This window comes from Myodes glareolus, chromosome 12 (assembly GCF_982192425.1).
Source record: "Myodes glareolus chromosome 12, mMyoGla1.1, whole genome shotgun sequence".
Classification (NCBI taxonomy): Eukaryota; Metazoa; Chordata; class Mammalia; order Rodentia; family Cricetidae; genus Myodes; species Myodes glareolus.
In genome coordinates, this window is record NC_142037.1 from 2,046,728 (window position 1) to 2,118,816 (window position 72,089).

Below are 72,089 nucleotides of genomic sequence, written 5' to 3' on the forward strand. Positions count from 1 at the left end.
GAGGGAAGAGGAGAGGGAGTGGGGGGAGTGGAGGGTGTTGGGAGGAGGGGCCAAAATGGAAACTTTCATATTTTAATAAAAAAAAGAAAAGAAAAGAAAATGATAACAACATCAAGGCATGTGGATTTTTCAGCAATATTTGTGTTTGTCCAGTGTGTACCTGGCCTTTTATGATGTTCTAAAGCAATGAGGTATTGTCTCTATAGGAGATGCTTATTGGTCTCCATGCTGTGGCTCCTATGAATTAGCTGGGCAAAAATCCATTAAATGGTCTTTGTGTTTACAGAGAAGAAAAATAAACAAAAACTAAAGTGGTAAAAAAAAATTCAGAAAATATTCGTGATACCAAAAACATGAGCAATACCCTAATAACTAAATTAGATACCACTTACCTCTCTCCTAGGACTGTTATAGAGATAATGTTATTACAGATCATGAAATTATGTAGACTAGTTGCTCTCTGAAAGAGTTAACAGTATACCTTCCCACGGATACTTAAAGTATCACAGCATCTTGTACTTTATAAGCCAATTTATTTAGAATTTGCTCATGGGAAATACTAGGTTATACTTACTTAAAGCTGGATTAGAAACCATTACCTTTGAATATTTTCTGGCATTTAGAAAGTATCACTTAGCCATTAGAGAAATGCAAGTCAAAACAATTCTGAGATTCTATCTTACACCTGTAAGAACGGCCAAGATCAGAAACACTGATGACAACTTATGTTGAAGAGGTTGTGGGGTAATGGAAGTACTCATGCATTGCTGGTGGGAATGCAAGCTGGTACAGCCCCTTTGGATATCAGTGTGGTGATTTCTCAGAAAATTAGGAAACAACCTTCCTCAAGACCCAGCAATACCACTTTTGCTTATACACCCAAAGGGGCTCAATCATACCACAAGGACATGTGTTCAACTATGTTCAAACAGTAGTTCAAAGTAGCATTGTTGTCATAGCCAGAAGCTTGAAACAACCTAAATGTCCCTTTACTGAAGAATGGATAAGAAAACTGTGATACATTTGTGCAGTGATATACTACACAGCAGAAAGACCTAATGACATCTTAAAATTTACAGGCAAATGGATGGAGATAAAAAACATTATACTGAGTGAGGTAACCCAGACCAAGAAAGACAATTACCACATGTACTCACTTATAAGTAATTTTTAAACATAAAACAAAGAAACCCAGCCTACAAATCACAATCCCAGAGAAACTAGACAACAATGAGTACCCTAAGAAAGACATACATGGATCTAATTTACATGAGAAGTAGAAAAAGAAAGACCTCCTGAGAAAATTGGTAGCAAGGGGACCATGGGAGAGTGTTGAAAGGGAGGGCAGAGGAAGGGAAGGGAGCAGAGAAAAATGTATAGCTCAATAAAATCAATAAAAATAATAAACAAATCTAAAAAGAGAAATTATTCAGTTAATATAGTCTAAATGATAATACTTCTAACCAGAAACTCACCATTGCTAAATTATGTCTTTTATATTATGTATGTGATTTTTTTACAGAAATTTGATTAATGACTAATGAACTTTGAGTTCTTAGTGGTTCTGCATGATTTGATTGTCCAGTTCATCCATCTCAATGGCTGACAGGAATTCAGGGAACATATTTTTCCAGTAATATTTTACATAAATATTTATTGATATTTTCTCAAAGATACATTTTAAATTAACCTAAAATATACTTGATGTCCATTCAGTAGTATGCAACACAGCACATGCTGTCCCTAAAGTGTATTTGCTTACATTGAAAGGTGGTTCTAAGTCTGTCTGTAAACCTCCCATATATAGTGTACAAGTAAGAGCTGAATCATAAACTCATACACAGATATGCATAAGTCTTTAAGTACCATATTTATATAGGAAAAACTGAAAAGTGAGAATAATAAATTGACATTTAAAGAACCTATAAATTGCTTAGTAAATAGTAACCATGGAAAGTAGAATTTAGTTGAAGGAGTGCTCACAGTTGTCTTATCAAGAAGAATGCAGTTCTGACAAGCAAACAGGAAAACCTTGATTGACAGCTCCAGGTTCTGGTCTGGTTCTGGTCTGTCTCCAGAGATCAACGACAACAGTATACATTGAAAATCTTCCCATCTGTTCAAACTATGAAATTTGGAATTTCTGTCTCTCTAAAGCATGCTTAATTACTCAAAATGTAAGTTGGGGCTATGAAACTATACAAGCAAACAGGGATTTCTGACCCTGGCTGGTTTCCTTTGTCCATAAACCAGAACCAGATATGCCCTCTTATTAAAAGAATTTTCCCTTGTTAATCTTGTTAATCTATAAGTAGGTGAGTGGTTTCTAACTGAAGTGACTCTTTCATTCTGTCACAAAATTGCTTCAATAAACCAAAAGTTCACCTGTCTTCCTCTAGTCTAACTAGTAGATAATCAGTTAGCTTGTAAAAAATACTCTAACTGCCAGAGTTCCAATAATAGATGTCTGTGCCTTTGAATATTCCTCAGTTAATTGTTCCAATAAAATAAGTCAATATCACCTGGATCCTATTACCCCTTTCTGTCCTACCGTTAAAACTATGGGATTTATGATATTATCATATAAGAATATCATTCAGTTTACATGATAATATCCACATTTTTCCATAGAAGATATCCCCTTGATATGTGCCATCAAAAATGGTGAAATCTACCTAAGTATAATTCTTCCAAATTAATGCAATCTGAGCTGCACTCACACATAGAATGCATTTCTATTTGTCCGCAGTTGTGAAGACAGTGGCCTTGGTTGGGAATCAGTGAATCAGGAGGATATTGTTTAGTTTTTCCATGGTCACAAACTCATACATACCACAGAACAAAGTCCATTTCTGTTTTTGAAATGATAAAATTTTCATTGTATTTATTTGTCCAAGTTAAAAATCCTATTAATATAGAATACATGAGTTATTGGGAAATACTTCCAAAGGACACTGGACTATAAAATTATATGAATCTCTGAAATGGGTCTTCATACAACACACAAAGTTGACCTATTTTTTATGCCTGTACAATCTTTTATGTTCTGGTGAGAATACACACAACAATATTTAAATACCCAATAGTTCAGCTATTAAATACCATTAGGTGGCCCAACAAGTTCATGAAACAGAATCAAGCACCAGAAATTTTTATCTTGGATCAATTCCTGTTACTTTCTTGAACTGAAAGAAAAATGTAAGGGAAACCGAATATGTAGAAGTCAGTGTTTTGAGAAGAGAAAGGATGTTTTAATGTTTAAAATATGCATTGTTCATGTCTTATCTGTGGAAATGACTCTGTATGACCTATAAACCATAAATATGAAAGTTAGAAGCAGTAAATTATATCCATATACAAAAATACTTAGATAAGAATTAATGTTCATAGAAAAATATGTACAAAATTTTGATCATATGATAGTTAATGTGTTTCAGAATTACTAATAACGTTCAAATTCACATAAATAAATATAAAAAATAATTTAAAACAAATTTGTCATTCTTTGACTCTGGAGAATTAGTTTGGTTTAGTTGGTTGGTTTTACTTCTTTATTTTATTTTTTATGTTTCAAATTATAATACAGTAATATTTCTTCCTTCCATTTCACTTCTTAAAACCCCCTACATAACTCACCCAGTCTACTTCATTTTCATAGCTTTTATCTCCATTCATTGTTATTTCATGCATGTATGTTTATTTTCATGATTACTAATCATACAGTTCTAAGAAGATATCCAAAGTTCTTAACAGCACGTATATTTTTAATCTTCTATCTTCTCAAACTACAGATGGTAAAGGGACCTGACCTCATCTCCTTATTGAAAACATAGCAGCTGAGTCTCAGAATAATGGAGAATGCTGACAGCAACAAAGGTATTCAGAAATAAAGAAAACAGTCTTTATAGGTCTGTAAACCCAGCACTACAGACAGTGAGGTCAAATACAGATCAAGGAATTAGGAAAGTCTGAGTGGAATTACTCTTTTAATGTTTTGAGACTGTTCCAATTGCACCTCAAATGAACTACCCACAGTTCTGAACTACACACAGCAGAAATGAACATTCCATTATAAAGATCTAGAAACAATGAGGAAAAAAGACATGGGTCTAATTCTTTGGTATAAAGAAATTAGCATTTCATAAAGCCTTACGAAATGGCTATTTACTGAAAAGATCATTTTGTCTTTTAATCAGGCAATGTAACTCACACAAGATTTCACTCACTTCTACCTGCATGTTACAGGTAGAAGTGCATGTTACACAGAAATATGGTCTTTGCCTTTCACTTTCCAGAAAATGATAATTATGCAGATGCTTATAATTTTGGAATTTTAAAAAACTATTAAGATACAGTAAGTTACATAAAATACAGTGCTCAGATCTTCAAACCATGGAAGTCGTTAGTAGTCACACACACAACACACACGCAAAATATAGTTTTCAAAAGTATAGTTTCTGTATCACCATCTCCAACAGCACCACATACTTTAGATTGCTTATGAAACAATGTAGTACAGCATCTTTTCTGCTCTCTTTCATCATAAGAATATGGAGTAGTAACACTAGGAATAGTTCAACAAGAATTTGAGGACTGACATTCCAATTAAGAACATAAAATCTCATTAGAGAGGCTCAAAAATTTTATTATGGTTATTATACTATCATGTGACCCAAATTATCTTAGTTCATATGTTTAGGAAGAAATAATAATTCCTGCAATCTCTTTTTCACCCTCAATTCCCCCAGAACTTACATGACTAAAGTGTGGGCCTGTGTGACCATGATGAAGGGCTGTGGATATGACAAACCTCCCTTTCTGGCTGGCTGGTGAAGGCTCAAGCTCACTCTTGAATCCTGAAGAGAATATAATAGCAAGGGATTCTGATGAGGAAACTGTAGGAAGAGAAAAACAGGGCTATGTAGTCCTGGTTTACAGAGATCAAGCTGATGAGCTAGAGGGACCAGCTAAACAATTACTTTTATATAACCTTAGAAACTCAATGCACATAGCAGGTGATTACTCACACTGGTCCACAATACTGAAATCTCTATGGAACTCCTGGAGTTAAAGGAGGAAATAGAAGAGATGATGAATGCTCTCAAGAGGTTAGCAATGAGGTTTTTTGAAATTTTTAATTTCCAATTTAATTCAGTTTGGTATATCTTTAGTAATTCTTTTTTTGTTACTGTTGAATTCTACTTAATACTGTCTTCCATGTCTGCAAAAATATGTGCTAGTAGAGAAAGGGTCTCAAAGTCTATTGAGCACATCAGTAAAAACTGTACTTGCTCTGGGTAGCAAGAAGCTGTTGTGAAAAAAGGAAAGATAGACAAACTGATAATTGAGGTGGATGGCACTGGAAATAAATGCAAAATTTGGTACAAATGGCACACTGGAAGTGTCTATGACTGTCTGAAAAGCTGGGATTATAGAAAAGGGGGTGTCCTTGTACCTTCACATTGCTGACATGGCTGGCAACCTTGAAGTCACCCTGTGGGTTCCAGATACTAATGTGATTTATGGTCACATTTGCTGGCGACAAGATGGCCATGCAAGAGATTATGATCCTAACTCTGGAGGCATCCAGTGTCCTAGAAGCTATGGTCACTGGAGCAGTGGTTTACCACAACCTGAAGAATGTCATCAAGAAGAAATATGGAAGGAATTCACTAGGGAATGAATTCACCAGGGAAGGTTTTCACTTAATATCCGGGAGAACATAGAAGCCTCAGAGCTGCTAAAGTTTACAATTGAGAATACCAACTACAATGACCAGGGTGTCGTTCACATGGACATGGCTGCCTCTGAATTTTTAAGGTCTGACAAGTAAGACCTAAATGTCATTTCTCCTGGTGACTACAGCAGGTACATCATGACCCACCAGAGGGAAGACTTGAATAAGTCCTTCATCCAGAGTAGTGCTGTCCATTGAAGACCCCTTTGACCAGGACATCTGGGAAGGAAGCTCAACAGAAGTGCACACCTAGTGCAGACATCCAGGTGGTTGGTGGTGATCGCGTGCTAACACACCCTAAGTGAATTGCTGAGGATGTAAAACAGAAGTTCTGAAACTGCTTCCTGTTTACATGAACCAGATCAGACTCTAGGACAATGTCTACAGGAGTATAAGCTGACCCAGAAAAATTGTCAGGGTGCCATAGAATCTCATCACTCTGGGTACACTGAAAACATTTTCATCCCTGACCTGGTAGTGAGGTTTAGCATGGAGCAGATGAAAACTGGTTCTACTTTCCAAGCTGAGAACTCAACAAATTACAATCAGGTTCTTAGTATCAAGGGACAGAGGGGTATTAATGCCAAGACTGCTGGCAAATCCTTCAGGAATATTCTGGCCTACTGAGCGTGGACTGGAGATCCCTGGTGTCACCAGCTACTTAAATCCTGTTCCTGGAGACTTGATTATATATGGGATCCCAGGTCCAAGGAGAGATCCCCAGATTGTTCTCTGGACAGAGGAGAGGGTGCCTGAATCGACCGTGGCCCATAACCATACTGATGTATATTTTGCTTATCACCATAGATCCTTCATCTGGCGAAGGACAGCGATACAGTCGGAGACCCACATTGGAGCACCGGACTGAGCCCCCCAAGGTCCAAATGAGGAGCAGAAGGAGGAAGAACATGAAAAAGAAAATCAGGACTGCGAGGGATGCTATCACCCACTGATACAAGGGAACGGATCTAATGAGAGTTTACCAAGGCCAGTTGGACTGGGACTGAACGAGGACGTGATCTAACCAGATTCTCGGAATTTGGCCGAATTCTCTGAATGTGGCTGGCCCAAAGTCTTTCTGAAAAGCCATTGACTATGATACTGGGACTTGTTTCCTCTGCATATATTGGATTTTGGGGATCCAGTCTGTTTGGATACTCACCTGCCTGGACCTGGAGGGAGAGGGGAAGGAACTTGAACTTCCCACAGGGCAGGAAACCCTGACTGCCCTAAGGGACAAAGAGGGAGGAGGAGAGGGAGTGGGGGGAGTGGGAGGGTGTTGGGAAGAGGGGCGGAAATGGAAACTTTTATAATTTAATAAAATTTACTCTTAAAAAAAATCCTGTTCCTGGTTGTAGAGATTGTTCAAGGCCTTTCTGTCCTTGCCCCTGACATACTACAACTTCATTAGATATTTGAAAACACACCAGACCACTGGTAGACCTGCTGGAAATCCCAGCTTTGTAATCATATGAATGGTGCCAATCATTGTTTCTTGCACCTTACTTCCCATCTAGTGTCTAGAGCCCCTGTAACTCTATGGTGGCCACAGACAAATTCCTCCATTGGGCCTACATGCAAAATAAAAGCCTCAGAAACCTCAAAATAAAATAGGACACACAGATTGCAACTACACAGAGTGGACCAAGAGGTGAGTGTTCAGCCATTCAGCTGGATACCCCAGTCTCTAGGCCCTAAGTACCTGGGCAAAACCCCCAGGCCCCTTCCTCACCTACCTCTGCTTTACTCAGTCAGCAGGGAGGCCTCCTACAAGTAGGCTTCTTCAATATTCCCCCATCAATCGGACCCTATAAGCCACAAGTCCCACTCTGTCCCCAAGTCTTCAAACCCTACCCATCCCCCACAACCTCAGAGGATCTCTGATACACAGATTGCAACTGCACAGAGTGGACCAAGAGGTGAGTGATGGATAGCCCAGTGATGGAGGAACTCCTTTAGTCAGTAGCCTTTAAGATACCAGCCTACTTGGGCATGGCCTGTTGTACTATAAAGGCTGACATACAGCATGTGCTTGCTCTCTCTTTAGCCACTGGATATAGTTCCTGTTTCCCATTCATGCAGAGGACTGCTATCTCTGAGTCTACCCTAAATAATTAACTCTTTATTACATTCAATTCTGAGTTAGTGTAGGATTATTTTTAAACTTCCATCATCATCTGGTGCCCAGCGTGAATCCCAAGTCCACACCTACTGGGTGGACAGGCCTAAATGGCCCAAAAAGTCCATGGCTCAGACAGTTACCCACCCCTGCCAGACTGGCTCAATTTCACCTACTAAGCAGTTTTTTGTGGGAAAGAAAACACCACAGCACAGCTAAGCATGGTGACTTGGAAATGTTCTAGGCTTGCACACACTATCCCCTCCCACTGCTTTCTCTGCTTCATGGCAACTTATGTGGTACTTGCTCAGTTTCCAGTTTGCGTTCCTTGCTCACGAGCTCTGGGTTCCTTGATCAAGTAAACCTCTCTCCATGTACATGTAAGCAAAGAGCAAAGCATATTTGTCAGTATTTAACCAGACACCAATGTGTGGAACCAAAGCGGTGCAGGATTGTTCATGCCAGTGCTGGTCAGGTCTCACTGCCATGTGGCTGCAACCATGACACCTAATGAGCAATAAATATTATTACACCTACAACAATTACCCCATCTCCCACAAAAATGTAACAATTTGATTAACAAATAAATCAATAAATGTAAAGTATATATAATTGCAGACAATATTACCATCCAGGAATTTAATAACCTTTTGCTGACACTATGGATGGAATTCTGCAAGGCTTATAATGGTTTTTCTAATACATCCATTTATTGGATATTTGTTTTCTTTTTCATATTATATCCTTAAGAATATGGTTTGATTTTCCATATAAACTTGATTATTGTTCTCTCAAGGTCTGTGAAGAAGTTTGATGGAATTTTGATGGGAATTGCGTTGAATCTATAGATTGCTTTTGGTAGAATTGCCATTTTTACTATGTTGATTCTCCCAATCCAAGAGCAGGGGAGGTCTTTCCATTTTCTGGTATCCTCCTCAATTTCTTTCTTCAAGGACTTAAAGTTCTTGTCAAATAGGTCTTTCACTTCCTTGGTTAGAGTTACCCCAAGATATTTTATGCTATTTGTGGCTATCATGAAAGGTGATGTTTCTCTGATTTCCCTCTCTGCTTCTTTGTCCTTTGTGTATAGGAGGGCTACCGATTTTTTGGAGTTGATCTTGTATCCTGCCACATTACTAAAGGTGTTTATCAGCTGTAGGAGTTCTTTGGTAGAGTTTTTGGGGTCGCTTATGTACACTATCATATCGTCTGCAAATAACGAAAGTTTAACTTCATCCTTTCCAATTCGAATCCCCTTGATCCCCTTATGTTGTCTTATTGCTATTGCTAGAACTTCAAGCACTATATTGAAGAGGTATGGAGAGAGTGGACAGCCTTGTCGTGTTCCTGATTTTAGTGGAATGGCTTTGAGTTTCTCTCCGTTCAATTTGATGTTAGCTGTCGGCTTACCTACCCAATCTCTCCAACACCTTTATCATAAAGGGGTGTTGAATTTTGTCAAATGCTTTTTCAGCATCCAATGAAATGATCATTAAGGAGTATAGGTATTAGCTCCTCCTGGAAGAGGATGTGATCCAACCAGATTCTCTGAATGTGGCCGGATTCTCTGAATGTGGCTGGCCCAGACTCTTTCTGAAAAGCCATTGACAATGACACTGGGACTTGTTTCCTCTGCATATACTGGATTTTGGGGATCCAGTCTGTCTGGACACTCACCTTCCTGGACCTGGAGGGAGCAGGGAGGAACTTGAACTTTCCACAGAGCAGGAAACCCTGACTGCTCTTAGGGATGGAGAGGGAGGAGGAGAGGGAGTGGGGGGAGTGGGAGAGTGTTGGGGGAGGGGCGGAAATGGAAACTTTTATAATTTAATAAAATTACTTTCAAAAGAAAAAAAGAATATAGTTTGATAACATAGGCAAGAATCAGACACTTTTAGAAATGCAACTGTCTTTACAGACTAATAATGAACAAGCTGACAAGACCAATATCATCAGCTTTAGTCAGCAAGATTCCTTGCCAGCAAGAGGCACTGATCCTGTAGCAGAAGATGCATTGGAGGGGTGAGTGTGCTCCTGACCTGCGGCAGAAACCCAGCAGGGGAACACAGACATTCCCCGACACCCTTAAACCCTGGTCATTCTGCAGGGGCTGCTTCACCCTGCTAAGACCTCTCTACACCTATCCCATCCCAGCTTTCACCTAAGAACCCCTTCCCTTTCTGCCTCCCCTCCTTGGGGCCATAAAATCTCACATCTCAGCCTGTTTGGGCACTGTGATGTGGTGGTGAGTGCAACCGGGCAGGAGGGAGTTCCTTTGTTTTAGTAGCTGGCCTGCAGCAAGGTAGGCCTTTAGACAGCTAGATTCCTGGCCAGCAAGGGGCACTGATCCTGACCCATGGCAGAAGCCTGGCAAGGGAACACAGACATTCCCCGACACCCTTATCTCCCTGGTTATTCTGCAGGGGCTGCTTCACCCTGCTAAGCCCTCTCTACACCTATCCCATTCCAGCTCTTACCCTGGAGCCCCTACCCTTTTTCCTCCCTTCCTCCGGGCCATAATATCCCCCAGCTCAGCCTGTTTGGATGCTGTGATGGGGTGGTGAGTGCAACCGGGCAGGAGGGATTTGCTTTGTTTTAATAGCCAGCCTGCAGCAAGGTAGGCCTTTTGTCAGTGAGATTCCTGGCCAGCAAGGGGCACTGATCCTGTAGCAGAAGATCCATCCGAGGGCAAGGTCCTGGCCAACAAGAGAACCTGATCCTGTACCAGAAGATCCATTGGAGAGCATTTGAACGAAGAGATGGGCAGATGCCAAGGCAAGAATTCCTCCAACAATCTGAAAAACAACATGAAAACACCAGATCCCAGCGATCTTACAACAGAAGGACTTGAACACCCTATTCCAGAAGAAGTGGAAAACAGTGTCATTATGAAAGCAATAGAGTCCTTTAAATAGGATATGAATAACAGTCAAACAGGTAATGGAAACAGTTCAAGAATTGAAAATTGAAATGGAGGCAATGAAGAAAACACAAACTGAGGGCCGGCTGGATATGGAAAAACTAGGTAAATGAACAGAGATTACAGAAACAAACATAACCAATAGAATACAAGAGATAGAAGAACAAATATCAGATTATGAAGACACCACAGAGAAAATAAACGCTATGACCAAAGAAAACAACAAATCCAACAAATTCTCATCACAAAACATTCAGGAAATCTGGTACATAATAAAGAACCAAATCTAAGAATAATAGGGGTAGAAGAAGGAGAAAAATTGCAGATCAAAGGTCCAGAAAATATATTCAACAAAATTATAGAAGAAAACTTTCCCAACCTAAAGAATGATATTCCTATGAAGGTTCAAGAAGCATACAGAACACTGAATAGACTGGATCAGAAAAAAAATCCCCTCGCCATATAATAATCAAAACACATAGCATTCAGATTAAAGAAAGGATACTAAGAGCTGCAAAGGAAAAAGGTCAAGTAACTTATAAAGGTAAACCTATCAGACTTACACCAGACTTCATGGAAAACATGAAAGCCAGAAGGTCCTGAATAGAGGTACTGCAGAAACTAAGAGACCATGGATGCAAGCCCAGACTACTATACCCAGCCAAGCAATTGAACACTATCAAAGGAGAAAACAAAATATTCCAGGATAAAAACAAATTTAAACAATACGTAGCTACAAATCCAGCCTTACAGAGAATATTAGAAAGAAAATCACAACCCAAGGAATCCAACATTCCCAACACTGCCTACAATAACTCAGACATCTAGCGACCCTTCACAAGCACAGCTCAAAGAAGGAAAACACAAACACTCTATTACCCCCCAAAAAAAAAATGACCGGAGTCAACAACCACTGGTCATTAATATCACTTAATATCAATGGACTCAATTCACCTATTAAAAGGCACAGACTTAGAGATTGGATACGAAAACAGGATCCAACATTCTGCTGTTTACAAGAAACACACCTCAAACACAAAAACAGACACCTACTCAGAGTAAAGGGTTGGGAAAAGGTTTTCCAAGCAAATGGACCTAAGAAACAAGCGGGTGTGGCCATTCTAATATCTAACAAAATCGACTTCAAACTAAAATCAATCAGAAGAGATGGAGATGGACATTTCATACTCATAACAGGAAAAATTCATCAGGAAAAATCTCAATCCTGAATATCTATGCCCCTAATATAAAGGCACCCACATATGTAAAAGAAACTCTTCTAGACCTCAAGGCAGTCATCAAACCACACACACTAATAGTAGGAGACTTCAACACACCTCTCTCACCAATGGACAGGTCAATCAGACAGAAAACTAACAAAGAAATAAAACAATTATTGGAGGTATTGAATCAAATGGACTTAACAGACATCTATAGAACTCTCCACCCAAATAGGAAAGAATATACCTTCTTCTCTGCAGCTCATGGAACCTTCTCGAAAATTGACCACATACTCGGTAACAGGGCAAACTTCCACAGATAAAAAAAATAATTAGTAACCACCTGTGTCTTGTCAGATCACCATGGATTAAAGTTAGAATTCAACAACAATGCTACCTCCAAGAAGCCAACAAACTCAAGGAAGTTGAACAGTCAACTACTAAATCATCCCTGGGTCAAGGAAGAAATAAAGAAAGAAATTAAAGTCTTCCTTGAATTTAATGAAAATAAAGACACAACATACTCAAACCAATGGGACACTATGAAAGCAGTGCTAAGAGGAAAGTTCATAGCACTAAGTGCCTAACTAAAGAAAATGGAGAAAGCACACATTGGAGACTTAACATAAGATCAGAAATGAAAAGGGGAACATAACAACAGACACAGAGGAAATTCAGAGAATCATCAGATCTTACTGCAAAAGTTTATATGCCACAAAGTTGGAAAATGTAAAAGAAATGGACATTTTTTTTTAGATAAGTACCATATACCAAAGTTGAACCAAGAACAGGTGAACAATCTAAATAGACCGGTTAGTCGCGAAGAATTAGAAACTGTTATCAAAAATCTCCCGAACAAAAAAAGCCCAGGACCAGATGGTTTCAATGCAGAATTCTACCAGAACTTCCAGGAAGAGCTAATACCTATACTCCTTAATGTATTCCACAATATAGAAACATAAGAGTCATTGTCAAACTCCTTTTATGAAGCTACAGTTACTCTGAAACTAAAACCACACAAAGACACAACCAAGAAAGAGAATTACAGGCCAATCTCACTCATGAATATCGACACGAAAATTGTCAACAAAATCCTGGCAAACCGAATCCAAGAACACATTAGAAAAATTATCCATTATGATCAAGTGGGCTTCATCCCAGAGATGCAGGACTGATTCAACATACACAAATCTATCAATGTAATCCATCATATAAATAAACTGAAAGAAAAAAACCATATGATCATTTCATTGGATGCTGAAAAAGCATTTGACAAAATTCAACACCCATTTATGATAAAGGTGTTGGATAGACTGGGGATACAAAGATCATACCTAAATATAATAAAAGCAATATACAGCAAGCCAACAGCTAACATCAAATTGAATGGAGAGAAACTCAAAGCCTTTCCACTAAAATCAGGAACACGAAAAGACTGTCCATTCTCTCCATACCTCTTCAATATAGTGCTTGAAGTTCTAGCAATAGCAATAAGACAACATAAGGAGATCAAGGGGATTCGAATTGGAAAGGAAGAAGTTAAACTTTTGTTATTTGCAGACGATATGATAGTGTACATAAGCGACCCCAAAAACTCTACCAAAGAACTCCTACAGCTGATAAACACCTTTAGTAATGTGGCAGGATACAAGATCAACTCCAAAAATTCTGTTGCCCTCCTATACACAAAGGATAAAGAAGCAGAGAGGGAAATCAGAGAAACATCACCTTTCACGATAGCCACAAATAGCATAAAATATCTTGGGGTAACTCTAACCAAGGAAGTGAAAGACCTATTTGACAAGAACTTTAAGTCCTTGAAGAAAGAAATTGAGGAGGATACCAGAAAATGGAAAGACCTCCCCTGCTCTTGGATTGGGAGAATCAACATAGTAAAAATGGCAATTCTACCAAAAGCAATCTATAGATTCAACGCAATCCCCATCAAAATCCCATCAAACTTCTTCACAGACCTTGAGAGAACAAAAATCAAGTTTTTATGGCAAAACAATAAACCCAGGATAGCCAAAATGATCTTATATGATAAAAGAACTTCTGGAGTAATAGTTTTTAAGATACTGGCCCATTTTGGGCAAGGTCTCACATACTATACATGCAGACAAAAAATGTGTGTGTGTGTCCCTTTGCTGCTGGAGTTGGTTCCAGTTCTCCATGCATGCAGAGGACCATGGATCACTACTCTTTCTGATTTTTTGCTCTCTGATAAATTCTGTGAGTTTATCCCCTAATAAACAAACCTTTATTATACTTCCTTCTAGACTAGTGTGGAAGTCTTTCATACAGCAACATGGGTTTCTTCTTTTTTTTCTATTCCTTTTATTTTAAATCAGGTATTTCAATAGTGACCTAGATTTGCTCCATGTTTTGTGTCTTAATTTTATTTTATTTTTAGCATTTTTTACTGTTGTATCTTTTTTCCTGTGTTGTCTCCAAGGTCAAAAATTTCTCCTCCATCTCTTATACTTTATTGGTGAATCTTGTCCCTGTAGTTCTTGTTCTAGTTCCTAAATTTTTCATTTCACATTATACCTATGTTTAGCTTTTCTTTATCAATTCTCTTTATTTTCATGTCTTAAATTGTTTTCTTCATTTTATTCCACTCTTTATTTTATATATATTTTATAAATGGATGACTTTGTACCTCCCACATTAAGGACCCCAAATGCTTATAAATACTATTTTGAAATCTTTGTCCTGTGATTTAGCAATATTGCATTACTCAGTACCTATTTTATAGTAGTTGCTATGTTTTAGAAAGTACATATGATCTGACTATTATTATGTATTTACAATAATGTGAAAGCATCTTGGCTTGGGATGATTATAATTTTAGATGCTGATATCTGGACTTGGCTTTGTTGGGTGAGTGTTTTGTTCTTTTCAGTCAGTTTTCTTCTCTGGTTCTTAGAAGAATGTGGTGGCTGTTATTAGCCTGGTAGCAAATGCTTCAGTGACAGTGTTTTATGTGGTCAGTGGAGGTTATGGATAGAATTGCTTTTACGTATTGGGAACTGACAATTAGGAATAGTTGTGAACCAATAGGGGGAGTTTTCAGAGGTCCACAGGTAGGAAGAAAGCAAGATTTTCCAAAAGTCCCTTGGTAATGTGGTTAGACAGGGAATATAGACCTCAACAGGTGGTATGGTACAGGGATGGGAAAAAGAAAGAGATCTTGAAATTGAAGGAGAGTAGGAAGTGCAAATATACCCAACTGGTTCCACAGCCTATGTGGCTGGTGGGTTTCCAGGGAATGTTTTTTGGAGTTGGAGACTGAGAAAAAGGGATGTGGTATTGAGGGAGGCTATAAAAGATCTACCTGTTCCACTGGAGGTAGGAGCAGAGAGTCTCTATGTTCTTTAACATCTCATGTTCCGCCAGCCAGAGGGCCATCGGAGGGGTGAGTTTGCTTTGGGCCCACGGCTGGGGCCCGGTGAGGAGGAGCTCGGACATTCCCCGACCCCATAGACTCCCAGGTCACCCTGCACTGCTGGCTCCACCCTGCTAGCTCCCCCGCCAGCCATTCCAGCTTCCATCCAGAGGGCCATCGGAGGGGTGAGTTTGCTTTGGGCCCACGGCTGGGGCCCGGTGAGGAGGAGCTCGGACTTTCCCCGACCCCATAGACTCCCAGGTCACCCTGCAGTGCTGGTTCCACCCTGCTAAGCTCTCCCGCCTGCCATCCCAGCTTCCATCCAGGTACAAATTCCTATATTTCTCCATTCCCACTGGGGCCATAAAATTTCCCCAGCTCAGCTGCCTTGCATGCTGGGCCTGCTCTGTAGGCACATCCCGGAAAGAGGGAGTGCCTGTGCTTCAATAGCCTGCCTGAGGAAAGGTAGGCATTCTATCAGTGAATTCCCTGCCCAACAAGGGAACCTGACCCACTACCAGAAGTTCCAATAGAGAACATTTGAATGAAGAGATGGGCAGACGCCAAGGCAAGACCTCCTCCAACAATCTGAAAAACAACATGAAAACACCAGATCCCAACGACCCTACAACAGAAGGACTTGAACACTCTAACCCAGAAGAAGTGTGAAAAAGTGCCATTATGAAAGCAATAGAGTCCCTTAAACAGGATATGAATAACTCCCTTAAAGAATTGGATGAGAAGTATAACAAAAAGTTTGAAGAAATGAGTATAGAAATGGATGAGAAATATAACAAAAAGTTTGAAGAGATAAGTAAATCCATGAATGATACCCTGAGAAACCAAGAAAAAACAATCAAACAAATAAAGGAAACAGTCCAAGAATTGAAAACTGAAATGGAGGCAATGAAGAAAACACAAAACGAGAAGCAGCTGGATATGGAAAACCTAGGTAAATGAACGGAGACTACAGAATCAAGCATAACCAATAGAATACAAGAGACAGAAGAACGAATCTTAGATTCTGAAGATACCATAGAGAAAATAAATGCTCTGGTCAAAGAAAACGGCAAATCCAACAAATTCTCTTCACAGAACATTCAGGAAATCTGGGACACAATAAAAAAACCAAATCTAAGAATAATAGGGATTGAAGAAGGAGAAGAACTGCAGATCAAAGGCCCAGAAAATATATTTAACAAAATTATAGAAGAAAACTTTCCCAATCTAAAGAACGATATTCCTATGAAGGTTCAAGAAGCATACAGAATGCCGAATAGACTGGATCAAAAACAAGTCCCCTCGCCACATAATAATCAAAACACAAAACATTCAGATTAAAGAAAGAATATTAAGAGCTGCAAAGGAAAAAGGTCAAGTGACTTATAAAGGTAAACCTATCAGGCTTACACCAGACTTCTCTATGGAAACCATGAAAGCCAGAAGGTCCTGGATAGAGGTACTGCAGAAACTAAGAGACCATGGATGCAAGCCCAGACTACTATACCCAGCCAAGTTGTCGTTCACTATCAATGGAGAAAACAAAATATTCCAGGATAAAAATAAATTTAAATAATTCGTAGCCACAAATCCAGCCTTACAGAAAGTAATAGAAGGAAAATCGCAACCCAAGGAATCCAACATTGCCATCACTGCCTACAATAACCCAGACATCTAGTGACCCTTTACAACCACAACTCAAAGAAGAGAAACACACAAACTCTACTACACACACAAAAAAAAATAATAAACAGAATCAACAACCACTGGTCATTAATATTACTTAATATTAATGGACTCAACTCACCTATAAAAAGGCATAGACTTAGAGACTGGATAAGAAAACAGGATCCAACATTCTGCTGTTTACAAGAAACACACCTCAACCACAAAGATAGACATCTGCTCAGAGTAAAGGGTTGGGAAAAGGTTTTCCAAGCAAACGGACCTAAGAAACAAGCTGGTGTGGCCATTCAAATATCTAACAAAATTGACTTCAAACTAAAATCAATCAGAAGAGATGGAGATGGACATTTCATACTCATAACAGGAACAATTAATCAGGAGGAAGTCTCAATCCTGAATATCTACGCCCCTAATATAAAAGCGCCCACTTATGTAAAAGAAAAACTTTTAGAACTCAAGGCAGTCATCAGACCACACACACTAATAGTAGGAGACTTCAACACACCTCTCTCACCAATGGACAGATCAATCAGACAGAAACTCAACAGAGAAATAAGAGAATTGCTAGAAGTAATGAATCAAATGGACTTAACAGATATCTATAGAACATTCTACCCAAAAAGGGTAGCTCATGCAGCTCATGGAACCTTCTCGAAAATTGACCACATACTCGGTAACAAAGCAAACTTACACAGATACAAAAAAATATTAGTAATCACCTGTGTCTTGTCGGATCACCACGGAATAATGTTAGAATTCAATAACAATTCGAATACCAGAAAGCCTACAAACGCGTGGAAGTTGAACAGTCAACTACTGAATCATCCTTGGGTCAAGGAAGAAATAAAGAAAGAAATTAAAGTCTTCCTTGAATTTAATGAAAATAAAGACACAACATACTCAAACCTATGGGACACAATGAAAGCAGTTCTAATAGGAAAGTTCATAGCACTAAGTGCCCAATTAAAGAAAACGGAGAAAGCATATATTGGAGACTTAACAGCACACCTAAAATCTCTGGAAAAAAAAAGAAGCAAACTCTCCCAAGAGGAGTAGAAGATTGGAAATAATCAATCTAAGGGCTGAAATCAACAAAATAGAAATACAGAAAACAATCCAAAAAATCAACGACACAAAAAGTTGGTTCTTGGAGAAAATCAACAAGATTGACAAACCCCTAGCAAAACTAATCAAATGGCAGAGAGAGAACAATCAAATTAATAAGATCAGAAATGAAAAAGGGGACATAACAACAGACACAGTGGAAATTCAGAGAATCATTAGATCTTACTACGAGAGTTTATATGCCACAAAGTTGGAAAATGTACAAGAAATGGATTGGTTTTTAGATAAATACCATTTACCAAAGTTAAATCAAGACCAAGTGAACAATCTAAATAGACCTGTTAGTCGCGAAGAATTAGAAGCTGTTATCAAAAACCTCCCCACCAAAAAAAGCCCAGGACCAGATGGTTTCAAAGCAGAATTCTACCAGAACTTCCAGGAAGAGCTAATACCTATACTCCTTAATGTATTTCACAATATAGAAACAGAAGAATCATTGCCAAACTCTTTTTATGAAGCTACAGTTACCCTGATACCAAAACTACACAAAGACACAACCAAGAAAGAGAATTACAGACCAATCTCACTCATGAACATTGACGCAAAAATACTCAATAAAATACTGGCAAACCGAATCCAAGAATACGTTAGAAAAATTATCCATTATGATCAAGTGGGCTTCATCCCAGAGATGCAGGGCTGGTTCAACATACGCAAATCTATCAATGTAATCCATCATATAAATAAACTGAAAGAAAAAAACATATGATCATTTCACTGGATGCTGAAAAAGCATTTGACAAAATTCAACACCCCTTTATGATAAAGGTGTTGGAGAGATTGGGTATACGAGGATCATACCTAAATATAATAAAAGCAATATATAGCAAACCGACAACTAACATCAAATTGAATGGAGAGAAACTCAAAACCATTCCACTAAAATCAGGAACACGACAAGGCTGTCCACTCTCTCCATACCTCTTCAATATAGTGCTTGAAGTTCTAGCAATAGCAATAAGACAACATAAGGGGATCAAGGGGATTCGAATTGGAAAGGATGAAGTTAAACTTTCGTTATTTGCAGACGATATGATAGTGTACATAAGCGATCCCAAAAACTCTACCAAAGAACTCCTATAGTTGATAAACACCTTTAGTAATGTGGCAGGATACAAGATCAACTCCAAAAAATTGGTAGCCCTCCTATACACAAAGGATAAAGAAGCAGAGAGGGAAATCAGAGAAACATCACCTTTCATGATAGCCACAAATAGCATAAAATATCTTGGGGTAACTCTAACCAAGGAAGTGAAAGACATATTTGACAAGAACTTTAAGTCCTTGAAGAAAGAAATTGAGAAGGATACCAGAAAATGGAAAGACCTCCCCTGCTCTTGGATTGGGAGAATCAACATAGTAAAAATGGCAATTCTACCAAAAGCAATCTATAGATTCAATGCAATTCCCATCAAAATTCCATCAAACTTCTTCACAGACCTTGAGAGAACAATAATCAAGTTTATATGGAAAAACAAAAAACCCAGGATAGCCAAAACAATCTTATACAATAAAGGAACTTCTGGAGGCATTACCATCCCTGACTTCAAACTCTATTATAGAGCAAGTGTTGAAAACAGCTTGGTATTGGCATAACAACAGAGAAGTCGACCTATGGAATCGAATAGAAGACCCGGGTATTACCCCACAAACGTATGAAACCTGATTTTTGACAAGGGAGCTAAAGGTATACAATGGAAGAAGGAAAGCATCTTTAACAAATGGTGCTGGCATGACTGGATGTCAACCTGTAGAAGAATGAAAATAGATCCATATCTATCACCATGCACAAAACTCAGGTCCAAATGGATTAAAGACATCAACATTAATCCGACCACTTTGAACCTGATAGAAGAGAAAGTGGGAAGTAGTCTACAAGGTATAGGCACAGGAGACCAGTTCCTAAGCAAAACCCCAGGAGCGCAGACAATAAGAGAAGAACTGAATAAATGGGACCTACTGAAACTGAGAAGCTTCTGTAAAGCAAAAGACACTGTCAGTAAGACCAAAAGGCTACCTTCCGACTGGGAGAAGATCTTCACAAACCCCTCATCAGACAAAGGTCTGATCTCCAAAATATACAAAGAACTCAAGAAACTAGACACTAAAACTCTAATTAACCCTATTAAAAAATGGGGTACTGAACTGAACAGAGAATTCACAACAGATGAACTCCGAATGGCCAAAAGGCACTTAAGGTCATGCTCAACCTCCTTAGCAATCAGGGAAATGCAAATCAAAACAACTTTGAGATATCATCTTACACCTGTCAGAATAGCCAAACTCAAAAACACCAATGACAGCCTATGCTGGAGAGGATGTGGAATGAGGGGAACACTCATTCATTGTTTTGGGAATGCAAACTTGTGCAGCCACTGTGGAAATCAGTGTGGCGGTTTCTCAGGAAACTGGGAGTCAACCTCCCTCAGGACCCAGCAATTCCACTCTTGGGAATATACCCAAGAGATGCCCTATCATACTACAAAAGCATTTGTTCAACTATGTTCATAGCTGCACTATTTGTAATAGCCAGAACCTGGAAACAACCTAGGTGCCCCTCAATAGAAGAATGGTTAATAAAGGTGTGGAACATATACACATTAGAGTTCTACTCAGCGGTAAAAAACAATGACATCTTGACTTTTGCATGCAAATGGATGGAAATAGAAAACGCTTTACTGAGTGAGGTAAGCCAGACCCAAAAAGAGGAATATGGTATGTATTCACTCATATGTGGATTCTAACCATAATTAAAGGTCTTTGAGCCTATTATTCGTGATCCTAGAGAAGCTAAATAAGAAGGTGAACCTGATGAAAATCATGCAGCTACCTGCCTGGAGATTGGAAATAGACAAGAGTCCCAGGTAACCTCGGGTGCATGGGGGGGTAGGAGGGTTGTTTGAAGGGGAGAGGGTTAGAGAGAAGGGAGTAGGGTAGGAATGGGGAAAGCTAGGTGGACTGGGATGGGGGGAGGGAGGAAGGATGGATATGGGATCAGGGAAGAATATATTTCAACTAAGGGAGTCATTTTAGGGTTTACAGGAGACTTGATTATAAATGGGATCCCAGGTCCAAGGAGATCCCCAGATTGTTCTCTGGACATAAGAGAGGGTGCCTGAAACGGCCGAGGCCCATAACCATACTGATGAATATTTTGCTTATCACCATAGAACCTTCATCTGGCGATGGATGGAGATAGAGACAGAGACCCACATCGGAACACTGGACTTAACTCCCTAGGTCCAAACGAGAAGCAGAAGGAAAGAGAACGTGAGCAAAGAAGGCAAGACCAGAGAGAACCTCTATCCCACGATGGATGGCGATACAGACGGAGATCCACATTGGAGCACCGGACTGAGCCCCCCAAGGTCCAAATGAGGAGCAGAAGGACGAAGAAAATGAAAAAGGAAATAAGGACTGCGAGGGATGATATCACCCACTGATTCAAGGGGACGGATCTAATGAGAGTTTACCAAGGCCAGTTGGACTGGGACTGAACGAGGACGCAATCCAACCAGATTCTCTGAAGGTGGCCGGATTCTCTGAATGTGGCTGGCCCGGAGTCTTTCTGAAAAGCCATTGACAATGGCACTGGGACTTGTTTCCTCTGCATATACTGGATTTTGCGGATCCAGTCCGTCTGGACACTCACCTTCCTGGACCTGGAGGGAGGCGGGAGGAACTTGAACTTCCCACTGGGCAGGAAACCCTGACTGCTCTTAGGGATGGAGAGGGAGGAGGAGAGGGAGTGGGGGGAGTGGAAGGGTGTTGGGAGGAGGAGCGGAAATGGAAACTTTTATAATTTAATAAAATTACTAAAAAAAAATCTCATGTTCCTATGCAAAGCTAATCATTGGCATCCAATGGTCCAATATTGGAAAGGAAAGTATATTATATACAAGAAGCCAACAATTATTGTAAAATATGGCTATATTATTTTTTAAAACACACAAAAAATTCTTCCCCATTTAAGAAAAACTCTTTTTAGTCAAAGGAAAAAAATAGAAAGCATTGAACCTTAACATATTGTGAAACAATAATATAATATCCCTCTGTTTGTAATAACTAAAGCCTCGTACAAAATTCAAACATCAAATTAAAATAGTTCTTGATGACCAATTCATTGTGTTCCATTTTCCCAAGCAGTTTTCCTGTTGTGGAAAAGCATGCTTTTTAATAGTATCATCTTTTTTATCAATAGCAACTTAAGTTGTGTTTATGTTATTAGCATTTCCTTTTAGTATACAATTCAAACTTGGTAGTAGATATGATAATAGTGTTTTTTATTAAAAGTGTTCAGTAAAATTTATATAGTAAATGGAATCATTAAGCAGAAATGCGCCATTATTGACAATGCACATTCCAGAAAGCATAAAATACTGAAACATTAAGAAATAAATGTGAATTTGTACAATTTACTCTTGTATGTGCATCTCCATCAATTCCCCATCAAATAAGTGACATGGAATAAATCTTACATTCTTCACCCTTTGTTCTACATGCTACGATGACTTGCTAGTGTAGCTTTGTGGTCTCTGTGAAGACAACAACCTTTAAAACTGTGGAGGACTTCAAAAGCTGAGAAGGCCAGGAACATTTTGAGTCCCAGCCATCTCAAGCTTCATTGGTAGATTTTAATTCATGTCAATCCTTATCCAAGAACTTTATTTCTCTCAGTTCAAATATCAGGCTATTTTGATAGCTCACATTGTGGTTTAATTTGCAAAATCAATAAACAATTAAGTTACATAATGTAGATTATAAGTAAACTCAGTAACAGGTACCTCATGTATTATATGGGAGTGATAAGTGTCAGTCTTCTGTGGGTATTGTTATAAATTTAATTGAACCTGTTTAAATATTTTAAAAATGAGATATAATAAAAATCAAACAATTCCCACCTCCCTTCCTCCATATACCCACCATTGCTTTCTTTCAAATTCTTTGCTCTTTTTTAAACTATTGATATTTCTCTTCTCTCAGAATTCCTTCTTTTCCTGTAGCTCTTTTTATAAGGATGAGGTTGCCTGAGCTTTCCTATTCCACTTTAGGATGTCTATTCATGTCTTCCTTTTTCAGGTCCTGTTCAGGCAGCCTAGTTGACTAACTTGGTCCTCTGTCATTTCTAAAATACTATCTCAGCAGACTGATTCCTTCCAATTGGCTCCTGTATATAACTTTGAGGTGTTGATTACATTTACATTGTCAGGCATTGTAGGCAGATTTTTTTGTCAAGATCATCAGCTCCCCAACAATGACATGAAGACTTTCTATTACAAAAGCTCAACTGGTATCTTAGGCTTGTTTCTAACTAGCTCCTATAACTTAAATTAATCCAATTTTTAGTCCACATTCTTCCACATGCTCATGACCTCAACTCTATTGTGCCCATCCTGCTACCTTCTTGTTGACTCCTCCGCCTTCTTCTTCCCAGTGCTCTCTGTACTAGAAGCACTACCAAAACTCTTTGTGCCTAGATCATGGTCATTTAGCTCCTTATTCACTCAATCACAATGACATATCTTCATACAGTGTAAAGGAATATTCCACAAAAGAGGTTATTTAACAATTTGCAACATTTATCACTAGAAAAATTTTCTCTCTCCAACTTTCAATTTCTGTGCACTTTTAAATCTATGCCAGAAGCCATGAGAGTCCAACAGGTAACAACTTGTGCTCAGATGTCAGTCCACCAGAGGAATGATTCTATGATGGAGGTTAATCCTGTCCAGGTAAAGACTACAAGACCACCTACTCCAGAAACTGTTGCTCAAATTTGTTAAAGCAGCTTGGTGTCTCCCAGATACCTGTATTGTAGTTTGTAATCTCATGTGATGTTTATATGTAATCTCATGATTACATTTCAATCTTATGCGCACATATATCTGTAGGTGGTCAGGAAGATAACCTTTCATTTAGCTGTATCATTTTGATATATAGAAAATATACTAGAACATGCTTCTATTTTATTTTTTAAATTAATTTATACAAATTTCCACTTCCTCCCCTCCTCCCAGTACCCTCCCACTCCCTCCACTCCCTCCCTTCCTCCCTCTCCAGTCCTAAGAGCAGTCAGGGTTTCCTGCCCTGTGGGAAGTTCAAGTTCCTTCCCCCTCCCTCCAGGTCTAGGAAGGTGGGCATCCAAACAGACTAGGATCCCAAAAAGCCAGTACATGCAGACGAAACAAGTCTCAGTGCCATTATCAATGGCTTCTCAGACAGCCCCCATGTCAGCCACATTCAGAGAATCTGGTTTGACCACATGCTCGTTCAGTCCCAGTCCAGTTGGCCTTGGTAAGCTCTCATTAGATCAGTCCCCTTGTATCAGTGGATGAATGCACCCCTCGCAATCCTGACTTCCTTGTTCATGTTCTCCCTCCTTCTGTTCCTCGTTTGGACCTTGGGAGCTCAGTTCAGTGCTCCAATGTGAGTCTCTGTCTCAATCTCCATCCATTGTCGGATGAAGGTTCCCTCTGTCCCTGACTTCCTTGCTCGTGTAGAACATGCTTCTTGACTAGATCTTTTATTCCATGAAGACTGTAGACACTTAAAAGCCTGCTTTGTTCCTTTTGCTCAGACAAATTGCACACAATTAACTCTCTTGTACCTCAGAACAAGTTCAATATAGACTAAAGGATTTTTGTAAGTAGATCACAAGTTTGAAACCTTACAGCTATGCAGGTCAGAGTCACAAGTGTCTAACCAAGGTCACCACACAAAGTACCCTAAGAAAAGCATACGAATTCTTTGCTTTCCAAATCTGCTGACAATAGACCTATGTCTCAAAGATTGTCGTTGGGCATTGCCTCCCCCATCTTGTTAAAATCTTACTTCTGAAACCTTGGAACCTCATTCTGCTATGGGAAATGATTCAGCTATTTATCACTTACCCTAAGAATGTGCCTTTGACCAATGAGGGGTAATTCTTGTAATGTTTTTATTGCTTCCAGCCTCCTGGGAAAACAGTGTATCTAGGCTAGAGGAAAAGAAACTAGGAGGAATTAGAATTAGGACAGGAGGATTAGAATAGACTCAGAATAATAAAGAAATGCAACTGGAACAACATGCTTATGAAGTGTTTCCCTCAGACTAAGAACTACCCTAAGATCCCTTCACTACTCTGTAGCTACTGATCTAAACTCTGAAAGATAATCTTGCTGAACAAGCTCCCACAATATTGATATAGCTACCCATCTTTGTTAGAATTTTCTATTGCTAAGAAGAGATACCATGACCATGGCAACCTTTGTAAAGAAAACATTTAAGTGGAGTGACTGACTGACAGATTCAGAGGTTCAGTCCATTATTATCATGGCAGTACACAGACAAATATGGTACTGGAGTTAAGAGTGCTACATCTTGTAGGTAACAGGAATTTTTGACTGGCTATCACACTGAGGGAAGCTTGAGCAAAGAGATCTTAATCAACCCCACAGTGACACACTTCCTCCAAAAAGGTCACACCTGCTAATAGTGTCATTTCCTTTGGGGCCATTTTCTTTCAAACCATAGCATTATTCTCCCTGGCTCCCAAAGGCTTATAGACATAGCATAATGAAAAGAAATGCATTAAGTCCAACTTCAAAAGTCCCCATAGTCTATAAATATCTCAAATTTCTTTCAAAGTCTAAAGTCTCTTCTGAGATACATAGTGGTATCTTAACAGTAATCCCCCTAAAAAAGATCAAAACCAAAAAGTAGATCACAGACTTCCAACATATCATGGCACAGAATATATATTACAATTCCAAAATGTATGGAAGGGAGCATAGTGAAGAAATACTGGACCAAAATAATATCAAACACAAGCTGGGCAAACTCCAAACTTTGCATTTCCATGTCTGATGTCAAAATACTCTTCAGATCTCCAAATCCATTCCAGTTGAACTGCAACATACTTCTGTCTCTTGGACTATTTCCACTAACAGTTAGCAGCTCTCCTGGGCAGGTACCCCACAACTCTGGCATCTCTAGCATCTTGCAATCAAGGCTTTAATTCACAGCTTCATGAAATGGCTTTTGTAATAGACCTCCATTCAGGGACACCCCTGATACATGCCTGGCCTCAACAACTCTCTTATGTGCAGAGATAAATTCCATAAGCTTTTCTTCTATCCTTAAATCAAAGGCCAGAACCATGTGGCCAAAAATACCAAATTCTACTGCTTACTAGGGCTGGAACATGGCCCCCCTGTTCAATTAAATCTTCACTAGTTTTCCATCTTTCACTGCCTAAGTTTTGCTGTCCTATAACTTGCTCTGTAGAACAGGATCACTTCAAACTCAAGAGATCCACACACCTCTGCCTTCTGAGTGCTGGGATTAAAGACATGTACCTTCACATCAGGCCTAAGATTTTCTTCAGTTACTTTTCACAAGTTGGAATCTTAGTTGGGTGAAATCTTGCCCTAAGATCACCACCTATTTTATTCCGTTTCTTAATCTTTTTATGTCCTTGAACATACGATTTAGGTTCATTTTACTTCTTTACTCTTTTTCACTTCTAAATGTACTTTTGTTAATTTACCAAGTTAATCTTGCTCCTTTTCATTATAAATCTTTATTCGAGTTAGCATTATTATCCAAACGACAAAATATACTTGGTTGTTTTAAAATTTCTTCTGCCAACAAAACTGATCCAAATTTCTTCACTTTAGCCTCAGGCAGACTTTTCAGAAAAGGGCAAAAGGCATCTACTCCACCAAATGTCACAAGAATGATCTATAGGTGGCATACTAAAATTCTTTTCTGAATCCTCTTGAGTCTGCCCCCAACATTTCAAATATCTCTTAGCACCTCTGTCTTCCAATCTCCTACTAGTATGGGCTATTAAGCATTTCTTAAGGCATTCCACTATCTTCATTACGCAAAGTACCAAAGTCCAAATTCCTCCAAACACATGGTCTGGCATATCACAACAATATCCCAGTGCCTGGTATTAATTTCTGTCTTGGTTAGGGTTTTCTATTACTTTGAAGAGATACCATGAACACAACAACTCTTTTAAAGAAAACCTTTAATTGGGGTGACTGGTTACCATTTCAGAGGTTCAGTCCATTATCATCAAGACAAGGAGTATGGGGGTGCACAGGCAGATGTGGTGCTGCAACTGAGAGTGCCACATCTTGTAAGCAACAGGAAGTCGAGTGGCTGTAACATTGAAGAGAGACTTCTACGACCACCTCCACAGTGACATACTTCTTCTGAAAGGGCTACACTTCCTAATGTTGCCACTCCCTATGGGGGTCATTTTCCTTCAAACCACCTCACTACCCATCTACCATATGCGCAGCCTCAAGGATCACTACTTTCTCATGCAATATTATTCAGTATTAGTAAATTAATATGAGACATTAACTGAGATTTATATTTAAAATTAATATATGTATATATATATACACATTAAAGTAAATTCATAAAGAATGTCAATGATTAGAATGTTCTGCTAAGAGTCTTCCTCAAAGAAGTTTTAATGTCCTTGTTCCTCAGGCTGTAGATAAAGGGATTCAACATAGGTGTGACCACAGTGTACATTATTGAGACTACTGCATTACTTCTTGGAGAATGTGACAGAAAGGAGCTGAGGTACAATCCTACTCCTGTTCCATAAAACAGGCAAACAATTGACAAATGAGATCCACAGGTAGAGAAGACTTTGTGCTTTCCACTTGATGATGATGTTTGTATGATAGAGAAACCTATTTTAAAGTAAGAGAAAAGAATTCCTGACATAGGAAGTAGCCCAAAGAGAGTGCCTGTGCTGAATTTGAATATGGTATTGATGACAGGATTTAAATGGGAAAGTTTAAGTACTTCAGAAGGGTCACAGAAGAAGTTGGAGATTTCACTATAATCCTCACAGTTGGAAAAATTTAATATTGCCACATAGTGGAGCAGCAATTCTGCAAGGCTAACGAGAAAAGATCCTAGAAGTAAAACACCACAGCGATTGGGATTCATAATGACCTGGTAATGCAGAGGGTGGCAGATGGCCACAAACCTGTCATATGCCATCACAGTCAGAAGCATATCATCCATACATGCAAAAATTATAATCAGTGACATCTGTGTCAGGCAACCCACATAGGAGATGACTTGGAAGTGAGTTTGGATGTCCACAATCAACCTTGGAACAGTAGTGGAGATGAAACCAATATCAACTATGGACAGGTTGGAGAGGAAGAAGTACATGGGTGTGTGAAGATGGGAGTCAGAGCTTACTGTCAGGATGATGAGCAGGTTTCCACACATGGCCAAGAGGTACATGAACAAAAAGAGGCCAAAGAGAACAGGCTGTAGGTCTGGATCCTCTGAGAGTTGAATGAAATGGAGTTCTGGTAGAGATGTCGAGTTTTGAACATTTTTATTTCTTGAGCATCTTTTGGAAGAAACCAAAAATGTTGTAAAAAAAAGTGTTACCAGTGTGCATATAAAATATCTTTACTATTTGAGTCAAGTAACTACGAGTATTGATTATTTTATCAAGCTTTTTATGACTTCATGAATAATTACTCAGGTGTGGCAAATGCCTTACTAATAGTGTTTTGTTCTTAGCTCATGTGTTACCTCTTGTGAAAATCATATTGAAAATAGAAATCTAACTGATGTGAGGCCAGAATGACTGTAGACAGCTGACCTGTCGTCTCAGTAAAATAAAACAAATACCTTTAAGATAGGATGGTATCTTTTAGAAGCCTCATTTTTGGAAAATTGCCAATCAAGTAAAATGAAAACTTGAAGCACTTAAGCATACTTCTTTCAGTTGCAATAATGTGGGGCAATTTTGGTTTTCTTAGAATATGTTTGACAGTGTGAAGTCCTAGTCTCTAAATTAAAATCAATGATTCCTACCCTGAAAAATATTCTCAAGTTCCAATGTCTTCTTGAAGTTCCTTTTATTCTTTGGTTTCCAAAATGTCTCCATGTTTTGTTTTAGGATTAACATCTTTGTTAAAAGCTTATTTATATTTTTAAACCAGTTGACATATGGTATACTTCAAACTTTTGTAAATATATCTTAGCTAAATTCACATTATCACATATCATCTCTGTCCACCCTGCTAAGATGTCCAATGATGTAAAGAATAATTAAATGTCTAAAAATACATTTGAAATTTTTGCTGCAAAGCTATTTTGGAAGAAATCATTGCCACATAATCTCTGGAAAGTATCTAATATTTTCCTATGGTGATTTTCCTATGTCTACACATGGTTTCCTATGTCTACACAATCCCACTAATCTTTCTGAAGTCCAGGTCAGTGGACCCAGAGCCCTAGTTTAAGTACCTTTTTCCTCAGACAGTAAACTCATTTGCATGTGATTCAGGCATGTGCAAAGATGTCAATGTTCTTAATTCAGCTACAGAGAAAATTTCAGGTTTACTTTTTGGTCAGAGTACACATAATTACTTAAATGTAAAAGGTTTAAAATACAAGAAGTATTAGTGGTACAAAAACATAGGCAAAACCCTAATATCTAAAGTAGATACCACTCACCATGTCTACTAGGACTGTTATAGAAATAATGTAATTCCAGATCATTTAAAATTATGTAGGCTCGTTGCGCTCTGAAAGAGTCAACAGTATGTTTTCCCATTTAAAGTATGGGTTGATGGAAGGGGAGAGGGTTAGAGAGAAGGGAGTAGGGGAGGAATGGGGAAAGCTCGGTGGCCTGGGATGGGGGGGGAGGGAGGAAGGATGAATATGGGATCAGGGAAGAATATATTTCAACTAAGGGAGTCATTTTAGGGTTTACAGGAGACTTGATTATATATGGGATCCCAGGTCCAAGGAGAGATCCCCCAGATTGTTCTCTGGACAGAGGAGAGGGTGCCTGAATCGGCCGTGGCCCATAACCATACTGATGTATATTTTGCTTATCACCATAGATCCTTCATCTGGCGAAGGACGGCGATACAGTCGGAGACCCACATTGGAGCACCGGACTGAGCCCCCCGAGGTCCAAATGAGGAGCAGAAGGAGGAAGAACATGAAAAACGAAATCAGTACTGCGAGGGATGCTATCACCCACTGATACAAGGGAACGAATCTAATGAGAGTTTACCAAGGCCAGTTGGACTGGGACTGAACGAGGACGTGATCTAACCAGATTCTCGGAATTTGGCCGGATTCTCTGAATGTGGCTGGCCCGAAGTCTTTCTGAAAAGCCATTGACTATGATACTGGGACCTGTTTCCTCTGCATATACTGGATTTTGGGGATCCAGTCTGTTTGGACATTCACCTTCCTGGACCTGGAGGGAGGGGGGAGGAACTGGAACTTCCCACAGGGCAGGAAACCCTGACTGCCCTAAGGGACGAAGAGGGAAGAGGAGAGGGAGTGGGGGGAGTGGGAGGGTGTTGGGAAGAGGGGCGGAAATGGAAACTTTTATAATTTAATAAAATTTACTTTAAAAAAATAAATAAAGTATCTAAATATTTCCTCTTTAAAGTATCATAAGATCTTGGACTTCATAAGTCAATTTATTTAGAACAAGCACATGGGAAATACTAGATTATACTTACTTGAACTTGGGTTAGGAACCACGCCTTTGAATATTTTCTGGCATTTAGAAAGCATTTGATTAATACTGTCTAAGTAATAATAATTTTAACAAGAAACTCACCATTACTAAATTATAAGCATTTTGAATGTGTATGTCAGATGTGATATTTTACAGAAATTTGAATTATGGGGAATTAACTTTGAGTTCTTAGTGGCTCTGAATGATTTTATTGACTAGTTTATCCATGTAAATGGCTGACAGGAATACAGGGGACAGATTTTTCCAGAGATATTTCTACATAAATATCTATTGACATAGGTATAAAGAGACAATTTAAATTAACTTAAAACATACTTGATGTCCATTCAGTAGTATGTAATACAGCACACGCTGTCTCTAAAGTGTATTTGCTTACATTGAAAGGTGGTTCTAAGTCTGTCTGTAAACTTCCCACATATATTATATAGGTAGAAGCTGAATCATAACCTCATAAACTGATATGCATAAGACTTTAAGTACTATATTCATATAGGAAAAACTGAAAACTGAGAATAATAAATTGACATTTAAAGAACCTATGAATTGCTTAGGAAATAGTAACCATGGGAAGTAGAATTTAGTTGAAGGAGTGCTCGCATTTTTCTTATCAAGAAGAACACAATTCTGACAAATAAACAGGAAAACCTTGGTTAACAACTCCTGGTTAAAGCAGTTCTGGTCTGTCTCCAAAGAAGTACGTGCAGCAATAGTGTATATTGAAAATCTCCGTATTCATTCAAACGGCCAACTTTGGAATTTCTGTCTCTATAAATCATGGTTAATTACTCAAATATAAGTTGAGGCTATGAAACTATGACCCTGGCTGACTCCCTTTGTCCATGAGCCAGAACCAGGCATGCACTATTACTAAGATAATTTTCCCTTGTTAATCTCTAGGTACTCGTGTCATTTTGAACCGAACAGGCTCGTCAATTCTGTAGCAAATTTATTTCAATCATCACAAAGCTCATCTGTGTTCCTCTATTCATACCACTAACCACTTATTTACCTTACTAAAATATGGTAACTGTCATCTTGTAGCAACAGAATTCTGTATCTTTTAATAGTACTCAGTTAATTGTTCTTATAAAATCAGTCAATATCACCTAAATCATATTACCCCTTTTTGTACTACTGCTGAAACTATGAGATTTATGATATTATCACATATAAATATTGTCCACTTTGCATGCTGATTTCCATGCTTTCCTGTGAAAGACAGCCTCCTAATATGTGCCATCAAAAATGGTGAAATCTACCTAATTACAATTCTTCCAAGATAATTCAATATGGGATGTATTCACATGTAGAATATTTCTATTTGTCACAAATGGTGGAGAAAGTGGTCTTGGTTGGGAATCAGTGAGTTGGGAGGACAATTATGACTTTTTCCACAGTCACATCCTCATACAAATCACAGGATAACAACTTATCTCCATTGGGGAAATGAAAAGATTTGCATTGTATTTATTTGCACAAATTTTTAAAATCCTACAAATATAGAAAATATGAGTTTATTGGGAAATATTTCTGAAGGGCACTGGACCATAGAATTATGTGAATCTCTAATGTGGGTCTTCACACAACACAAAAAAATTGACCTTCCACTTCTGTTTATAAATTTATTATAAAGAATGCCTATACATTCTTTTATCTTCTGGTGAGAATATGTACAACAATTTTTAGGTAACACAGAAGTGCAGCTATTAAACACCATTAGATAGTACAACAAGTCCATGACATGGAATCAAGAACCAAAAAAAAACCATTATTTTGGTTCAATTTCTGTCACTTTCCTGAACTGAATAAAAATGTAAGAAAACTTAATATGTAGAAGTCAGTGTTTTGAGAGAAGAAAGTGTCTATTAATGCAGAAAATGTATATTGTTCATTTCATATCTGTGGCAATGACTCTTTATAACCTATGAAAACAAAAAAATGGAAGTTAGAAGTAGCAAGTTGCTATGAACATAGTCATCTGGCGATGGATGGCGATACAGACGGAGACCCACATTGGAGCACCTGACTGAGCCCCCCAAGGTCCAAATGAGGAGCAGAAGGACGAAGAAAATGAAAAAGGAAATAAGGACTGCGAGGGATGATATCACCCACTGATACAAGGGGACTGATCTAATGAGAGTTTACCAAGGCCAGTTGGACTGGGACTGAACGAGGACGTGATCCAACCAGATTCTCTGAATGTGGCCGGATTCTCTGAATGTGGCTGGCACGGGGTCTTTCTGAAAAGCCATTGACAATGACACTGGGACTTGTTTCCTCTGCATATACTGGATTTTGGGGATCCAGTCTGTTTGGATACTCACCTGCCTGGACCTGGAGGGGGGGGGGGAGGAACTTGAACTTCCCACAGGGCAGGAAACCCTGACTGCCCTTAGGGACGAAGAGGGAGGAGGAGAGGGAGTGGGGGGAGTGGGAGGGTGTTGGGAGGAGGGGCGGAAATGGAAACTTTCATAATTTAATAAAATTACTTTTAAAAAAGAAGAAGTAGCAAGCTATATCAATATACAAAAAATACTTAGGAAAAAATTATAAATTAAAATTTTAATTTAATTAAATTTAAATTAAATTTTAAATTTTAAATTAAATTTAAAAATTATAAATTTTTAAATTAAAATTTTAATTTAAAAAAAATTAATTAAATTAAAAATTTATAAATTTTTTCCTAAGTATTTTTTGTATATTGATATAGTTTGTTACTTCTAACTTTCATTTTTTGTTTTCATAGGTTATAAAGAGTCATTGTCACAGATATGAAATGAACAATATACATTTTTTAATTTATTTTATTTTATTTTTATTAAAAAGATAAGAGTTAACATACATGGAAATAGTACTTACTAAAACTTGGTCATATGATAGCTAAACTGTCTCAGAATTGTTAAACATGCTCTAATTCAGGTAAAGACATAGCAGAGACAAATTAATCCAAAACAAATGTGTCATTCTTTGATTGAGGAGTATTTTTGGTTAGGTTTGGTTGGTTTTACTTTTTTTGGTTATTTTTATATTTCAAATTATAATATAGCAATATTTCTTCCTTCCATTTTAACTCTTCAAACTCCCTATGTAACTCACCCCGCTCTACTGTACTTTTATAGCTTCTGTTTCCATTCATTGTTATTTCATACATATATGTATAATCTCATGATTGCTAATCTTACAGTTTTAAGAAGCTATCCAGAGGACTTAACAGCGTGTATCATTTTAAGCTCTTGTGGTTTCAAACTACAGATGATATAGGAACCTGACCTCATTTCCTCATTAAAAATTTAGTGGCTGAACCTCAGAGTGATGAAGGACTTTGACAACAGCAAAAATAATCAGAAATATGAAGCACAGTCTTTATAGGTCTGTAAACCCAACACTTCACAAGGTGAGTCCAAATACAGTCCAAAAACTAGAAAAGCCTGAGTTGAATTATTGTTTTGGTGTTTTGAGACTGTTCCAAATGCACCTCGAATATACTACCCACAGTCCACACAGCAGAAGTAAACATTCCATTATAAAAGATCTGGAAACAATGAGGGCCTTTTTTCTTTAGAATAACACATTATGAAAGGGCTCTTTACTGAAAAGATAATTTTATGTTTTAATCAAGCAAAGTAACTCACACAAGACTTCATTCACTTCTACCTGATCACTTAGTGCATGTTACACAGGAATGTTGACTTTGCCTTTCACATTCCATAAAATAATATTTATGCAGATGTTTATAATTTTGGAATTTGAAAGAACTATTCAGATTCATTAAGCTACCTAACATGCAGAGCTCAAATCTTCAAACCATGGAAGTCCTTAATAGTTACACACACATAAAGTACAGTTTCAAAAGTATAGTTTCTGAATCACTCTCACCAACAACACCACATACTTTAGATTGCTTATGAAACAATGTAGTACAGCATCTTTTCTGTTCTTTTTGTCATTGGAGGATGGAGAAGCAGTTCTGGGGATAGTTCAATGAGAATCTGAGGATTAGAGAGGTTCAAAATTTTTATTATGGTTATTATAACATCATGAGATCTAAACTTCCATAGTTCATATGATTAGGAATAAGTAATAATTGCTGTAACCTCTTCTTCATTCTCAATTCCCTCACAACTTACATGACTAACCTGTGGGTCTGCATGGTCATGATAAAAGGCTGTGGATATGACAAACCTCCCTTGTTTGTTGGATGTGAAGGCTCAAGCTCATTCTTGAATTCTGAAAATAATGTAATATCAAGACCTTCCTGATAAAGAAACTGCAGGAAGAGCAAACAGGGTTGTGAAGTCCTGGATTATAGAGATCAAGGTGATGACCTAATGGGACCAGATAAAAATTACTCATACATAATCTTAGGAACTTAATTCTCATAGTGGGTAATTACACTGGTCCGCAACATTGCAATCTCTTAGGAATTCCTGGAGTTAAAGGAGGAAACAGAAGAGACGATGAATGCTCTCAAGAGGTTAGCTATGAGGCTTTTGATGTCCTAAATTTTCCATTTCCAATTTATTTCAGTTTGAGATCGCTTAGTAATTCTTTTTTGTTACTACTGAATTCTATTTAATGCTTTCTTCCCTGTCTGCAAAACCCTATTTCTTTCCTATGTGGCAATATGGAGGCCAAAAATTCACCATGTCTATTCTCAAGATTTATGTCAGAGATATCTTTGATGACACTTAGGGAATCTCACTGTTGAACTTGATCTCTGCACCTCTAATGGTCTCTTCCAGCTACTGTGCTGGGAAGTGCCTCCATGAACATCTATGATGCCCTAGAACTCCATGACATTGATAAAATGTGCTATTAGTAAAGGAATCTCAAAGGCTGTTGGGCACATCAATAAACAATTGTGCCTACTCTGAGTATCAAGAGATTGAATGCTATAGAACAGGAGAAGATGGACAAACTGATAATTCAGATGGATGGCACTGAAAACAAACTTAATTTAGTGCAAATACCATACTGGAAGTGTCCCTAGGTGTCTGAAAAGCTGGGGTCATGGAAATGGGGTGTCCCTGTACCCTCACATGGCTGACTTGGTTGGCAACCCTGAAGTCATCCTGCAGGCCCCAACCAGCTCTCAATGTGATCAGTGGTGATTCACATGCTTGTAACAACCTGGCCATGCAAGGCTTCATGATGCTGTCTAAGGTGTCATCTTGTTTCTTGAAATGCATGGGCTTTGGAGCAGTGGTTTCTCACAACCTGAAGAATATCATCAAGAAGAAATGTGGGAAGGATGCCACCAGCATGGATGATGAGGGTGGGATTGCACCTAACATTCTGGAGAGCATAGAAAGAGTCCTTAGAGCTGCTGAAAGTCAAAACTGAGAAGGCTGGCTACACAGACCAGGGTGTCATTTGCATGAACGTGGCTGCCTCTGAGTTCTTGTGGTCTGACAAGTATGACCTAGAAGTCAAGTCTCCTGATGACTACAGCAAGTGCATCATGCCTGACCTAAGGGCTGATATGTATGTCCTTCATCTGGAAAATCCAGTGGTGTCTATTGAAGAACCCTTTGACCAAGACGACTGAGAAACTTGGCAGAAGTGCACTTCCAGGTGGTTGGGGATGATCTCATGGCAATCACACTAAACTGATTGCCAAGGCTGTGAAACAGTTCTGCAACTGCCTCCTGCTCAAAGTGAACCCAATCAGCTCTGGGACCAAGTCTCTGCTGGAATATAAACTGTCTCAGTCTAATTGTTGGGGTTTCTTGGAGTCCTGTTGCTCTGCATACACCAAGGATACTTTCATGACTGATGTGGATGTGGGGTTTAACATGGGGCAAATGAAGACTGGTTACCCCTTGCTGATCCAAGCCCTTGACCAAGTACAATCAGGTCTTTAGAATCAAGAGACAGAGGGACAGAGTGATGCCAAGCTTGCTGGAAAATCCTTCAGTAATACCCTGGCCTACTTGTCATGGACTGGATATCCCTGGAGCCACCAGTTCCTTAAAACATGTTTCTGATCTCATCTAGAAGGCTTCCAGCAGTGCTTCCCTCTCCCCTGCCACAAATTCTTTAGTTGTTTGAAGCCAAACTTGACCACCAGAAGCCCTGTGGAAACCCCAATTTTATAATCATGTGATTAGTGCCAATAAACATTTCTGGCAACTCACTTCCCAGCTAGTGTCTGGAGCCTTCACAACTCTAAGGTAGCCACAGACAAGACCCTCCATTGGTATTACATGCACAAATAAAAGCCTCAGTGACCTCAAAATAAATTAGTTAATGAATAAAATATACTTTCATGTCTTGAATGTTTCATTATGTCATTAAACAGTTTATGTATTCAGAGTTTTCATTGTTCATATCTCTGTAAAATTCTTGAACATTTTCATAATTGTTATTTTTGAAATCCTTGTACTGTACTTCAGCTATATTGTATTTCTCAAGGTCTCTGACAATAGGGTTACTGGCTTCTGGTGGAGGTTAGTTTCTTTAGCTGGCCATGTTTATGTCTTTATACTGGGGTCTAAGCTTCAGAAGCTATGATGTGTGAGGTGTTTCTTGGTGTTTGTATCTGGTCTGGTCTTTGTTGTTTTTACCCCCTCTGAATGTTAGACAAGTATGATGGCTGTGAGGTCTCTGGTAAAGAGTATTTCTATGTGTAGGACTTAGGCTAAATGAATGAATATGGGTTAGGAAAAAAGGCAGAAAAGACTCTGGGAAAGATCTGGGGGATGTGTCCACACCAAAAGCCAGAGACCCCAGGGAATGTAGGTGTGGTGGAAGGAGAGGCTCCTGCAAAGAGGCTGCAGTAGGATATATAATAAGTCTGAAAGAAAATGGTTGAAAAGGCAAGAACACTAGTGCTGGACCAAATGTGGAGTCATCAGTGTATGGAGCTTGATTGGGAGGAGGGACTCCTGCAAAAAAAAAACTGTTACTGGATTAGGAATAAAGTCTAGAGGAACCATAATGAAGGACAGGAAGAACAGTGGGAGATATTACCTGAGTCCCAGACCAGTGTGGCCATGGTGGTCCCTGGCAGAAAGGGTTTGTAGGAATGGAAAGAAATGAAGATGGAGTAGAAGAGAAGGTTGAGAGGGTCAGCAGGAAAGACCTAGTTGGGTCTGCAGCAAGTATCAGAGTCCCCAAGAAGTAGCATGAAAGGAAGGGCTAATGCAAGCAGGCTGCTACAGGACTGTGAGACTGGAAAATGGACATGGCATATGGGAAGGAGAGTGAAAATGCCTACCTGAGTACCAGCCCTCTGTGGTCACTGGAGGTCACTGGTAGAAAGTGTTTGTGGGGATCAAAACTGACAGAAAGGAATGGAGAAAGCCTAGAAGAAAGGCTGAGAGAGTTGTCAGAAAACAGCTAAACTGGGTCCTCACAAAGAGTCAGGGTCTCGGGGGTTGAATATTGTCATAGAAATACTTACTTTTAGTCTTTTGTTCATATTAATTTTGAGAAGGTGGCACTGGAGGTTTAATCCTAGGGTCTTGCAGATACTAAGCAAGCAGTAACACAAAACTGTATCCCCAGTCTCTTCTACTTTTACCACTGTTTTTCAGAGATTCTCACTAAGTTGCCCTACATGGTCTTGAACTCACTGTGTAGACCAACTTACCTCAACTTCCCAAGTACCTAGGATTACTTGTTTGCACCAGTAGACAAGTTCTTTCACTCCTATTTTACCATGTTTTTTTTCCTTTTATTGGTAAGCAGGACAAGGACATTTTAGAGAAAGTTCTTTTAATTATTTGAGATTTTCCTACAATATATTTTGATCATATTTTTTAGCTACTCCACTCCCCAATTCCTTCCATATCTACTCCCACATCTCTCTTCCCACAACTTCATGTTCTCTTCTTTCATAGTTTAATAACCAATCAACTCCAGTTTGTGCTTCCCATATACTTCTTAGTGTGGGGTCATCCACTGGAGAATGGTTGTCCTACTAGGAGTAATAAATACCCTTAAAGAAATTCATCACCTATCTCTCTTTCATTTATCTGTGTATCTATGAATCTATTTTTCACCCAGAAGTCATCAACTGTCCAAAAACTCCTCTAGAATATTGTATACAGGAAACTTTTTGAGGAGTAGGGGGAGCCAGCATTTATTTCTATTTTTCAGTATAATGTTTTCACAATGTAATTTTAATTATACAATTTCTCCTCTCCCAGCTCCTCCCAGAAGCAAAGATCAAGATAAGCAACACACACACAAATGGAGTCCATTTTGTGTTGGCTACTACTCCTGGACATCAGGCCTGTACTGGAGTGTGGTTGACATACCCAGTGATACTCTATCAAAGAAAAGTAATGTCTTAGTTAGTGTTTCTATTGTACCAATAGAAACACCATTACCAAAAAACAAGCTTGGTGGAAAGGATTTCTTGGGCTTACACTTCTTATTACACTTGTAATGCATCATTTAAGGTAGCAAGGAACACAGTCGGGAAAGGAACCTGATGTAGAGGCCATAGAGAGGTGCTGCTGACTGACTTACTTCTCTTGGCTTGCTCAGTCTGTTTTCTTATAGAACCCAAGATCATCATCCCAGTAATGGCACCACCCACAATGGGCTGGGTCATCCCCTGTCAATCACTAATTAAAAGAATGACCAACAGCCAGATCTTATGAACACATTCTCTCAATTGAGGTTCCCTCCTTTCGGATAACTCTAGCTTTTGAGTTGACACAAAACTATCCAAGCCAAGTATTTTTCTCTGTCTAAGCAGGTTATCAATTGCAAATTGTTTCTTGGTTAATGGTTGGACTTTGTGTCCACTTCCCCTTCACTGTGCAGGGATTTTGTCAGGGTTGAATGTCTAAAAGTCTTGTGAGTACTAAATCTCTGTGAATTCATGTCTGTCAGTCCTGTTCTGTCTAAATGACATTGTTTCCTTAGAATCATCCACTATCTCTGGCTTTTACAGGACAATAGGTCAATAACCCATAGCAGATGTGGGATGTCATTCGGTTTATGGATTTCTTTTACTTTTTGATGAACAAAGCTGTTTTAGTAATGGCTTAGCAGAGTAAAACGAGTCAGGAAACCTTAGCAGAGATATATAGAGACAGTGAGCAGAGTCAAGGAGATGCCAGCCAGCCACAAAGGAAATGTGACATGCAGAAAATGAGGTAATGCCTCATGGCATTACAAAGACTAATAAAAATGGGTTAATTTAAGTTATAGGAGCTAATTAGAAATATGCCTGAACCATCAGCCCAACAGTGCGAGAGTTAATATAACAACTGTGATTATTCAGGTCTAGGTGGTTGGGAAACAAAAGTACAGTTGCCGTCTACAAATGGCACACAAGAATTTCCACATAAAACCTGATGAAGTATTTTTAAAATGATTCTAGACAGACAAAAACTGAGTCAAGTGTGGCTTCTTGGTAGCAGCATCTTCTTGGGTGAGCTCTGTTTGCTAGCAAGCAGAGGCATAGGTATATTGAGAAGTTTCCTGACTAAAACTTAGCAACAAAAGCTCAGAGTTCTCTTAAGAGGCCCTGACACCAAACATTAAATGGTATTATGAGCAACCAGTAGCCTCAGGTTTCTTGGTGGTGGCATGAACCTAGAAACTCTGCAAAGTTATGGCTATAATTGTGGCTCCTGCCAGTACCTCTGCCATGAAGCTAGACTCTCAGGAAGCCAAGGTATGGGAAAAGCCAGTCTACAAAGCCACAGCTTTAATCCTAGTCCATGGATTTAAAAGATTTAAGACTCATGTGTTCAGAAAAAGATAGAGATATACAGTAAAGACAGATTAAGATAGGAACAACAATTTAAAAACCTCTAAATGTTTTACACTGTGTTTAAAAATACACATAGACTTGTGAGAGAAAAGAAAAAGGATATAGAAAGCCGTTAAAAAACAAAATAGGGTAGCCTGGAGTGGTGGTGCACGCCTTTAATACCAACACTTGGGAAACAAAGGCAGGCGGATCTCTGTGAGTTCAAGGCCAGCCTGGTCTACAGAGTGAGATCCAGGGCAGCCAAAGATACACAGAGAAGCCCTGTCTCAAAAAAAATGAGCAAATAAAATAAATGAAATACAGTTTTAAAAAAAGCACATGACGATGGAAAATACATAGAGTGTGGATTATGTATATTATTGTATTTTCTTGGAATATTTTGACTGTGAGTGAGCTAACTACAGAGAGACATTTTATTGTACAGACTGCTAAAGTAAGCCAAAATATATATTTTAAAGGTATCTTTAGTTCAAAATTTAAGTCTAAGGACATGATGCTTTGGAAAAGAGGTTCTGCTTTTGTGTCCACAGAGGATAGAAAGCTGTGAATTTCTAATATGGTTTGATCAAAGAAGATGCCCTGAAGTGATGGCTCAGGTGTCCCAACATCAATGACAGCTTCAGGACTGTTGGCTGAGATGGACCAACTACATAGTATACCCCATGAAAGACCTGGTAAACAGTGCCCCCAGTCAGCAGGAAGTAGTTAGAGAACTATGCTTGAATTCCAAAATATTGTTTATGCTGTTTTCATTTAAAGGGAGTTGGTTATACATAGTTGATGATTAGAGTCAAGGTCTTTCATAATAAAGAATGGGGAATATGATATAGAAATGAATACTTTATATTGGTATAGATTTTTGATTATAATAAAAATTTTAGGTCAATTTTGTTTGATGCATATTTTTAATGCTGTTTAAGGTATGTTTATACAGCTTATTTTAAATATAATATAAATTAAAATGATTGATTAATAGACAAGTCATCTATGATAATCAAACTATAGTCAGGTTAGTTAGGTTTTTTTAGATGTACAGAGATATATTTCAGATGGATAAATATTGTTCAAACCTTTCAAAGACCTACAGAATATATGCATTTAAAATGTTTTAAGAACTTAGACTTTTCTCAACAGTGAGACATGTCTGCTTCTGATAGCATCAATTGCTTCAGAGAGGATGATTGGTATTAAAGAAACTCATTATGGAATTTGCCTTCAATGTAAAAAGGCTAACAATTTGTGCAAGAAACTGCTCTTGCCTGGGATGCTTGATGGCATGCTATATGAACTGGACATGCAGGATCCACAGAAAAGTGACTGCTGAACTTTACATAAGACAGGATGGTCCTTCAGTGTTCCTTTTCCATAGAAGAAACTGCCAGGCATTCTGCAGAACACAGAAGAAAGTAACTGATGAACTTTGCCAGTAAAAGGCAAAACAGATCTTCAAATTTCCTGCTTCACTAAAAAGTCTGCCAGATGTTCTGGACCTGAACATGGATGCCCTGGTGTTACAGAACTTTGGGTGACTGTCCAGGCAGCAAGATGTCTCTGTCATTTCTATAACTTTGGAAGTTGCTTACAATGCACTTCCTGTTTATTTAAGTAATATTATATCCTTCTGGGTCTTTGATGTAGTTGAATACAGAAGGACATTTCATGTCATCTCCCCTTTTCTGTCTAATTAAAAAGAAAAATTTTAACTTTAACAGTAAAATTACATATACAAAACTGTTATTAAGCAAGAATTATAGTTACAATATTTGATCCATTTACATTTTGGAAATTAAGGAAAATATTCTATCATTTATCCTACTTTTGTGAATCTGAAGTTTTATGTCTAATTCATCTTTTATCATAACTAAGTAAAACTATAATTTTAACTATCTAGTATTCAACTACTGCACTTCTGTTTCCCAGGAATCCAGACCCAAGCAATCACACAGAAACTGTATTAGTTATGACACTATTTGACCCATGACTCAAACATATTTCTATCTAGCTCTTACATCTTAAATTAACCCATTTCTATTTGTTTATGTGTTGTCACGTGATCATGGCTTTACCTCATATTCTGTATGTCTTGTTTCCTTCCTCAGTGGCTGGCTGGCGTCTGTTTTAGTCTGTTTATTCTCTCCATATATCTCTGTGTGGACTTCACATATGACTTTGCTCTGCTAAGCCATTAGCCAAAATAGCTTCATTCATCAACCAATAAAAGCAATCCATGTACAAAAAGACATCTCACATCAGCCACATGTTCACATAAGCTCAGGTCAGCTGTCTCTGTGAGTTCCTCAACCATGATCTTGAACCCCCTTGACTTGGATAATCCCTCCTCTTCTTTAGGAAGACTCCCAGAACTCAACCCAGGGTTTGGCTATAGATTTCTGTATCTGCTTCCATCAATTACTGGAAAAAGACTCTGTGAGGACAATTAGGGTAGTCACCAATCTGATTACAGTAGATGATCAGTTCAGTCACCCTCTCCATTACTGCTAGGTGTCATAGATGGAGTCATCCTTGTAGATTCCTCCCTCCAACCCCCATCTGCCTTTTGCACACAGTCTGTCCAACCTGCTCCCTCAAGTTCCCATCTCCCCATCCCCACATGTTCACCCTCAGTTTACCAAGGAAATCTCTTCTGTTTCTCCTTTCCAGATCTCTTTGGGACCTTAATGTTATCTAGCCTCTCTGGAGCTGTTGATTATAAGTTGATATCCTGTACTTTACTTCTACTACCTACTTATGAGTGAGTATACACCATGTTTGTCTTCCAAGATCTGAGTTACCTTAATCAGAATGATTTTTTTCTAGTTTCATCCATTTGTCTGCAAATTTCAAGAGGTCATTATTTTTTACAGCTGAGTATACTCCATTGTGTAAATTATCACATATACCTTACCCATTCTTTGGTTGAGAGGCATCTAGATTGTTTCCAGGTTCTGGCTATTATAAATAATGCTGCTATAAACATAATCGAGCAAATGTCCTTGTAGTATGATTGAGCACCCTTTGGGTATATACCCAAGATTGGTATAGCTGGGTCTTGAGGTACATTGATTGTCATTTTTCTGATAAACTACTATATTGATTTCCAAAATGGCTGTATCACTTTTCACACTCACAAGAAAGGAGTTTTCCTTATTGCACATCCTCTCCGGCATAAGTTGCCACCATTGTTTTTGATCTTATCTATTCTGACACATGTAAGATGGTATCTCAGAGTCATTTTGATGTGCAAACTTCCCTGATGACTAAGAATGTTGAACAATTCATTAAGAGTAATTTGGCCATTTGAGATTTTTCTGTTGAGAATTCTGTTTAGATCTGCATCACATTTTTAATTGGTTTATTTGGCATTTTGATGTCTATTTTTTAGTCCTTCGTATATTTTGGAGATCAGCCCTTTGTCAGATGTAGGATTTCTGAAGGTCTTTTCTCATTCTGTAGGCTGTCATACTGTTTTATTGACAGTGTCCTAAACCTTACAGAAGCTTTTCAGTTTCAGGAGGTCCCATTTATTTGTGTTATAAATCTCAGTGCCCGTGCTATTTGTGTTATAATCAGGAAGTGGTCTCATGAGTCAATGGGTTCAAGACTAATTTCCACTTTCTCTTCTATCCGCTTCAGTGTAACTGGGTTTATGTTGAGGTCTTTGATCCACTAGGACTTGAGCTTTGTGCATGGTGATAGATAAGAATATATTTGCATTCTCTACAAGCTTACATCCAGTTATGCCAGCACCATTTATTGAAGATGCTTTCTTTTTTCCATTATATAATTTGGCCTTCTTTGTCAAAAATCAGGTGTTCATAAGGTGTGTGGATGTATATTAAGGTCTTGATTCAATTCCATTGATTCACATGCCTGTGTTTATGACAAAACAAAGATGTTTTTATAACTATAGCTGTAAAGTAGAACTTGAATGAAGAAACTGTAATGACCCCAAAAGTTCCTTTATTGTACAGGATTGTTTTAGCTATCCAGATTTTTTGTTTTTCATATGAAGCCAAGTATTGTTCTTTTGAGGTTAGTAAAGAATTGTGTTGAGATTTTGATTGGGGTTACATTGAATCTGTAGATTGCTTTTGGTATGAGTGCCATTTTTGCTATATTATTCCTACCCATACAAGAGCATGGGAGATCTTTCAATTTTCTGATATCTTCTTCAATTTCTTTCTTTAAAGACTTAAAGTTCTGGTCATATAGATCTTAAACATCATTGGTTAGAGTTATCCCAAGATATTTTATATTATCTGTGCTATAGTAAAGGGTATTTTTACTCTGATTTCTTTCTCAACCCAATTATCATTTGTATATAAGTGGGCAACTAATTTGTTTAAGTAAATTTTGTATCCTGTCACATTACGTAAGGCGTTTATCAACTGAAGTATCACTAGCAGAATTTTCTTGTCTACAAGTGCCTCTGCCATCTTTATAAAGCTATTTTTAAGTTCTTTTCTTCTGCGTCATCTGAGTTGGAGTTCAGGTCTTGCTGGTGTAGGACCACTGGATTCTTCGTGTCATATGTCTGAAGAGGATGCTAAAAAGAAATCCACACTAGCTCAGAATTAAATATAATAAAGGGTTATTTATTTAGGCATAGGTTCACAGATCACAGTCCTCTGCTCAAAAGGAGAATCCAGTAGCGTGAAGACAGAGGGATCCCACACTTTACATAGGCATTTATAGTATAAAAGGCCATGCGCAAGTGGGCAGGTAACTTAAAGGCTACTGGCTGAAGGCTATTCTACAGCAATTATCCTTTATCTTGTTGAATGAATTCTATTTTTCCTGGTTTTATAAGACAGATCTCTCTGTGCTAACAGTTCTGCCTGCCCTGGAATTCACTCTGTAAACCAGACTGGACTCGAATGTTGAATGTATTCTTACATTGGCACTTAGCCTCTTCTTCAAGCTGGGGTAGGTGGTACTTGTGCCTGTAGAAACTGCTGTACTTTCAATTGGTGTGATGGTTCTTTTGCTTATAGCATCTGCTAGTGTTGCCAGAGAGGGTTGTCTGCAGAGAGGATGCTGGGGTAGGGGTTGATGGGTGACTGCACTGATAGTGCAACCTACCTAAATGTCTTTCAACTGCTGCTCAGCTGCTGGGATCTGTACCAGAGCAATGGAATTCCACCAGGGTTGGGGTAGGCCCAGCTGCCTTGCTGGGGTTGAGGTGGGAGGGGAGAGGCGTGAGATATGTCCTGGACTTTAGGGCCTTGAAATTGGGTTAGGTTAGTTAGGAGACCAGTCACTCATCTGTTCTTCCAACTGATGTAGGTGGTTCTCACAGGAGCTGCTGATGTTGTGGGCCTCGTTGGCCAAGAGGAGGATGATATGGTAGGTGGGAGTGGGTGGCACAATGGGTTCTGTAAGAACAGATGCAAGTGGCAGGAATGGTGGTGCAACCTGGCCGCAGGTCTCTTACCTGCTGGCCTACTGCTGGCATCTGCACCAGAGTATTGGGATTCCCCCAAATCTGGGGGAAGGGCCCAGGTGCCATGCTGAGTCTAGAATGGAAGAGGAAGATTTATATTTCTTAAATTTAGTTTTATCATGAAATGTCTTTCTCTATCTTTTTTTTAATTTTTACTGTATATAATGATCTGGGTGGCATCTATGGTCTCTTAGAGTTTCTAGAACATTCTTCTAGTCCCTTCTGATTTTACAGAATTTATTGAGAGGCCAGGTGTTATTCTAATATGTCTGCTGTCTTCATGCTATTCAGCATTTTCCTCCAGTTTTAATATTATTTTTTCTATATGTTTGTTGTTTTGATTTTGAGGTGATATGGGGAATTTTATTTCCAGTTCAGTCTATTTGGTGTTCTGATATGCTTCTTGCAATTTAATATGAATCTTCTTTACTTTATGAAATTTTTTTCCTATGGTTTGATTGAAAATATTTTCTGGCTCTTGACCTGGGTTTCTTCTTTTTCCTCTATTCCTATTAGTCTTCGATTAGGTATTTTCACAGTATCCCAAATTTCCTGTGTATTTTGAGTCTGACTTTTTCATTTAGTATTTTCTTTGACTGGACTCTCCTTTTTCTTTCTGTCTTATCTTCTAGTTCTGAAATTTTCTCTTCCATTTCTTGTATTTGATAAGTAAACCTTGTCCCTATAGTTCTTGTTTTAGTTCTTAAAATTTTCATTTCACGTTTTACCTCAGCTTAGGTTTTTTTTTATTGATTTCATTTTCATTTCTTTATCGGTTTCCTTAATTTTATTCCACTTTTTACCTTATGTATGTGTCATAAATGGTAATTTTTCCCCTTATTTAGAACATCAAATGTTTATAAATGCTGTATTTACGTCCTTGTCCTATGCTTTAGCTATATTGCATTACTGAGGCCTATGGAATAACAGTTACTTTGTACTAGAGAGTCCATATTGTTATAGATGTTATTTATTATGTATTTACACTGGTGTGTATGCACTTTGACTTGAGATGGTTGTAATTTTAGATGCTGATATCTGGCATTAGCTCTGTTCTGTGTTTTGTGGATCCTGTTTCTTACTCCAGTTCTTAGTAGCTGTGGTGGCTGTGACTGGTCTGGTAGTGAATCCTTCTGAGGTACTGCTCTACACGGCCATTGGAGGTTTCTGCTAGAATGTGATTTTAGGTATTGGAAACAGACAATTAAGAACATGTGTGGCTTAGATGGGGAGTTTGCAAGGCTCCAAAGGTAGGAGGAAATCAGAGTGTGCCTAAAGGCCCTTAGGAATGTGGGCAGACAGGAAATAGAGGCCTCAACAGGTAGTCTGGTACAGGGGTGGGGAATAGAAGGTGAGATTGGAATTGAAAGAAATGGGGTAGAATGAAGATGCCCACCTGATCCCCTGGCCTGTGTGGCTGATGGATTTCTAGGAAATGTTTTTGGAGCTGGAAGCTGAGACAAAGGGATGTAGTCCTGAGGAAGGCTGTAAGACATCTACCTGTTCCACTGGAAGTAGGAACAGAGAGTCTATTCCTTAATTTCTCACCTTTTATGCAAATCTCATTATTGGCATTCAATGGCACAATATTGGAAATAAAATCATTTTACATAAAAGAAACCCGTGATGGTGAAATGCAGTGACATTATTTTTTTAAGCACTCAAAAAGAGTCTTATTGAGTAAAGAAAAACTTTTTTTAATCCAAAAACTGTAGGAAGCATTGAAGTTTACCCAACATGTTGTGAGACATTAGTATAGTTTTCCTCTATTTAGAATAACTAAAGCTTATTTTAAAAAATCTAAGGACTGTATTACCTAAACATCAAATTAAAATAAATAGTTCATGATGAAAAAGTCACAGTGTTTCATTTTCCCAAACAGTCTTTCTATTACTGGAAAGTCATACTTTTTGATAGTATCATCTATTTTTATCTAATTTTAACTTAAATTGTGTTTATTTTATGAGCATTTCCTTTTAGTATGCAGTTCAAACTTGGTAGTAGATATGATAAATATACCTTTCATTAAAAATATTTATTAAAATTTGCAAAGTAAATAGAATCATTAAACAAAATGCATTAAACAAAAATTATTGACAATGCACCATCCAGAAAACATAAAATACTGATATATTAAGAAATGATGTTGAATTTGTAAATTTTATACTCATTTGTAGAAGCACATTAATTCGCCTCAAATAAGACACATGGAATCAATCTTACATTCTTCTGACTTTGTTTTACATTTTGCAGTGATTTGTTGATGCAGCTTCATGGACTCTGAGAACACAACAACCTTTAATGCTGTGGAGGACTTCAGAACCTGAGAGGGCCAAGAGCATTTTGAGTCCCAGCTATCTCATGCTTCACATCAATGCTTATCAGGCTTTAATTCATGTCAATGCTTATCCATGAACTTTAATTCTCTCACTTTAACACTGTTTTGATAACGCACATTATAACTTGATTTGGAAAAACATAATGTATATCACAAGTAAACCCAGCAGTAGGTACCTTACGTGTTATCTGAGGTGATAATGCCAATCTTCTGTAGGTATTGTCATAAATTGAATTGATTTAGTTAAACATTTTTAAAATTTGATAATAATATAAATCCAACAATTTGCACTTCCCTTTCTTCCTACTTCACATGTATTCATTTATTCTCTTTCAAATTCAGTGCCTTTGTCTTTAATTGTTGATATTTCTCCTGCTCTTAAATTTTTTTCTTTCCTAAGGATGAGGCCTACTGCACTTTCCCATTCCAAATTAGCATGACTATTCATTTCTCCCTTGTTGAGGTCCTATTCAGGCAGCCTGGTTGAGAAGTGTGGTTCTCTGACACTGCTAAAACAGACTGACCCCCTTATATTGGTTTATGTGCACAGATTTTAGGTGTTGATTACATTCGCGTTGTATGGTCTTGTTCAATAAAGTGCACCATTCATCCCTAGAATAGTTTTATCTCTCCAACATCAAAGTTTTGTGCACTGTAAAAACTAAACATTAACCATATATGCAAACTCAATAACCACCAATTTATCAGGTAATTTTGTGAAATATCAGTTAGTAATAATGTGTGAGACATTGACTGGGATTTATATGTATAGTCTATACACATACACACATACACACACAAACACACACACATACAAACTTATAAAGAATTTCAATGATTAGAATACTCTTCTAAGAATCTTTCTTAATGCAGTTTTAATGTCCTTGTTCCTCAGGCTGTAGATAAAGGGATTCAACATAGGTGTGACCACAGTGTACATTATTGAGACTACTGCATTACTTCTTGGAGAATGTGACAGAAAGGAGCTGAGGTACAATCCTACTCCTGTTCCATAAAACAGGCAAACAATTGACAAATGAGATCCACAGGTAGAGAAGACTTTGTGCTTTCCACTTGATGATGATGTTTGTATGATAGAGAAACCTATTTTAAAGTAAGAGAAAATGATTCCTGAAATAGGAAGTAACCCAAAGAGAGCACCTACACAGTATCTGACTATGTTATTGGTGATAGTATCAAAGTGGGCAAGTTTAAGTACTTCAGAAGGGCCACAGAAGAAGTTGGAGATTTCAATAAAATCCTCACATCTGGAAATCTTTATTACTGCTACATAGTGGAACAGTAGTTCTGCAAGGCTAACGAGAAAAGACCCTAGAAGTAAGACACCACAGCGATTGGGATTCATGATGACCTGGTAATACAGAGGGTGGCAGATGGCCACAAACCGGTCATATGCCATCACAGCCAGAATCATGCTATCCATACATCCAAAAATTATAAAGAGTGACATTTGTATAATGCAGCCCACATAGGAGATGACTCGGCAGTGAGTTTGGATGTTCACAATCAGCCTTGGAACAGTAGTGGAGACGAAACCAATATCAACTATGGACAGGTTGGAGAGGAAGAAGTACATGGGTGTGTGGAGATGGGAGTCAGAGCTTACTGTCAGGATGATGAGCAGGTTTCCACACAGGGCCAAGATGTACATGGACAAGAAGAGGCCAAAGAGAAGCGTTTGGAGGTCTGGATCCTCTGAGAGTTGGATGAAATGGAATTCTGGTACAGATGTTGAGTTTCGCATGTTTTTATTTCTAGAACATCTTTAGGAAAAAGCAAAAAAAAATGTAAGCATTGGTAACAGCATGTTACAATTTGTGTCAAGTAGTACACATTGACTACTTTCTCAAGCCTGTTGTGACTTCTTTAATAATTTACTCAGTTGGAGCACATGCCATACTCTAAGTAGTGTTTTGTTCTTAACTCATGTGTTATCTCTTATAAGAGTCAAATTGCATACAGTAATCTAGATTATGTGAGGCCAGAATTACTGTAAACAGCTGGCCTGGGTCACAGTAAAATAAAACAAACACCTTTTAAGAAAAAATGGTTATTTTGTAGAAGCCTCACTTTAGGAAAATTGTCAATCAAATAGAATTGAAACCTTGAAGAACTTAAACATACTTCTTTTTACTGCAGTAACATAGAACAAATTTATTTTTCTTAGAATATACTTAACAGTGTAAAGTTCTAGTCTCTAAATAAAAATATTTGATTCCTACCCAGAAAAACACTTTCAGGTTTTAGTGTCTTCTATAGGTTTCTTTTTTAAACTTAAACAAAATCTCTAATTTTTTGGTTTGTGAGTTAAGTCTTTGTTAAAAACTTTTTTAGATTTTTTTAAACTAATTAATGTAAGTATTCCTTATTTATCTTAGTATATTTCAATTTTTGGAACTATGTCTTAGTCAGATGCACATTATCACATATTATCTCTGTCTACAACTGCTAATATGTCCAGTGGAGGCCTGGCTCATAAACATCAATGTTCTTACTTTAGCTACAGAGAAAATTTCAGGTTCACTTTTTGATCAGAGCACACTGAATTGCTTCAAAATATAAAAGGCTTAAAATACATAAAATTTTAGTGATGCAAAATCATGGGCAATACCCTAATGGCTAAAATAGATACCACTATCACAAGATTTTATACTTCATAAGCCAGTTTAACAAGGATATGTACATGGGAAATATTAGATTATACTTACTTAAAACTGGGTTATAAGCCACTGTCTTGGAAGATTTTCTGACATTTAGTGAGACCTTAATTAATACTGTCTATGTAATAATACTTTTAACAAGAAATTCACCATTATGAAATTATAAACGTTTTATATTATGTATGTTAAATGTGATATTTGCAGAAATCAGAATTATGAGGGATGAACTTTGAGTTCTTAATGGTTCTGCATGATTTCATTGTCTAAATCATCTATCTCAATGGCAGACATGAACTCAGGAGACAGATTCTTCCAAAGATATTCCTATGTATCTACTGACGTATAAAAAGAGCCATTTTAAATTAACTTGAAATATATTTGATGTTCATCTGGTAGCATGCAACACAACACATGCTGTACCTAAAATGTATATGCTTACGTTGAAATATGGTTCTACATCTGTTTGTGAAGTTTCCATATCTATTTCATAGGTAGTAGCTAAATTACCTTGTGGACAGACATGCCATAGTTTTTAAGTGCCAAATTTATGTACAAAAATTATAAACTGAGAATAATAAATTGACATTTAAAAGGACCTATAAATTGCTTAGAAAATCTTAAATCACATAAAGCAGAATTTAGCTAAAGGAGTGTTCCCAGTTGTTTTATCAGGGGAACTACAAGTTGGCCAGTCAGACAGCATAATCTTGATTAACAGCTACCTGATCAAAGCCCTATGTGGGCTGCATTATACAAATGTCACTCCTTATAATTTTTGGATGTATGGATAGCATGATTCTGGCTGTGATGGCATATGACCGGTTTGTGGCCATCTGCCACCCTCTGTATTACCAGGTCATCATGAATCCCAGTCGCTGTGGTGTCTTACTTCACAGCATGTATTTTTTAAGCTCTCATATTTCAAACTAAAAATTATGTAGGGACTTGACCTCATTTCCTCATTAAAGGCGTAGTGGCTAAGCCTCAGGATGATGAAGGATGCTCACAGCAAGAAAAATATCCAGAAAAATAGAACACAAACTTTATAGGTCTGAAACCCCAGCACTTCAGAGGGTGAGGCCAAATATGGACCAAGGGAAGTAGGAAAGCCTGAGCTGAATTATTGTTTTAATGGTTTGGGACTGTTCCAAATGCAACTTAAACTACCTGCAGTTCACACAACAGAAGTGAACATTTCACTATAAAAGATCTGCAAATCATGAAAGAAGACATGGGCCTTTAATTTTAAAATTAAGCATTACTGAATTATTTTTCACTGAAAAGATCATTTTCTGTTTTAATCAGGCAAAGTAACTAACAGAAGACTTCACTCATTTCTACCTGATCACCTAGTAGATGTTTCACAGGAGTACTGGCATTGTGTTTCACCTTCTATAAAATGGTTATGCAGATGTTTATAATTTGGAATTTGAAAGAATTGTTCATAGGAAGTAAGATACATAAAATATAGAGATCGGATCTTCCAACCAGGAAAGGCCTTCACAGTCACACACATAATTGCTTAGTTCAAAAGTATAGCTACTGAATCGCCCTCATCAGCATATCCACAGTACTTTAGGTTGTATGAAACAACTTAGTTCAGCATATTTCATGCTCTTATTGGTTGTAGAAGTATGGGGAAGAGACACTGGGGATAGTTCAATAATAATTGAAGAATTGCCATCACAACTAAGAACATAAAATTTCCAGGAGAGAAGCTCAAAATTTGTATTACATTTATTATACCATCATATCTTGGTTCATATTAACTCCTTGTAATTTCTTCTTCATCCTCAATTCCCTCAGAACTTACATGTCTACACTGTGGGTCTGTGTGGACATGATGAAGGACTGTCCCCTTGCTTGTTGGCTGTCAATGCTCAAACTCACTCTTGAATCCTGAAGTGAATATAAGACCTTCCTGATGTAGAACACTCTAAGAAGAGCAAGCAGAGCTAGGTATTCCTAGTTTACAGTGATCAAGCTGATGACCAGGAGGGACAGGCTAACTAATTATTTTTATATAATCTTAGAAACTCAATGCACAGAGCTGGTGATTACTCACACTGGTCCATAATATTGCATTCTCTAAGGAATTCCTGGTGTTAATGGAGAAGACAGAAGAGATGATGAATGTTCTCAAGAGGTTAACTATGCGGTTTTTGTTGACACCCTACAATTTTCATTTCCAGTTTTATTTCATTTTCTGGTGGTAATTATTTTTTGTTATTATTAAATACTATTGAATGCTGTCTTCTATGTCTGCAGGAAACTGTTTCTTTCCTCTGTGGCAGTCCAAAGGTCAGAAATTCATCATGTCTTTTCTTGAGATTCATGCCAGAGAGATCTTTGACTCTTCAGGGAATGCTAGTGTTGAAGTTGATCTCTGCCTCTCTCATGGTCTTTTCTAGCTGCTGTGCCCAGCAGTGTCTCCACTGACATCTACAAGGCCCTAGAACTCTGTGACAATGATAAGAAATGCTACTAGGAAAGAGGTCCCAAAGGCTGTTGAGCACATCAATAGAACTATTGCACCTGCTCTACGTAGTAAGAAATTGAATGTTGGGAAGCAAGAAAAGACAGACAGACTGAAAATCAAGATGGATAACACTGAAAATGCATCTAAATTTGGTTCAAATGTCACACTAGAAGTGTCCCTACTGTCTGAGAAGTTGGGGTCATGGAAACAGGGTGTCTCTGCACCCTCCCAACTCTGACTTCGCTGGCAACCCTGAAGTCATTCTGTGAATCCCAGCTTTCAGTGTGATAAATGGTGGTTCTCATGCTGGCAACAAGCTGGCCTTGCAAGAGTTCATAATCCTGTTTGTGAGTGCCTACACTTTCTGATAAGCCATGTACATTGCAGCAGGGATTTACCACAACCTGAAGAATATCATCAGGAAGAAATGCAGGAAGGATGCTACCAGTGTGGGTGTTGAGAAAAGGTTTATGCTTAACACTCTAAAGAATAAAGAAGCTCCAGAGCTACTGAAGTATGCAATTCAAAAGACTGACTACACTGACCAGGGTGCCATTGGCATGGACATGAATGCCTCTGATTTCTTCAGGTCTGGCAAGTATGACCTAGACTTCAAGTCTCCTATGACTCCAACAGTGCGTCATGCCCAACCATATTGCTGAGCTGTATAATTACTTCATTCAGAGTATCCAGTGGTGTCCATTGAAGAACCCTTTGACCAGGATGACTAGGAAGTTCTGCAGAAGTACACAGCTAGGGTAGGCATCCAGGTGATTAGGGGTGATCTCATGGTAACCAACCCTAAATGGATTGCAAAGGTTGTGGCAGAGAGGTAATACAGCTACTTCCTGCTCAAAGTGAACCATAAAAGGAGTGCAAGCTGTCCCAGTCCAATGGTTGAGGTGTCATGAAATCCCATTACTCTGGGTACATTGAGGATACTTTCATTGCTGACCTGGTGGTGGGGTTCTGCACTGAGATGATCAAGACTGGCACCTCCTGCTAATCCAAGCACCTGGGCAAGTACAACCAGGTCCTTAGAATCTAGGAAGAGCTGGGCAGGATATCTAGTTTGCTGGAAAATCCTTCAAGAAACTCTTGGCCACATAAAGTGCGGGTGGAGATCTTTGGAGCCACCAGCTATTTAGATCTGTCCCTTATATCATGGAGACAATGCTTGGCTGGTCCTATGCTTGCCCATCCCTTGAAACAACTTCATTAGATGTTCAAAGCCACATATGACCACCAAAAGTCTTGCTGGAAACCACATCATTGTAATCATGTCATTGGTCCAAATCACTGTATCTCTCATTTTATATACCAACCACTGTTTGGAGCCCTCATAACTCCAGTGTAACCTACTGAATGGTCAGAATCCAGAGACCTTTTTCAGTGGTTCTACATACAAATAAAAACTTCTCTAACCCCAAAATAAATTAATCAATTAATGAATAAATTTTAATTTTTTTAATTTATTAGATTTTAAAAAAATACCTGCCCAAATTCCCAATCATTCCCCTCCTCCCTTTCCCTCCACACAACCTTCTACCACACCCACATCTTATCCTAAGAGAGAATAAAATACTTTGCTTTGTAGAAGATTCAAGGCCCTCCCTACTACATCTAGGCTGAAAACGGTACATTCAAAGAGAATAGGATCCCAAAAAGCCAGTAAATTCAGTATAGATGAATCCAAGTGCCATTGCCAATGACCCCTCATTCTGCCCCAACCATGCAACTGTCAGTCACATTCAGAAGAACAAGTTTAGTCCTATGCTGAGTCCTTCCCAGTCCAGCTGGAGTTGGTGAGCTCGCATTAGCACAGGTAAGCTGTTTCATTGTATGAACCCTTCATGGTCTTAACTTCTTTGCTCATATTCTCATTCCTTCCACTCTTCAACTGGACCTTGGGGGCTCAGTCCAGTGCTCCAATATGGGTCTCTGCCTCTGTTTCCACCTGTTGTTGGACAAAGGTTATATGGTGATATTTAAGATAATCATCAGTCTAACTACAGGACAAGTAAAGATCAGGCACCCTCTCTCCACTATTGCTTAGGGTTTTGGGTGAGGTCATCCTTGTGGATTCCTGGGAATTTCTCTAGATCCAGGTTTCTACTAACCCTATAATGACTCCCTCAATCAAGATATCTCTTTCCTTGCTCTCATCTCTGTCCTTCTTCTATCTCTACCATCCCATTCCCTCAAGTTCTCCTCTACCCTCCCGTCTCCCATTCTCGTCTTCTCCTACCCTCCCCTATACCTCCACCCCATTCTCCCAACACTGTCAGTCAATCCTGTCCATTTCCAGTTTCCAGGTGGGTCTATATATATTTTTCTTGGGTTCACCTTATTATTTAGCTTCTCTAGGATCATGAACTATAGGCTCAACATTTTTTGTTTATAACCAGTATCCACTTATGAGTGAGTACATACCATACTCTTTTTGGGTCTGGGTTACCTCACTCAGGATAGTGTTTTTTCTAATCCCATGCAAAATTCAAGATGTCATTGTTTTATACTGCTGAGTAGTACATTTTCTTTATCCATTCTTCAGTTGAGGGGCATCTAGGTTGTTTCCAGGTTCTGGCTATTACAAATAATGCTGCTATAAACATAGTTGAACAAATACTTTTGTAGTACGATTGAGCATCTTTTGGGTATATTCCCAAGAATGGTATTGTTGTATCCTGAGGTAAGTTGATTCCTAATTTTCTGAGAAACCTCCACACTGATTTCCAAAGTGGTTGTACAAGTTTGCATTCCCACCAGCAATGAATGGGTACTCTAGCATAAGCTATCATTATTAGTGTTTTTTATTTTAGCCATTCTGTCAGGTGAACACAATCAATAAGACAAAAAGGCAGACTACTGAATGTGGAACGATCTTCATCTACCCCACATCAGAAAAAGGACTGAGCTCCAAAGTATATAAATAGCTCAAGAAATTAGACGTTAAAATTCTAAATAACTCAATTAAAAAATGAGGTACTGAACTAAACAGAGAATTCTTAACAGAAGAATCTCAAATGGCCAAAAGACACTTAAGGAAATGTTCAACTTCCTTGGTGAAATGTTTGAGTTTCACTCCATTTAATTTGATATTAGCTGTTGTTTTACTGTATATTGCTTTTATTATATTTAGATATGATCCTTGTATCCCTACCCTCTCTAAGACCTTTATCATAAAGTGGTGTTGAATTTTGTCAAATGCTTTTTTAGCATCTAATGAAATGATCATATGGTTTTTTTCTTTGAGTTTATTTATATGATGGATTACATTGATAGATTTTTTTGTATGTCGAACCAGCCTTGCATGTCTGGGATGAAGCCTACTTGATCGTAATGGATTATTTTTTGATTATTTTTAGATTTTTTATTTATTATTATTATATATTTTATATTTATTTTTATAATATTTTTTATTATTTTTTGATTATTTTTTTGGATTCGGTTTGCCAGTATTTTATTGAGAATTTTTGCATCAATGTTCATGAGTGAGATTAGTCTGTAATTCTCTATCTTGGTTGAGTCTTTGTATGGTTTTGGTAACAGGGTAACTGTAGCTTCATAAAAAGAGTTTGGCAGTGATTCTTCTGTTTCTATTATGTGAAACACCGTAAGGAGTATAGGTATCAACTCTTCTTGAAATTTCTGGTAAAATTCTGCATTAAAACCATCTGGTCCTGGGCTTTTTTTTTGGTTGGAAGGGTTGTGATGACAGGTTCTATTTTCTCACGACTTATAGGTCTATTTAAATTATTCACCAGGTCTTAATTTAATTTTGGTATATTGTATTTATCTAAAAACAAGTCCATTTCTTTTACATTTTCCAATGCTGTGGCATGTAGGCCTTTGTAGTAAGACCTAATGATTCTCTGAATTTCCTCAGTGCCTGTTGTTATATCCCCTTTTTCATTTCTGATCTTGTTAATTTGTGCTTTCTCTCTCCGCCACGTGATTAGTTTGGATAGGGGCTTGTCAATTTGTTGATTTTCTCCAAGAACCAACTCTTTGTTTCATTGATTCTTAGGATTGTTTTCTGTGTTTCTATTTTGTTGATTTCACCCCTCAGTTTGATAATTTCCAGTCTTCTACTTCTCCTGGGTGAGTCTGCTTCTTTTTTTTTCTAGAGCTTTCAGCTGTGCTGTTAAGTCTCTAATGTGAGATTTCTCCATTTTTTTAATGTGGGCACTTAGTGCTATGAACTTTCCTCTTAGCACTGCTTTCATAGTGTCCCATAAGTTTGGGTATGTTGTGTCTTTATTTTTGTTGAATTCAAGGAAGACTTTAATTTCTCTCTTTATTTCTTCCTTGACTCAGGGGTGGTTCAGTAGCTGACTGTTTGGTTTCCATGCGTTTGTAGGACTTCTGGGGGTAGAATTATTGTTAAATTCTAACTTTATTCCATGGTGATCTGATAAGACAGAGGTGGTTACTAAAATTTTTTTGTATCTGTGGATGTTTTCTTTGTTACTGAGTATGTTATCAATTTTAGTTGATAACATTTTCCATGAGATGCTGAGAAGAAGGTATATTCTTTCCTATTTGGGTGGAATGTTCTATAAATGTCTGCTAAGTCCATTTGATTTATTACCTCCATTATTTCTCTTATTTCTCTGTTAGGTTTCTGTCTGATTGACCTGTCCATTGGTGAGAGAGAAGTGCTGAAGTCTCCTACTATTAGTGTATGGGGTTTGATGTATGCTTTGAGTTCTAGTAATGTTTCTTTTACATATGTGGGTGCTTTTATATTGGGGTGTAGATATTCAGGATTGAAACCTCATCCTGAAGAATTGTTCCTGTTATGAGTATAAAGTGTTCATCTCCATCTCTTCTGATTTATTTTAGTTTGAAGTCAATTTTGTTAGATATTGGTATAGTCACACCCACTTGTTTCTTAGGTCTGCTTGATTGAAAAACCTTTTCCCAACCCTTTACTCTGAGTAAATGTCTTTCTTTGTGGTGGAGGTGTGTTTCTTGTAAGCAGCAGAATGTTGGGCCCTACTTTCGCATCTATTCTCTTAACCTGTGCCTTTTTATAGGTGAATTGAGAACATTGATATTAAGTGACATCAATGACCAGTGGTTGTTAACTTGGTTATTTTGGGGGGAGAGGGGGGTGGTAGAGTTTGTGTATTTCCCTTCTTTGGGATGTGCTTGTGGAGGGTTGCTAGATGTCTAAGTTATTGTGGATGTTGTTGGGTTCTTTGGGTTGTGATTTTCCGTCTATTGCTTTCTGTAAGGCTGGATTTGTGGCTACGTATTGTTTAAATTTGTTTTTATCCTGGAATACCTTGTTTTCTCCATTGATGGTGAAAGAAAACTTGGCTGGGTATAGTAGTCTGGGCTTGCATCCATGGTCTCTTAGTTTCTGCAGCACATCTATCCAAGACCTTCTGACTTTCATAGTTTCCATAGAGATGTCAGGTGTAATTCTGATAGGTTTACCTTTATATGTTACTTGACCTCTTTCCTTTGTCACTCTTAATATTCTTTCTTTATTCTGTATGTTTTGTGTTTTGATTATTATATGGCAAGGGGATTTTTTTTTGATCCAGTCTATTCGGTGTTCTGTAAGCTTCTTGTACCTTCATAGGAATATCCTTCTTTAGGTTGGGAAAGTTTTCTTCTATAATTTTCTTGAATATATTTTCTGTTCCTTTGAGCTGTAATTCTTCTCCTTCTTCTACATCTACTATTCTTAGGTATGGTCTTTTCATGGTGTCCCAGATTTCCTGGATGTTTTGTGTTAAGAATTTGTTGGATTTGCTGTTTTCTTTGATCAATGAGTTTATTTCCTCTATAGTATCTTCAGTGTCTGAGATTCTTTCTTCTATCTCTTGTATTCTGTTGGTTATACTTGCTTCTGTAGTCCCTGTTCGTTTACCCAGATTTTCCATATCCAGTCATCCCTCAGTTTGTATTTTCTTCATTGCCTCCATTTCAGTTTTCAAGTCTTGAACTGTTTGCATTATCTGTTTGGTTGCTTTTTCTTGGTTTCCTAGGGTATCTTTGAGGGATTTATTGATTTCTTCATACTTTTTGTTATTCTTCTCATCCATTTCTTTAAGGGAGTTTTTCACTTCCTGTTTAAGGGACTCTATCACTTTCATAAAGTTACGTTTAAAGTCGATTTCTTCTGCGTCTTCTGGATTAGGGTATTCAAGTGTTCCTGTTGTATGTTTGCTGGATTCTAGTGTTGTTATGTTGTTTTTCAGATTGCCGGAGGAATTCTTGTATTGGTGCCTGCCCATCTCTTCCTTCAAATGCCCTCTAGAAGGACAGATCTTCTGGTACAGGATCCTGGCCACTCGCTGACCAGGTACCTCACAGACAAAAGGGCACACTTGCTGGTTGCAGGCTCAGTGGGACAAAGAAAGTCCTGCAGCAGTTGCCCTCACCACTTTGATCTCAGACCCTCAGCTCCAAAGCAGGCTGAGTTGGGGAATCCTATGACCCCACAGGTGGAGAGGGATGCTTGTGGGGGTAGCTGGGATGGGATAAGAAGAGTAATGCAGCAGCCAGGGGGAAGCCCCCGCTGAATGGCCAGAAAGTTTAGGGGAATGGGGGTGCCTGAGCTCCCCTTTTTGGGGCGTCAGGCCGGCGGCTGGTCGGGCACTCACTCACCCCTCTGGAAGGACAGATCTTCTGGTACAGGATCCAGGCCACTTGCTGGCCAGGGACCTCACAGACAAAAGGGCACACTTGCTGGTTGCAGGCTCAGTGGGACAAAGAAAGTCCTGCAGCAGTTGTCCTCACCACTTTGTCCCCAGACCCTCAGCCCCGAAGCAGGCTGAGTTTGGGAATACTATGACCCCACAGATGGAAAGGGATGCTTGAGGGGCAAGCTGAGCTCCCTTTCCGGGGCATTCAGCTGTCAGCCGGTCGGGCACACATTCACCCCTCCAGAAGGACAGATCTTCTGGTAGAAAAAAAGAGTTTCTAGGCTAGAGAAGAAGAAACTAGGGGGAGTGATAATTAGAACAGGAGAATTAGAATAGATGCAGAACAATAAAAAGATGGGACTGGACCTGCACACATGTGAGTCTTTTCCCTCAGATTAAGAACTATCCTAAATTCCCTTCACTATGATGTAGCTTCTGACCTGAATTCTGGAAGACCGTCTGGTAGAGCAGACCTCCCAAACTATTAATAGAATTACTCATCTTGGTTAGGGATTTTTACTGCTATGAGGAAATACTATAAGCATGGCAACTTTTATAAAGAAAACATTTAATTGGGTTAACTGGCTTACAACTTCAGACTGTCCATTATCATCGTGACAGGGAGTATGGTGGTGTGCAGGTGGATGTGGTGCTGAAGCTGAGAGTGCTACATCTTACAACAATAGGAAGTGAACAGGCTGCCACATTGAGGGAAGCTTGAGCAAGGAAACCTCAAAGGCCATCCCCACAGTGACACACTTCCTCCAACAAGCCCACATATTCAAATAGTGTCATTCCCTTTGAAGCCCATTTTATTTTAAACCACCACATTCCACTCCATGGCTCCAAAAGGCTTATAGCCATTTCATAATGCAAAATTGTGTGCAGTTCAGCTTCAAAAGTCATCATAGTCTGTAACAGTCTCAAACTTGTTTCAAAGTACAAAGTTGCTTCTGAGATGCACAGTAATCTTTTAACTATGATCTTCTTATAAGAATCACTATCAATGTATAGATCACCCACTTTCAGCATATCATAGCACAGTATATCACCATTCCAAACTGTAGGAAAGATAGCATAGTGAGGAAAAACTGGATCAAAGCAAGACCCAAAACCAGCTAAGCAGTCTCCAAACTTTGCATTTCCATGTCTGATGTCAAAATGCTCTTCAGATCTCCAGCTCCATTCCAGTTTGACTGCAACATACTTCTGTCTCTTGGGCTGGTAGCAACTCTCCTTGTCATGTGTCCCACAACTCTGGAATCTCTGCCATCTTGAGTACTCCAAAGCAATCCAGGCTTCAACTTTACAACTTCACAAAATGGCCTCTATACTAAATCTCCATCCAGATATACCACTGACACATGCCTGGCCACAGCAACTATTTTTATATACAAAGAGAAATTCCATAAACCACATTTTCTATTCTTAATTCTAAAGGAAGAACCATGTGGTCAAAACTGCCAAATTCTGTTGCTTATTGGGGCTGGGACATGCCCCCCTTGTTTAATTAAATCTTGACCAGCTTCCTAACTTTCATTGCCTAAGTTTGGCTGTCCTGTAACTTCCTTAGTAGACTAGATTTCCCTCAAACTCAGAGATCCACACACCTCTGTTTTCTGAGTGCTGGGATTAAAGATGTGTGCCATCATACAAGGTCCTAAGATTTTCTTTAATAACTTTTCCCAATTTGGAAACTTAGTTGGGTAGGCTCTTGCCCTGAGGTCACCACTCCTCTTATTCCGTTTGTTAATCTGCTTTGCTTCTTGAACATAGGATGTAGTTCCAGTCCACTTCCTGGTGTTCTTTTTCTCCTCAAAATGTACTTCTGTATTTTACCATACTCAGTTTGGTATTTTTCATTTAAAAATCTTCATTAGAGGCACCACTAATATTCATACAACAGAGTATATACTAGGCTGTTTTGAAATTTCATCTGCCAATGAGATTAATCCAATGTTCTTCACTTTAGCCTTAGACTTTTCAGACAAGGGCATAAGGCATCCACTTCACCAAAACATCACAAGAATGATCTATAGGCTGCATACTGAAAATCTTCTCTGAAACCTCTTGAGTGAGCCCTTGAGAATTTAAATATCTAATGGCCCCTCTTACTTTCATCTTCCTACTAGTATAGCCCATTAAACAGTGCTTAAAGCGTTATACTGTTTCAAAACCCAAAGTACCAAAGCCCAAATTCCTCCAAACAAACACGTGATCCAGCATATCACAGCAATACCCCAGTTTCTGGTAAAAAAAAAAATTCTGTCATGGTTAGGGTTTTATATTGCTGTGAAAGATACGATGACCACAACAACTCTTACAAAGAAAACTTTTAACTGGGGTGACTTACTTGCAGTTTCAGAGATTCAGTCCATTATCATCATGACAGGGAGCATAGCAGTATGCAGGCAAATGGGGTGCTGGAACTGAGAGTGCTATATCTGGTAGGCAACTGGCTGTCACACTGGGGGTGGGGCTTAAGCAAGAGAGACATCAAATGCCACTGCCACAGTGACACACTTCCTCCAACAAGCCACACCTTCTAATAGTGGCACTCCATTCAGGAACCAATATTCTTTTAAACCACCTCACTACCAATCCACTATGTGTACAAACTAAATGAGTACACTTTAACATGCAATATTATGAAGTATCAGTTAGGAAAATAATGTGAGACAATAACTGACATTTAGATGTACAGATAGATAGATAGATAGATAGATATGCAAATTTATAAGGAATGTCAATGGCTAGAATGTTCTGCTAAGAATCTTCCTTAAGGCAGTTTTAATGTCCTTGTTCCTTAGGCTATAGATGAAGGGATTCATCATAGGTGTGACCACAGTGTACATCACTGAGGCCACTGCATTACTTCTTGGAGAATGTGACAGAGAGTTGCTAAAGTACACTCCTAGCCCTGTTCCATAAGACAAGCAAACAATGGACAAATGAGACCCACAGGTGGAGAAGGTTCTGTGCTTCCCACTTGATGGTGATGTTCGAATGATGGAAGAAACTATTTTAAAGTAAGAGAAAATTATTCCTGACATAGGAAATAACCCAAACAGAGTACCCATACTGACTCTGACTATGGTACTGGTAACTGTATCAAAATGGGTAAGTTTAAGTACTTCAGAAGGGCCACAGAAAAAGTTAGAAATTTCAATAAAATTCTCACAGTTGGAAAAACTTAATATTATCAGATGGTGCAACAGTAATTCCACAAGGCTAAAGAGAAAAGATCCTAGAAGTAAGACACCACAGCGACTGGGATTCATAATGATCTGTTAATGCAGAGGGTGGCAGATGGCCACAAACCGGTCATATGCCATCACGGTCAGAAGCATGTTATCCATACATGCAAAAATTATAAACAGTGACATCTGTGTCAGACAGCCCACATAGGAGATGACTCAGCAGTGAGTTTGGATGGCCATAATCACCCTTGGAACAGTTGTGGAGATGAAACCAATATCAACTATGGACAGGTTGAAGAGGAAGAAGTACATGGGTGTGTGGAGATGGGAGTCAGAGCTTACTGTCAGGATGATGAGCAGGTTTCCACACAGGGTCAAGATGTACATGGACAAGAAGAGACCAAAGAGAACAGGCTGTAGGTCTGGATCCTCTGAGAGTTGAATGAAATAAAATTCTAGTACTGATGTTGAGTTTTGCATAATTTTATTTATAGAACATCTTTGGGAGGAAAATAAAATTATTGTTAACAATGGTACAAGCATGCTAAAGACCTTCTTTCTGATTTGAGTCAGGTAAGTACAAATATTGATTATTTTATCAGGTCTATTGTGACATCATTAATAATTACTCAGTTGGGGCAATTGCCATATTCTAAATAGAGTTTTCTTCTTAGCTCATGTGTTTCCTTTTATGAAAGCCATACTGAATACAAAAATCTAGATTATGTGAGATCAGAATTACTGTAAACAACTGGCCTGTAGTCACAGTAAAATAAAACAAACACCTTTAAAACAAAATGAATATTTTGCAGAACCCTCACTTTAGGGAAATTGACAATCAAATAAAATAAAAACTTTAAGCACTTAAATATGTTTCTTCTTATTGCAATAACATGGGGCAAGTTTATTTTTCTTAGAATATATCTAACAGTGTGAAGTCCTAGTCTCTAAATAAAAATTTTAAATTCCTACTCAGAAAAAATATTTTAAGTTTCCCTTTCTTAGTAGTTCTGCAAGATTGCATTGTCTGGTTCATCCATATAAATGACAGACAGGAATTCAGGGGGCAAATTTTCCCAGTGATATTTATATATAAATATCTATAAGAATGAATAATAAAACCATTTTAAATTAACATAAGACATACATGATGCCCATTCCGTAGTATACAACACAGCACATGCTGTCCCTAAAATGTGTTTGCTTACACTGAAATATGGTTGTAAGTCTGACTGTGAACTTCCCATATCTATTGCACAGGTACTAGCTGAATCATTGCTTCATGGACAGACATGCATTATATTTAGGTACCATATTTATACAGAAAAAACTGAAAGCTGAGATAATAAATTGAAAATAAAAAGAATCTATAAATTGCTTAAAATATTAAAGCACATAAAGTAGAAGTAGCCGAAGGAGTACCTCCATTTATCTTATCATGAACAGCCCAATTCTGCCTGGCAGACAGGACAGTCTTGACTGATGGCAGCTCAGTCAAAGCAGTCCTGGACAGTCTCCGGAGAACTATGACCATAGTATACATAGAAAATCACCCCATTTGTTCAAACAAGCAAATATGGAATTTCTGTCTTTGTAAATCAAGGTTAATTACTCAAAATGTAACTTGGGGCTATGAAACCATAGAAGCAAACAGCGATTTCTGACCCTGACAAGTTCCATTTTTTCTGTGAGTAAGAACAATGCATACACTCTTACTAAAAAAATTTTCTCTTGTTATTCTCTAAGTAATCAACTGATTTCTAAGTGAGCAGGCTTGTTCATTCTGTCACAAAATTACTTCAATCACTCCAAAGCTCATCTGTCTTCCTCTATTCATAATACTAGCTTCTAAAACTAGCTTCTAAACTAACATAACATTCTAAACTAACTAACATTCATAACACTAACTTCTAAAACTTCATAAACACAACCTTCTAAAAATGATACTGTCAGACTTACAACAATAGACATCCATGTCTTTTAATATTAACAAGTTAATTGCTTCTATAAAAACAGTTACTATCACCTGGACCTAATGACCCCGTTTTTGTATTTTGTATTACTGTATAAACTTTTGGATCTATGATATTATCACATATAAATACCATCCACTTTGCATGATGATTTCTAGTACTTTTCCTCTAAAAGACATCTCTTTATATATACCCTCAAAAATGTTGAAATCTTCCTAGCTACAATTCTTACAAGATAATGCACTTGTAAGATAATGAGGTGTACTACTCATATATTACTATCTGTCATATATTACTATTTGTCACTAATAAAGAAGACAGTTGCCTTGGTTGGGAATTTGTGAATTGAGGAACCATTTATACTTTTTCCATAGTCAAACAAACCACAGGAAAAAATTCATCTCCATTTGGAAAATGATAAAATTTGCATTATATTATTTGTCAAAAAAGTATAGTTACTGAATCACCCTCATGAGCATAGCCACAGTACTTTAAGTTGATTATTAAACAACTTAGTTTCTGCTCTCTTTGTCATAGGAGAATAGGGAAAATAAAGGATATGTTTCAATGAAAATTTGAGGACTGACATCACAACTAAGAACATATAATCATACCAGAGAGGCTCAAAATATTATTACATTTATTATCCCATCATGTTGACCAAATTATCATAGCTCATATGATTAGGAAATAATTTTTGTAATCTCTTCATCATCCTCAATTCCCTCAGAACTTACATGGCTAAACTTTGGATCTGTGTGGTCATGAGGAAGGGCTGTGGATATGACAGATTTGTCTTGTTTGTTGGCTGTGAAGGCTCAAGCTCACTCTGAATCCCAAAATGAACATAATATCAAGAATTTCTTGGTGCAGAACACTGTATAAAGAGCAAACAGGGCTGTGCAGTCCTGGATTACAGAGATCAAGGTGATAACTCGGAAGGACCAGCTAACCAATTACTCCTAAATAACCTTAGAAGCTCAATGCACAGAGCTGGTGATTACTCATGCTTGTCCATAATATTGTAATCTCTAAGGAATTCCTGGTGTTAATGGAGTAAGCAGAAGAGATGTTGAATATTCTCAAGAGCTTAGCTAGAGGGTTTTGTTTGTCCTCCTACATTTTGCATTTCCAGATTCATTTCAGTTTGATGTCTCTTTAGTATTTTCTTGTCTTTATTGAGTTCTACTGAATTCTCTCTTCTGTGTCTGCAGAAACCTGTTTCTTTCCTGTGTGACAATCCAAAGGCTGAAAATTCACCACATTTATTCTAAAGATTCAAGCCAGAAAGATCTCTGATTCTCAGGAAAGTCCACTGTTGAGTTTGATCTCTGCACCTCTAAAGGTCTCTTCCAGCTGCTGTACCCAGCAGTGCCTCCAAAGACGTATATAAAGGCCCTAGAACTCCATGACATTGATAAAATGTGCTACTAGGGAAGGGGTCTCAAAGGCTGTAGAGTACAATAAAACTACTGCAGCTGCTCTAGGTAGCAAGAAACTGAATGTCGTAGAAAAGAGAAAACTGACAAACTGGTAACTGAGATGGAAGGCCGTGAAAATGAATCCAAATCTGAGGCAAATGCCATACTGGAAGTGTTCCTGGCTGTCTTAAAACTGGAGTCATAGAAAATGGGTGTCCCTGTGTTCTAACATAGCTTACTTGGCTGCCAATGCTACAGACATCCTGTGGCTCACAGTTTTCAGTGTGATAAATGATGGTTCACATGCTGCCAGAAAGCCAGCTATGCAACATTTCATGATCCTGCCTGGAGGTGTCCAGTTTCCAGAAAGCCATGGGCATTGGAACTGTGGTTTAGCACAACTTGAAGAATGTCATCAGGAAGAAATATAGGAAAGATGCCACCAATGTGAGTTATGAGGGCTGGTTTACACCTAATATTCTGAAGAACGCAGAAACCTTTGAATATATGTAGATGCAATTGAGAAGGCAGCCTCTGAATTCTTCAGGTCTAGCAAATATGACCTGGACTTCAAGTCTCCTGATGACTACAGCATCATGCCCAACCAGATTGTTGACCTGCATAAATCCTTCATCCAGAGTATCCAGTGGTTTCCATTGGGGACCTGTTTGACCAGGACAACTAGAAAGCTCAGCAGAAGTGCACAGCTAGTCTAGGCATTCAGATGGTTGGGGATGACCTCATGATAACCTATCCTGAACTGATTGCCGAGGCTGTGAAACAGAAGTCCTATAAATGACTCTTGCTCAAAGTGAACCAAATCAGTCTCTGTGACTGAGCCTTTGCAGGAGTAGAGGTTCCACCAGCCCAATGGTTGGGGTGTCATAGAGTTCCACTGTTCTCTGAACACTGAGGATGATTTCATCACTTACCTGGTGGTGGAATTCTGCATGGGGCAGCTCATGTATGGTGCCTCTTGCCAATCTGAGCAGTGGGTCAGGTACATTCAGGTCCTTAGAATTAAGGGATAGAGTGTCACCAATGCCAGGTTTGCTGGCAAATCCTTCAGGAATACTCTGACAAAGTGAACTGTGGCTTGGAGATCACTGGAGCTACCACCTGCTTAAATCCTGTCCCCAGTGTCATGGAGACAGCACAAGGCCAGCCAGTGTGTGTAGCTGCCATGCCACAATGTCGTCAGATGGTTGAAGCCACACCTGACCACTAAGAGACCTGCTCGAAACTCCAGCTTTGTAATCATGCGATTGGTGACAATCATTGTTTCTGTTACTTCAATTCCTAGTTAGTGTGTGGAGCCTTCTTAACTCTAATGAGGCCACAGACAAGATGCCACAGTGGTTCTACATACAAAACAAAAGCCTCACTTACCCCAAAATAAATCGATATATTAATAGATAAATTTTATTTTTATATCTTGAAATTTTCATTTATTCAACTCTTTATGTTTTATAGACTTCATTGTTCACATCCTCTTTATACATAGCTTCTGTAAGATCCTTGAACATATTCATAATTGCTATTTTGAAATACTTGCATTGTGCTTCAGCTATATTGTATTTTTCAAGGCCTCTGGATACAGGTTACTGATTCCTGGTGGACGTTTGTTGCCTTGGTTGTCAATGTTTGTGTCTTTCCACTGGGATCTAAGCATATGAAGCTATGTTGTATGAGGTGAGCCTTGGTGTTGGTATATGATCTTGTCTCTCTATGATAGGTGTTCAGTTCTTTTGTTGTTGGTACCCTCTCTGGAGCCTAGGCAAACGTGGTGACTATGGGGTCTCTGGTAAAGTATACTTCTGTGGGTAGGTCATTGGCAGAAAGGAATGGAGATAATCCAGGAGGAAAACCTCGAAAGGATCTAGGAAAGAGCTAGGGGAACGTGTCCACAGCAAGAATGGAAGTCTCCAGGGAATGTAGGTGTGGTTGAAGGAGGGGCTCCTAAAACAGGCTGTGGTAGAATCAATAGTAAGTCTGGAGAGACAAGGGTGAAAGAGCAAGAGGAAATCCTGGTTCTGCACCAAAATTAGTTGTCAGGGAATAAAATTTGATTGGGAGGAGGGGTGCTGTGAGATATATGTGTTGCTTTTATTGGTTGATGAATTGGTTGGCCAAAGACATAGTAAAGTAAAGCCAGGTGGGAAATCTGAACAAAGATAGAGAGTAGGCGGAGTCAAAGAGATGCCATGTAGCTGACCAAGAAGCAAGTTTTGAGGTAACAAACCCTGAGCCTCATGGTAAAATATAAAATAGTAGAAATGGGTTAATTAAGATGTAAGAGCTATCTAGGAATATACCTGAGATGTTGGCCAAACAGTGTTGTAATTAATAGAGTTTTGTGTGATTATTAAAGTCTGAGTGACCAGAAAAGAAAAGTACAGTCTCCATTTACAGAAGAGGTCCTGCAAGAAGGCTGTTACAGGACTAGGAATAAAGAGTGGAAGGAACATAATGAAAGACAGGAAGAACAGTGAGAACTGCTACCTGAGTCCCAGACCAGTGTGGCTACAGGAGTCCCCAGTAAAAAGGGTTTGTGGAAATTGATGGCCCACAAAAATGAATGAAGACAGGGAAGAAGAGAGAACTGGGAGGGTCAGCAGGAGAGACCTAGTTGGATCTACAACAAGCAGCAGAGTGCCCAGGAGGTAGAAGGAGAGGATGTGTTTAAACAGAGGCTGAATTTTCATCTCCTGGTCACCCAGACCTGAATAATCACTATATAATATATAAAAACTATATTAATTGCACCACTGCTTGGCCGATGGCTCAGCATATGTCTAGCTAGCTCTTACATCTTATATTAATTATTTAATATTTTGCCACAAGACTTGTGGTTTGTTACCTCTTGTTTCTTGGATTATGTGGCATCTGCCTGACTCCACCTTCTTTCCTCCTCTATCTCTGAATTTCTCAACTTGCTATACTCCACTCTACCATAGCCCAAAGCAGTTTCTTTATTAACCAATGGTAACAAAACATATTCACAGCATATAAAGTAGAATCGCACATTGTCTCCTCTTTTCTGTCTAAGTAAAAAGTAAGGTTTTAACTTTAACATAGTAAAATTACATATAACAAACAGGTATCAAGCAAGAATTACAGTTACACTATTTCTTTGTGAGTCTAAAGTTTCATATCTAATTTATCTTTTATCATAACTAAGGAAAACTTAACTATAATTATCTGTCTTCAACTCTATCAAAGACATGAGAAGAATATAATATTGCCTACATTAACAGGAAGTGCAATGGAAGCAACTTCCAAAGCTCTAGAAATGACAAAGACATCTCACTACCTGGACAGTCACCCAAAGTTCTTCAGTAACGTTGTGGCACCCATCTTCAGCCTACAGGCCCAAAGATGGGGTTCCAAGGTTACAGGTGTAAGACAGGCAGAAAGTACAGTGCCCAGTGAAAACTCTGAGACACAACTCTATTGTCAGCATACTTGGCATGTAAAGAATAGGCATGCTTTTCTTGGGGTGTTTTGTGTTAGTAACTGTGGCTACACACCTGCAATTCTGTAGTGTTTTCTTTTTCGAAAGACTTTTAGTCTACATGAACTTGATCTGACAAAAATGAGCTAATTGTGAGCAGTTAGTCTGAGTAAAAGGAACAAATCAGGTTTTAAGTGTCGACAGTCCTCATGGAACAGTAGATATAGTAATGAAGCATATATTAATATTCTCTATATATTATTTTTTACAAATAAATGAGAAGCTATCTTCCTGACCATCTACGGATATGTGTGCTCATAAGATTTAGATGCCTTCATGAAAATGTGTGATAATGGGGAGATGTCATAGCTGCTATTGAACAAGTGAAACTGTAGATGACAGCAACTGTTTCAAAAAAAATCAGTGCTCTGCAAGTCTTGCTGATTGAATACCCCATAAGGTAACAATTCCTCTGGTAGGTTGACATCTGAATTATTAAATGATATAAGCTATAATTGCATCATGGCCCTCAATAGCTCATGACAACTGCTCCTGAGAAGCAGTGAATGGAGTTTGAAAGGAGGAGGGGCTCCTGAAAAAAGGCTGCTACCACAATAGGAGTAAAGTCTATAGGAAATGTAATGAAGGACAGGAAGACTGTTGAGAACTACCTACCTGAGTTTGAGACCAGTAAGGCCACAGTGGTTCCTGCTCAAAAGTGTTTGGTGGGATTTTTGGCCCACAAAGAGAATGAATTAAGAGGATCATCAGGGGAGACCTATCTGGGTCTTCAGCAAGTAGCAGAGTCCCAAGGATGTAGGGTGAGAGGAAGGAGGGGCTCCTAAAAGCAGGCTGCTACAGGACTGTGAGACTGGAAAACAGAAATGGCAGACAGGAAGGATAGTGAAAACAGCCCTTTGTGACCACTGGGGATCACTGGTAGACACTGTATGTGGTGTTTAAGCTGACACAAAGTAGTGGAGATAGACGGGGAGGAAGGCTGAGAGAGCTGACAGGGAAGAGTTCAGCTGAATTCACACCAAGAGTCAAGGTCCCCAGGGCTGGACATTTTCATAGAAATACTTGTTTTGGTCTTTTGTTGTTTGTTCTTTTATTGGTAAGCAGGACAAGGACATTTTAGGGAAAAAAGGTGTTTATTTGGTGTTTATTTGAGATTTCATACAATGCATTTTGATCATATTCACCCACATCTCCATCCCCTAATTCCTTCTAGATCCACTCCCACATCTCTCTCTTCCTACAACTTCACGCCCTTTTCTTTCTTGGTTTAATAATCAACCAATTTCAATTTGTGCTGCCCGTATGTTTTATATTGAGGTAATTCATTGTAGCATGGTTGACCTACCATGGGCAATACCCTTTAAAAAAACACCCCCTCTCTTACGTTTATCTATGCATCTTTCTGTCGGCAGAGGCGTCTCATTTGTTTCTGGCTGCCCAGATTCAAAATAACCTCACAGAAACTATATTAATTGCAATACTGTTTGGCCAATAGCTTAAACATATTTCTGCCTAACTCTTTTATCTTAAATTAACCCACTTCCATTAGTTTATATTTTACCATAAGGTTCATGGTTTACAGGCAAGTTTCTGGTTGTTCTGTCTTCTCAGGTGGCTACATTATATACCAATGACTGCCTTCTTTCTCCCAGCATTCAGTTTAGTTTTCCCACCTAGCTCTATTCTGTTAAGCCCCTGGCCAAAACAGGTTTATTCATTAACCAATAAAAGTAACACATATGCAGAAGGACTTCCCATACGATTTCTCCCTTTCTGTCTAAATGAAAAGGAAGGCTTTAACCTTAACATAGCAAAATTACATACAACAAAATAATTATCAAGCAAGAATTATAGTTACAATATTTAGTCCATTTATATTTGACAAATTAAGGAAAATACTCCATCATCTATCCTATCTGTGAGAGTCTAAAGTTTTATA

At 38.4% G+C, this 72,089-nt stretch overlaps 2 protein-coding genes and 5 pseudogenes across 2 annotated transcripts; 4 read left to right on the forward strand and 3 right to left on the reverse strand.

Annotated features, from left to right (window-relative positions):
* The first annotated feature begins 5,217 nt into the window (after positions 1 to 5,217).
* On the forward strand, positions 5,218 to 6,364 carry LOC125401346 (alpha-enolase pseudogene; annotated as a pseudogene).
* A 17,227-nt stretch (positions 6,365 to 23,591) lies between these two features.
* Positions 23,592 to 34,895, reverse strand: LOC125401345 (olfactory receptor 7E24-like). Its single transcript, XM_087912337.1, has 4 exons — positions 34,876 to 34,895; positions 27,649 to 28,573; positions 24,680 to 24,731; positions 23,592 to 23,698 (listed from the first exon to the last, which is right to left on the reverse strand). The coding sequence occupies exons 1-4, from the start codon at positions 34,893 to 34,895 to the stop codon at positions 23,592 to 23,594; spliced, it is 1,104 nt and encodes a 367-aa protein (XP_087768463.1).
* Positions 34,896 to 35,383: 488 nt separating this feature from the next.
* LOC125401343 (alpha-enolase pseudogene) lies at positions 35,384 to 36,726 on the forward strand (annotated as a pseudogene).
* A 12,368-nt stretch (positions 36,727 to 49,094) lies between these two features.
* On the reverse strand, positions 49,095 to 50,036 carry LOC146892210 (olfactory receptor 7E178-like). Its single transcript, XM_085698089.2, has one exon. The coding sequence runs from the start codon at positions 50,019 to 50,021 to the stop codon at positions 49,095 to 49,097; it is 927 nt and encodes a 308-aa protein (XP_085554215.2). The 5' UTR covers positions 50,022 to 50,036.
* Positions 50,037 to 53,252: 3,216 nt separating this feature from the next.
* On the forward strand, positions 53,253 to 54,526 carry LOC125401342 (alpha-enolase pseudogene; annotated as a pseudogene).
* An 8,308-nt stretch (positions 54,527 to 62,834) lies between these two features.
* On the reverse strand, positions 62,835 to 63,824 carry LOC146892211 (olfactory receptor 7E24-like; annotated as a pseudogene).
* A 2,957-nt stretch (positions 63,825 to 66,781) lies between these two features.
* Positions 66,782 to 67,763, forward strand: LOC125401341 (alpha-enolase pseudogene; annotated as a pseudogene).
* Positions 67,764 to 72,089: the final 4,326 nt, after the last annotated feature.

Excerpts from the sequence above, each read along its gene's own strand:
- LOC125401345 (XM_087912337.1), bottom strand. The coding sequence starts at position 34,895 with ATGACCATGCAGACCCACAG. Across the intron at positions 28,574-34,875 it reads ATGACCATGCAGACCCACAG|ATGCTCAAGAAATAAAAATG; the intron begins GTTAGTCATGTA and ends TTCTTCCAAAAG. Across the intron at positions 24,732-27,648 it reads TTAAAACTTCTTTGAGGAAG|CTTCATGGAATAAAAGATCT; the intron begins ACTCTTAGCAGA and ends AGTGTCTACAGT.
- LOC146892210 (XM_085698089.2), bottom strand. The coding sequence starts at position 50,021 with ATGCGAAACTCAACATCTGTACCAGAATTCCATTTCATCCAACTCTCA.